Raw genomic sequence first — 71,508 nt, 5'->3', positions numbered from 1 at the left:
CCCTCCGACTATGCGAACTATGCTTCAACAACGTCGCTGAGTACCAAGCACTGATCATCGGGCTCCAAATGGCGATCAACATGGGAATCACAGCCCTTGAGGTATTTGGCTACTCCAAGCTCATAATCAATCAACTCTTAACTGAATATGAGGTGAGGAAAGATGATCTTGTCCCATACTTCCAACTGACAACCCAACTGCTACAGAAGTTCGAGACTGTGACACTAGAACATGTGCCAAGAAAAGAAAATCAAATGGCAGACGCTCTCGCCAACCTAGCCTCGAGTATGGCACTAGGAGAAGACGAAGCTGCAGACGTGCCAGTTTACCAAAGATGGGTGATCCCGCTCGTTACTGAAATGCTACTAGGTGATCCACCGATATGGTGTGCCTCACTACATTATCACTGACAACGAAAAACAGTTCTCCAACCGACTCATGGACGAGCACTGCGAGGAATACAAGTTCCAGCAGCACAAGTCTTCCATGTATCATGCTCCGGCCAACGGTCTTACGGAAGCATTCAACAAAACATTGTGCAACCACCTAAAGAATGTGATTGGCCAAACAAAGAGAGACTGACATGAAAAAATAAGTGAAGCACTTTGGTTATATAGGAAGACACATAAGACTCCTACCCAAGCTACACCTTATTCTCTCGTATATGGCGTGGAAGATGTTCTACCACTCGATAGTCAAATCCCCTCACTAAGGATGGCCATACTAGAAGGCTTGATTGAAGAAGAGAATGCAAAGTTACGCTTTTAAGAGCTGGAAGCGCTGGATGAGAGAAGGCTCGAAGCTTACCAACACTTGGAGTGTTATCAAGCACAACTCACCAAGGCCTTCAAAAAAGAAAGTTCGCCCTTGTTCTTTTCAAATGGGAAATCTTGTCCTTGTATTGCGTAGGCCTATCATCACAACTCACAAAACAAAAAGCAAGTTGACATCAAAGTGGGATGGACCTTATGTAATACAAGAAGTCTACACTAATGACGCATGCTTAATCATGGTAGAAGATGGCTTGAAGATCGGCCTCATCAATGGCAGATTCTTGAAGCGCTATTACTCCTAAAACAAACGGACTATGCTTCTGGCCCGCAAGAGCATAAACTACGTACGACACAAAAAAAAATTCAAAAAAAAAATATATTTGAACTATGTCATGACTTGATCCCTCTTCAACTGAGGGTACGTATGCAACTTGAAACTTCAAAACTTCAAGTACAATCACATCATCAACAAAAACACAAACACTTTGAGGAATAAAGAGCAAATTCAATATGTGAATACTTTATTTCTTTAAAGGAAGGATTTGGCAACAAAGCTTTATTTACAAAAAAAAAAATTGATCAGAAGGAAAGAAGGCTTAAGGAAGACATTACTTGAGAACTATGTCCCTAAAACTACAGCAACGATCCTCAAGCAGGCCTTCCAAAATCTTTAAAGTCTCCACATCGGTAGGAGACAAGGTGGGCGACTCTATTACCATACATTTCTCTTGCTCTAGGTGTGACATCTCCTTTTGGTACTGAGAAATTGTAGCTTTCTGCTCCGAAAAAACATATTCAAGTCGTGATGGTTTGATTCCCAACTGCTCTCTCTCCCGCACCTACACTTCCAGACGCACTTAGACGGAAGCTAAAGAGGTTCCTGTGAATTGATAATCTTCTGAAGCAACTTGCTGAGAATACCAGACTTGGGTAATTGATAAGTCTATTCCAGCAAGTTGTTGAGCTATAACATCTGGACTCAACTTTTTCGAGGAAATAGCACGCAAGGAAGAATACTCAGTTGAGGCGGCCATAAGTTCGGCAATCTGAACTCTCAAGGGCGAGGAATCAACTTTAAGGTCATCAATCGCAGAAACAAACTCCGATAAATCCTTCTTGAGCAACGCAAGGTCTTCCAATGGGCACTTTGAAATCCTCTCCTCAATATGGTTTTTGACATTCATAGCCACATGCAGTCTGATGCGACGGATAAGCTGCTCAGTTCCACGAATGTTTGGCCCTCTTAAAGAGATCTCAGAGCTAGCTGGCAAAGGTATTGGATGCATAACGGGTCCTTGCATACCTTCACCTACACACGACAAACTAGGCCAACTTGGCATATTCGGAACAAGCTCTGCACTAGACGGATCCCCAATCTCTATGTCTGTAGGTAAATTACCTTCAAATATCATATCCATACAAGAATGAACGCCTGCGTTCGCCAGATCAAAAGAATAAGAAGGCTCAGCCTAAATAAGACAAAGAAAGATGTTAGAAATCAAAGCTAAAACAATGAAAGCAAAGTAAGTCACAAGAAAGAAATGAATATGTACATCTTTATCAAGTGACACACGGCCACCAAATTGAGAAGGCCTAAACGCTTATTTCTTCTTATGACAAAAATTGACGTCGCTATTAGCTTGAGCATCTTCAAGTGGTCGTTTGTTTATAATTTGTTGACGCTGCTGCAACACAAGTCCATCTTTGCACGAATCAACTTCATCACCTGCCTCTTCATAAGCATCCGGATGTTGAGGAGACAAGCACGGGCGCTAAGGAACTAACCACAGGTCCATCTTACAAAGGAGTTGTACTCACATAATCAAGCGGTACCAGCTGCGTAGGAATCACAGAATAACCCTCTTTCGGCGCATCATTACGTAAGCAAGAAGAATTGGTACCACTTGCCGTCCCCAAGTTTTCATAATGTACATTTTACCACCAATTTACGTAAGCATGGGTCACCGGATTGTTCTTGAACTTATCTTTGGCCGGCAGGGTGATAGAAGCATTTGTACATGCACGGGTACAAGACTCCCAATGCATATACACGGCTTGCAAGGATTCCAATCGGGCTTTTTCCTTCAGCTTGCCAGGCACATTTTGGACAAAACCAAATTGCCTACTAAAACGGTGGGGACTATACGGCTAAACGATGCATCAATCTTCTTGCCGCAAAGAAACATACCCCGAGCGAAGACTTATAAGATAAGACAAGTCCGAGAAGCGAAGATGCGAATCATCCATGATGCCTAGCCACACCGAGCCCACTCTCGCCAGGTGATCCATCCTCAAACCTTCATAATTTCTAAACAGCGGTTGTGCCTGCAAATCATCAAGGCCCTTCGCAGAAAACAAGCCAGAATACTTCGTCATCAACGGCCTCAACTTAACTGAAGTCAGTGAAGAAGGCCCTGACTTGTCTAAAGTTGACGAAGAAAAATGAGTGCCAAAGTACTCACCCAACCAACCATACACGTAGTGGTAGGGAAGTACCGCAGCACGATCTTCAGTGCTGGCCGAGTTCGAAACAACGCCCAAGCCATTGTAAATGTTGGCTAAGATTGAAATAGCAAGGCTAAAAGATTCACCTACAGCCATCTTGCTAGCAACTTTGAAGACTCCGGGACGGACGAAATTGACTTCGTCTTTGGGGAAAACAAGCTTACAAAGCCAACAAGCTAAGAAAGCGACTAGGTAAGATTCGTCTAAGTGCTCTGACGCCAAGCCAAGATCCTCAAATGCCTTCAACTCAGTAGGGGTACGGCACCCAGCTTGACCAATGACACCTGATAGATCCAAGTCTCCCTTAGGTCTGGTTGTCTTGTTACGACCACTTTTCTTCAAACGCCTTTGGTACTTCATGGCATCCCAATACCAAAATAGGATCCATGAATAAATATTCATGCCTGACTTACCTGGGGCCTCTTAGGAAAACTTATGGTACGCCCAAAACAAATAACGGAAACTCGCAGGCAATCCTCGATTGTTGCAATAAGAAAACTCATCAACACTAGGAACAACCTCGTCATAAAATTTTCCTTGGATCGGCAAGCCTCCTATCTTGTGAAGATCCTTAAGTGAAATCGACATCTCCCTTTGAGCAATGTGAAGTGTGTTAGTTGTTGAACATCAATGCTCAAAGAATGTACAAAGGACGGAAGGTTGGCAATCATAACTGAACAAAGATGCATATACAACATGATAAAGGCCCATGTTGGTAAGCACATCTTTGGAGCGACTCAAGACATCTTTAAGCCATTCCTAGTAAAACTCAACGAAAGAGGCTCCTCCAGTAGTCGCAAGGGTGCTACTCCAAGCCACAGCTCCGCTACAGATACAATCACCAAGAAGCTCAGATGATTGTCACGAACATGGTGCGAAGAGTCCAAGATAAGAATCCTCGAGGTGCACGCCTTCTTCTTCGTATCTGGTTGAACATAATCTACCACCTCCCAAGATACTTCAGAAGAGCATGACTTAATATGCATGGAGTTGTCTTTTGCGGGAAGAGCAAGTGCCTTAGAACCAGTCAGTGGCGCGTAAAGGTTCAACGTTTTTCCCTTGTCTTGCGAATCCCCTTCCTTTGCAAGAATGGTGATAGTGTTGCTCTTAAAGCACTTGAAAAATACCATGACCTTAACAAAAAAAAAAAAAATCAGCCACAAAACTTAAGCAGCACGGCAAAGAGGGTAGCTACAAGATGGTCATTCCGAGCGGCAGTAAGAGACACAACGAAGTCACCACTGCGGAAAGTCGTGACCAAAAGGCACTACACAGCATAAACTCGCTGCAGTCATTTGCACAACCCCACACGGTAAAAGTGACGCACTGCAACAAGCTCCAAGTGCGGGCAAAAGAACCTCTATCGAAACAAGCAAGGAAATTCACTAATATACACTGTGTACCTTAACAAAAAAAAAAAAGTCACGTGAAAGTCAAAACCCATCAGCCGTGTATGTGCATATGTGTGTGTGTGTATATATACATATATGCTAGTCAAAATCAAAAGCACAATGAATAATGTGTGTGTGTTTATATATACATGACATCATTTCGGTGCCCAGCAGGAACCAAAAAAAAAAAAATCACAGCAAAACCTGAACTTGTGGCAACAAGCGTAATAAATAAAGCACAACGAAAGGTGATCAGTGGTGGTCGTAGTACAGTCCAAGCACTCTGCAAATTGAAGGAAATGGAATGGGGATCAGATATCTGTCTAAAGCTTTACATGAGAACCTATTTATACACAACTGGAATTGAGGAACTTGATATCTGGCACGGCAACATGCATCTGCTTTTCCCTAATGCTAAGGCATCTGCTTTGCTCCAATGCTAAAGCATTTGCTTTGCTCCCCAAAACAAGGAACATGGTCCCTTTATTTTTGTCTTGTTTATCAACCAAATGGAGTGGGAAGCCGAAAGTGGATTTGGAAATGTCAATTAAAAAATTGACATACTAAAATGAACAAACAAGACGGGGCCTTACTTCCTTAAGGAAGTGCCATTTGGGGGAAATAAAGCTCATTTATTGATTTATGTACAAAATTTACATAAACTTACATTTTACATGAGTAAAAAGAAAAAATATTATAATAATAATAATAATAATAATAATAATAATAATAATAATAATAATAATAATAAAGGGGCAAGAAATAGGAGGGAGCCTTCATAAAGGTTGATCAGGTGGCGCCTCAGTACTCGATAGAGCTCCAGAAGAGGGAGGCACCAGAGGATGATTATTTGGAGCCTCAACAGTTGGTAGAGCTCCGGAGGACGAAGGCAATAAGTGCCTTTGGAGTAAAGCCACAAATATCCGATTGTCACTCTGAATCCGACCTTCGGATTCCTGCAGCTGGTCGAGCTTTCTTTTCATGCTCGTTGAGTAACTATTTGCGAGCATGTGCAACTTTCTGTTTTCATGCTTAAGCCCTCTAATCTCTTGCTTAAGGCTTGCCATCTCAGCCATCAAGGATTTGACCTGGCGAGTACGAGCAAGAAGGCGTTGGCCCATATTCGATACAGAGCCCACACACTGAACACTGAAAGCCAGAGAGTCCTGAACAGCCAGCTTATTAGACCGCTTGGAAAATATCATGTTGTCCTTGGGAGTGAGAAGATTTTTAGCTACCACCGTAGCGGTTATGTCATTTTTCATCACAGAGTCCCCGACTGTAAGAGGACCGGTAGAGGATAAGAAGGATGTGTGCCATATGTTATATGGAGAAGATATATCGGCATCTTCCCCAACATTCAAATCAAGACGACGATCAGATGGGCAAGCCATTTGCAAAAATGATGAAAGAAGAAGAAGTCGTGTAAATCGAATTCTTAGAAATACAAAAGGAGAGAAATTCCTAATAGGTTGCAACTCTCTAAGTGTGTTTTTGAACACGATTAATGCCTCTATAAAAAGAAGAGGCAACATGGCCTGTTCAGAAATCGAAGAGGCAACGTGGCCGTTCAAAAACCAAAGAGGCACCTATCCCTGGTGGCCTTGTTGCCTCTTCAATTTTTGAACAAACGGCCCAGTTTTTGAAATTCGGGGATAGGTGTCTCCTTGGTTTTTGAACGACCCTGTTGCCTCTTCTTTTTATAAAGGCATTAATCGTGTTAAAAAACACACTTAAAGAGTTGCTACCTGTTAGGAATTTCCCTCCTTTTGTATTTCTAAGAATTCGATTTACACGACCTCTTCTTCTTTCATCATTTTTGCAAATGGCTTGTCCATCTAATCGTCGTCTTGATTTAAATGTTGGGGAAAATGATGATATATCTTCTCCAGACAACATATGGCACTCATCCTTCTTATCCCCCACCGGTCCTCTTACAGTTAGGGACTCTATGATGAAGAATGACATAACCGCTACGGTGGTAGCTAAAAATATTCTCACTCCCAAGGACAACATGATCCTTTCCAAGCGGTCTAATAAGCTGGTTGTTCAGGACTCTCTGGCTTTTAGTGTTCAATGTGCGGGCTCTGTATCGAATATGGGCCAATGCCTTCTTGCTCGTACTCGCTAGGTCGAATCCTTGATGGCTAAGGTGGCGAGCCTTAAGCAAGAGATTAGAGGGCTTAAGCATGAAAACAGAGAGTTTCACATGCTAGTTACTTAACGAGCATGAAAAAAAAGCTCGACCAGCTGCAGGAATCCGAAGGTCGGATTCAGAATGACCATCAAATGTTTGTGGCTTTACTCCAAAGGCACCTATTGCCTTCGTCTTCCGGAGCTCTACCAACTGTTGAGGCTCCAAATAATCATCCTCTAGTGCCTCCCTCTTCTGGAGCTCTACCGAGTACTGAGGCGCCACCTGATCAACCTTTGTGAAGGCTCCCTCCTGTTTCTTGCCCCCTTTATTATTATTATTATTATTATTATTATTATTATTATTATTATATTTTTTTTAGTCATGTAAAATGTACGTTTATTTAAATTTTGTAGAGAAATCAATAAATGAGCTTTATTTCCCCCAAATGGTACTTTTTTTTCTTTTTTTTTCTTTTTTTGTCAGTTGCTTTCCACATGCCATCATCACATATACCAAGTGTATGGTGAAGGAAATTTTGTGAAAAACATGTTCATTTGAGCAACATCTATGGCATGCAATTAACAATTAAAGGCGGAATCATGCTAGTATGCACTCAAAACAAAACATTACCCATGAAATTCAAAGCCTAGTAGAAAGGTGAACCAAGACTCAACTCAAGAACACAGTGAGTTGAGATATTTCATACCTTTGTTGATTCCTCTTTGCATAAGCAAAGGCTAATCACCCAAGGAGAGGGCCTTCATTCCTTACTTCTTAGTTCCATCGATTTCTGGGAGGAGGATGGTAGAAAGGATTCTCCAAGTTCCCAAAATTGAGAACCTCTAATTTTTCCACACCAAGGAGGGACTTGAAGAAAAGATGAGTGACCTTGGAGGATGAGAGATTGCTAGCTAATCTCCTCCAAGGGGGCCGGCCTCTTAGAGAGAAAAGGAGAGCATTGTGTTCTCATCCTTTCCCCAAAAGAAAACACTAAGGATGAAATGGCTATAAAGTTGCCTTTATACCACCTCACAATGAAGTGGCAAACTTGCAATTAAAGCAAGTTCACTACCCTCCTCTATTTGGCCAGCCTTAGGGGTTTATTGGGCTTTCAAGCCCTTTATTTATTCAAGTTGGCATACAACTTGAGTTAATGGGCTTGACTTTCAAATCCCATTGGGCCTTGCGGCCCAAAACTAACCCTAGGTTTATAACGAACGTATTCGTTTGATTAATTAACATATTAATTAATCCTGGCTATAAATAATTAAACCATTTAATTATCCTTACTCATCTCCGTTGTTTCTTCAATCTCTACCTTACACGATGTACAATCCATTATGTTCCTTTTAGCGAGGCAGTGGGCGATTGTTACTCTTAACAATCGATTGTGAATTGAAACTTACTTTCAATTCTCCCTTTAGTGATTATACACATTTAGGGCTTCCACAAACCATGAGTGACACCTAGCAGTATGTCATGGTTACCCAAGCTAATCAGAAGAGGTGGAGAACCTATTCAGTTTAGGATTACAATACAATACGGTCTTTCTCTAATACAATACTCTTGACCACATTGTTTGGTTTGATAGTTTATTCATGTCTTCTATCCAATGTGATTCTCTTACTTATATGATTACCTTGAATGTGATTTGAAACGACTTCTTAAATCTCATTCATACTCTGGTCAGAGATTCTTAATCATATCATAGAGTATTTTCCCTCAAACGGTTTGAAGGTTAGAGATCCCTTGTTGCGCATTCACTTGCATCCATGGCTAAGTGGCTTAACCCCAACTATGTCGTGGACACCCTCGGATGGAGTGACTTTGACATAGTCAAAGATAAAGGACCTAACCACAAGACAACTATGATGCCTCAGGTCAAATGACTACTTTGCATTATCCCAACCATGAGTTCTCATGTGACATGGGTATGAGAACTTCTTGTTGATCGCGTTCAGTGAACTCATTCTCTATTGAGCACCTACGTACTTGTCTTGGTGTCAGTCACACCAATGACTTGAGACCAGTCACTCTCCCTAAGAGAAGACATAAGACGTACTGATCTTAACGGACTGTCAATGCCCAATTGGCAATCCTATGATCAGGAACGTTTAGGATATGTATACGAAACAGAATGGTCTGATGAATCTAACTTCTTTAGATCACATTCTCCCAATTACATATTCCTTAGACTTATCGTTTAAGCATATAACATTTATATGAGACGGCTTCAAACAATAATCTTTGCCCTTTATATTAAACTATATTAGTTTAACATGTGAAATGTCCGTAAAGTATCATCATATGATTGGTTTTAGGGCACATTTCCAACATATGGATGTAAGGCCCCGTCTTGTTTGCTCATTTTAGGATGTCAATTTTTTAATTGACATTTCCAAATCCACTTTCGGCTTCCCACTCCATTTGATTGATAAATAAGACAAAAATAAAGGGACCATGTTCCTTGTTTTGGGGAGCAAAGCAGTTGCTTTAGCATTGGAGCAAAGCAGATGCCTTAGCATTGGGGAAAAACATATGCCTGTTGCCGTGCCAGATATCAAGTTCCTCAATTCCAGTTGTGTATGAATAGGTTCTCCTATAAGGCTTTAGACAAATATCTGATCCCCATTCCATTTCCTTCAAGTTGCAGAGTGCTTGGACTGTACTACGACCACCACTGATCACCTCTCGCTGTGCTTTATTTATTACGCTTGTTGCCATAGGTTCAGATCTTGTTGTGAATTTTTTTTTTTTTTTTTTTGGTTCTTGCTGGGCACCGAAAGGATGTCATATATATACATACATACATACATATATATATATATATATATAAATACACACACATGATTCATTGTGCTTTTGATTTTGACTAGCATGTATGTATACACACACACACACACACATACACACACACATATGCACACACACAGCTGGTGGGTTTTGACTTTCACGTGACTTTTTTTATTTATTTATTTTTTTAGGTACACAGTGTATATTGGTGAATTTCCTTGCTTGTTTCGATGGAGGTTCTTTTGCCCGTGCTTGGAGCTTGTTGCAGTGCGTCACTTTTACCGTGTGGGGTTGTGCAAAAGACTGCAGCGAGTTTATGTTGTGTAGTGTCTTTTGGTCACGACTTTCCTCGGTCATGACTTTGTTGTGCCTTTTGCTGCTACTTGGAGCTTGTTGCAGTGCGTCACTTTTACCGTGTGGGGTTGTGCAAAAGACTGCAGCGAGTTTATGTTGTGTAGTACCTTTTGGTCACGACTTTCCTTGGTGGTGACATCATCGTGTCTCTTGCTGTCGCTCGGAATGACTGTTTTGTTGCTATTCTCTTTGCCGTGCTACTCAAGTTTTGTGGCTGATTTTTTTTTTTCGTTAAGGTCATGGTATTTTTCAAGTGCTTTAAGAGCAACACCATCACCATTCTTGCGAATGAAGAGGATTCGCAAGACAGGGGAACGACATTGAAGCTTTACGCGCCACTAACTGATCCTAAGGTGCTTGCTCTTCCTGCAAAAGACAACTCTATGCATATTAAGTCGTGCTCTTCTGAAGTATCTTGGGAGGTGGTAGATTATGTTCAACTAGATACGAAGAAGAAGGCGTGCACCTCGAGGATTCTTATCTTGGACTCTTCGCACCATGTTCGTGACAATCATCTGGCCTCGTCTGAGCTTCTTCATGATCGTATCCATAATGGAGCTATGGCTTGGAGTAGCACCCTATCGACTACTGGAGGAGCCACCTTCGTTGAATTTTACTGGGAATGGCTTGAAGATGTCTTGAGCCGCTCTAAAGATGTGCTTACCAACGTGGGCCTTTATCATGTTGTATATGCATCTTTGTTCAGTTATGATTGCCATCATTCTGTCATTCGTGCATTTTTTTAGCATTGGTGTTCAACAACCAACACACTTCACACGGCTCAAGGGGAGATGTCGATTTCACTTAGGGATCTTCACAAGATAGGATGCTTGGTGATCCAAGGAAAATTTGATGACGAGGTTGTTCCTAGTGTGGAGGATTTTTCTTATTGCAACAATCAAGGATTGCATGCGAGTTGCCGCTATTTGTTTTGGGCATACCATAAGCTTTCCTAAGAGGCCTCGGGTAAGTCAGCATGGATCCGGTTTTGGTATTGGGATGCCATGAAGTACCAAAGACGTTCGAAGAAAAGTGGTCGTAACAAGGCAACCAGGCTTAAGGGAAACTCGGATCCGTCAGGTGTCATTGGTCAAGCTGGGAGCCGTAACCTTACCGAGTTGAAGGCATTTGAGGATCTTGGCGTGGCGTCAGAGCACTTAGAAAAATCTTACCTAGCCACTTTCTTAGCTTGTTGGTTTTGTAAGTTTGTTTTCCTCAAAGACGACGTCAATTTCATCCGTCCCGGAGTCTTCAAAGTTGCTAACAAGATGGTCGTTGGCGAATTTTTTAGCCTTGCTATTTCGGTCTTAGCCAACATTTACAATGGCTTGGGTGTTGTTTCAAACTCGGTTAGCACTGAAGATCGTGATGCGATATTTCCTTACCATTACGTGTATGGTTGGTTGGGTGTGTACTTGGCACTCATTTTTCTTCGTCAACTTTAGACAAGTCAGGGCCTTCTTCACCAACTTCAATTAAGTTAGGGCCTTTGATGACGAAGTATTTTGGCATGTTTTCTGTGAAGGGCTTTGATGATTTGCAGGCACAAGCGCTGTTTAGAAGTTATGAATGCTTGAGGATTGATCACCTGGTGAGAGTGGGTTCGCTGTGACGAGGCATCATGGATGATTCGCATATTCGCTTCTCAAACTTGTTTTATCTTATAAATCTTCGCTCGGGGTATGTTTCTCTGCGACAAGAAGACCGATGCATCGTTTAGCCGTATAGTCCTCACAACAGGCAATTTGGTTTTGTCCAAAATGTGCCTGGCAAGCTGAAGGAAAAAGCCCGATTGGAATCCTTGCAAGTCGTGTATATGCATTGGGAGTCTTGTACCCATGCATGTACAAATGCTTCTATCACTCTGCCAACCAAAGATGAGTTCAAGAACAATCTGGTGACCCGTGCTTACGTAAATTGGTGGTCAAAGGTACATTATGAAAACTTGGGGACGACAAGTGGTACCAATTCTTCTTGCTTACGTAATGATGCACCGAGAGAGGGGTGTTCTGTGATTCTTACGCAGCTGATACCGCTTGATTGTGCGAGTGCAACTCATTTGCAAGATGAACCTGTGGTTTTAGTTCCTCAGCACCCGTGCTTGTCTCCTCAACATCCGGATACTTATGAAGAGGCGGGTGATGAAGTTGATTCGTGCAAAGATGGACTTGTTTTGCAGCAGCGTCAACAAATTATAAACAAGCGACCATTTGAAGGTGCTCAGGTTGATAGCGACGTCAATTTTTGTCATAAGAAGAAAGAAGCGTTTAGGCCTTCTTAATTTGGTGGTCGTGTGTCACTTGATAAAGATGTACATATTCATTTCTTTCTTGTGACTTACTTTGCTTTCATTATTTTAGCTTTGATTTCTAACATCTTTTTTTGTCTTGTTTAGGCTGAGCCATCTTATTCTTTTGATCTAGCGAACGCAAGCGTTCATTCTTATATGGATATGATATCTGAAGGTAATTTACCTACAGATAGAGAGATTGGGGATCCGCCTGGTGCAGAGCCTATTCCGAATCAGCCAAGTTGGCCTGGTTTGCCGTGTGTAGGTGAAGATATGCAAGGGCCCGTCATGCATCCAATACCTTTGCCAGCTAGCTCTGAAATCTCTTTAAGAGGGCCAAACATTCATGGAACTGAGCAGCTTATCTGTCGCATCAGACTTCATATGGCTATGGATGTCAGAAGCCATATTGAGGAGAGGATTTCAAAGTACCCATTAGAAGACCTTGCGTTGCTTAAAAAGGATTTATCGAAGTTTGTTTGTACGATTAATGACCTTAAAGTTGATTCCTCGCCCTTGAGAGTTCAGATTGCCAAACTTATGGCTGCCTCGACTGAGTATTCTTCCTTGCGTGCTATTTCCTCGAAAAAGTTGAGTCCAGATGTTAAAGCTCAACAACTTGCTGGAATAGACTTATTAATTGCCCAAGTTTGGTCTTCTCAGCAAGCTGCTTCAGAAGATTATCAATTCACAGGAACCTCCTTAGCTTCCGTCCAAGTGCGTCTGGAAGCATTAGTGCGGGAGAGAGAGTAGTTGGGAATTGAAGCATCACGGCTTGAATGTGTTCTTTCGGAGCAGGAAGCTACAATTTCTCAATACCAAAAGGAGATGTCACACCTAAAGCAAGAGAAATGTATGGTAATGGAGTCGCCCACCTTGTCTCCTACCGATGTGGAGACTTTGAAGACTTTGGAAGGCCTGCTTGAGGATCGTTGTCGTAGTTTTATGGATATAGTTCTTAAGTAATGTCTTCCTTAAGCCTTCTTTCCTTCTGATCATTTTTTTTTTTGTAAATAAAGCTTTGTTGCCAAATCCTTCCTTTAAAGAAATAAATTATTCACATATTGAATTTGCTCTTTATTCCTCAAAGTGTTTGTGTTTTTGTTGATGATGTGACTGTACTTGAAGTTTTGAAGTTTCAAGTTGCCTACGTACCCTCAGTTAAAGAGGGATCAAGTCATGACGTAGTTCAAATACATTTTCTTTTGGATTTTTTTTTGTGTCGTACGCAATTTATGCTCTTGCGGGCCAGGAGCATGGTCCGTTTGTTTTAGGGGTAGTAGCACTTGAAGAATCTATCATTGATATGGCCGATCTTCAAGCCGTCTATTGCCATGATTAAGTATACGCCATTGGTGTAGACTTCTTGTATTACATAAGGTCAATCCCACTTTGATGTGAACTTGCTTTTTGTTTTGTGAGTTGTGATGATAGGCCTACGCAATGCAAGGACGAGATCTCCTATTTGAAAAGAACGAGGGTGAACTTTCTTGTTGAAGGCCTTGGAGAGTCATGCTTGATAACATTCCAAGTGTTGCTGAGCTTCAAGCCTTATCTCATCCAACGCTTCAAGCTCTTGAAAGCGTAACTTTGCATTCTCTTCGTCAGTCAAGCCTTCTTGAATAGTCATCCTTAGTGAGGGAATTTAACTCTCAAGCAGTAGAACAGCTTCCATGCCTTATTCGAGAGAATAAGGTGTAGCTTGGGTAGGAGTCCTATATGTCGTCCTATATGCCCAAAGTGCTTCGCTTATTCTTTCATGCCAGTCTCTCTTTGTTCGGCCGATCACCTTCTTTAGGAGCTTGCACAATGTTTTGTTGAATGTTTCCGCAAGATCGTTGGCCGGAGCATGATACATGGAAGACTTATGCTGCTTGAACTTGTTTTTCTTGCAAAACTCGTCCATGAGTCGGTTGGAGAACTGTTTTTCGTTGTCAGTGATAATGTAGTGAGGCATACCATATTGGTGGATGATATGTTCCTTGATGAAACTGACGACAGTTTCCTTTTTGACTTCCCTTAGAGGTATGGCTTCAGCCCACTTGGAGAAGTAATCTGTTGTAGCTAGAATGTAAGTTTCTCCTGCAAATGACTTTGGCATAATTGGTCTTATGACATCCAATCCCCATGCATCGAATGGCCATGAGGCAGCTGTAGGGTGTAATGGTTCAGGCGGTTGATGTATGAAGTTGGCGTGGAATTGGCAGGCTTGGCACCTTTTGACATGTTTTAGGTAATCTTTCACCATGCTTGGTCAGTAGTAACTCATCCTTTTGAGCTGGAAATGTAGCTTCGGTCCAAACTGATGCGCCCCACATACACCTGAGTGTGCTTTTTCCATAGCTTGATTGGCTTCTTCCTCACCGAAGCATCTCAGAAGTACTCATTCAAAAGAGTGTCAATAGAGTGTTCCTTTGTAGTAGAGGAAACGAGGTGCTCATCGACGTATTTCAGAGCAGTGTTTAGGATCATCTAGAAGCTTTCCATGCTCCAAGTCGTCGATCAGCGGCTGTCTCCACTCTTCAGCATCGACTGGAAGTACTGAGATGACATTTGTATCATCCAGTAGCATTTCAGTGACGAGCGGGATCACCCATTTTTGCCAAACTGGCACGTCTGCAGCTTCGTCTTCTCTTAGTGCCATACTCGAGGCTAGGTTGGCGAGAGCGTCTGCCATTTGATTTTCTTTTCTTGGCACATGTTCTAGGGTCACAGTCTTGAACTTTTGTAGCAGTTGGGTTGCCAGTCAGAAGTATGGGACGAGATCATTTTTCCTCACCTCATATTCAGTTAAGAGTCAATTGATTATGAGCTTGGAGTCGCTAAATACCTCAAGGGTTGTGATTCCCATGTTGATCGCCATTTGGAGCCCGATGATCAGTACTTGGTACTCAACGACGTTGTTGGAGCATAGTTCGCTTAGTTGGAAGGAATAAGGTAATATTTGCCTATGTGGCAACATGAATACTACTTCTGCCCCTGCTCCGTCTGCTCGTGCAGATCCGTTAAAGAACATCGTCCATGTCGGAAAGATGTCGATATAAACACCTTCTCGTCAAGCAAGTCGTCTGAGATTTTCCAATCGGCTGGGATTGGATAATTGGTAAGGAAATCTGCTAGCCCTTATCCCTTGACCGCTTTAGCTGGGACGTATATGATCTCGTATTGATTGAGAAGCAACGCCCATTTAGCTAGTCGCCCTGTCAACACTGGTTTAGACATGACGTATTTGATTGGGTCAGCTTTAGCAACCAGGTGGATGGTGTAAGCATGCATGTAATGCCTGAGCTTTTGTATAGCGAACACCAAGGCGAGACGCATCTTTTTTATTAGGGAGTAGTTCAACTCGGCGCTGGTGAGAGTTCGGCTGAGGTAGTAGAGCGCTCTTTCTTTTTGGGATTCATTCTCTTGTGCGAAGAGTGCTCCAATTGAACTTTCCTGAGCATCGATGTACAATATGAGCTGTTTTCCGGGCACAGGCGCCCCCAGGACAGGTGGACTTGATAAATATTTTTTTATGCTTTCAAAAGCATTGTGGCATGCTTCGTCCCATATGAACAGAACATCATTCTTCATGAGTCGACTGAACGGTTGACAACACCCTGTAAGGTTGGAGATGAAACACCTGATGCAAGGGGAAGTCGTCCTTCGAGCAAGCATCGTTGAGGTCCTGGAAGTCTACGCAAACACGTATTTGTCCAGATTTCTTAAAGACAGTGACAATGTTGGAGATCCACCTAGGGTATTGCACTTCTCGAATAAAGGCTGATTCGATTAGCTTGTCAATCTCAGCCTCAATTTGTGGGATAAGCTGCGATCAATAGAGCCTTTGAGTCTGCTTTATCGGTCGTATTTCGGGCTTGACTGCAAGATGATGCACAACAATGACAAGGTCAAGGCCAGGCATTTCCTTGTAGGTCCAAGCAAAGACGTCTTTGTACTTTAGCAGCAGTTGGTAATACTCTTCTGTCTCATTCATACTTAGCAGCGCACTTACGAAGATAGGCTTCGGCTTCTCTTTTGTGCTTAAGCTGAGCTCCTTGAGATCATCAACCGTGGCTTGCCACCCATCCTCAAGTTGTGGTGGTACGGCAGTGACGTCTTCCTCCGGGATTTCGTCTTTTTTGCCTTCTTGGATTGTGATGTAGAAGACGTCTTAGACCTCTTCCTCAGAGCCATCCTTTCGGGCTTGTTGGCGTGAAGATTGGCCAGTGTGGATGATGATGCGTCTTCTCACTTTCAGTGATCCAATTGTGTCAACCTCTAAGATTGCTTGGCGCTTCATCCTTGAAGGAATAGAGCTTCGAATGTCGCCTTTTTCTGCTAGCTCGTCTAGCTTTTCTTCTTTTGGCGTTGTCTTCATTTTTTTCAAAGGCTTCTTATTGTCTTCAAGCCTCTCCAAAGCTGACCGTCGCAGAAGATAGCTAGCCATGTTGCTTTGTTTATTAGGTTTTGACAATCTTTCGAAAACAGAGTTTTGGGATGTTGGTTGGTTAAGCTTCTTGAACACAGAGGTTTGGTCCTGACCACCAATGCGATTAAATGCCAAAATTCTGGGCCTTGAACGATTCATCATATCAAAGAATGACGTCCGAGGGGCGGATTTAGGTTTCTCTTGATCTTGTTCAATGCTCACGCTGATGTGTTGAGTGCTAGCATTTTTCGCTTTGCTTGAAATCTTCACGGGTGCATTTGGTGTGAAGCCAAGTCCAGCTTTGTTGTTGTCGATTTCGTAACCATGCTTCTTCAACTTTTTTGGAGTCTCAGTGAGGTCACATTCTTTGTCGTTAACGGTGTTTGAAACCTTCTTTCCAGGATTCGAAGAAAAAGCGAAGTCGTACCCAGCCTTCGCATGAGCTTGTAGGTGTTTGCATCAAAACCTTCTTCGGTTCTCTTGGTTGGAAGAAAGCTTGGTTCCACTCCCTTTGGCAGAGCTTTTATGAAGCGTTGTGGTAGTCCTGCAACCTTAGCGTCGCCTAGCTGTGTCAGAGGTAAAACTGCATTCGTTTTGAGCAACTTCACATTATCCTTGTGCCACTGTATGTCAGCTTTGCTTGCTCCAGTTTTGAACGGGAATTGGCCATTCTTTCTTCTTGAAACGAGATGCATCAGAATACGGGTGTGTTTGGTCCTTTTGAAGGCGTCCTAGTCCTTTTGGTTGTTGCAGGTTTAAAAGGCTCGTCATCGTTTTTGCCTAAAAATGGCACGGCTTGCCATTCTTGATTCTTGGGCATGGCTTGCCATTCCTGCTTTTTAGATGCTGCTTTGCCCGTGGATTTGAGCTCTTCTAGAAGAGCGTCAGGCACTATGTCTTCGTCCATGTAGAACTTGGCGTCTGCGAAGTGTGATTCCACTTCGGTGAATGGCTTGGTATCACCTTGGATCACCTTTACTCATTCCCGATAGAATTTTAAGCATTGGTGGAGGGTGGATGGCACTACTCCATTCCCGTGGATCCAAGGCCTTCCTAGGAGCAGGCTGTAGGAAGTTCTTGCATCAATCACATGGAATATCGTGCTTGATTAAAGTTCACCAATGGTCATCTCTACTTGGATCATGCACATCGCTCTTTGTCCTCCTTGATTAAAACTTTGGATTAGTAGACGGCTTAGGGATAGTTCATCCACCTTGATGCCGATTGTGGTCATTGTTGACTTCGGCATAATGTTTATGGTCGATCCACCATCCACAAACATGCGGTTAACTTTATGCTCCCTTACGTACCCAGAGACAAAGAGGGGATGATTGTGAGGCTTGGATCCTAGCAGCAAGTCTTCATCGGTAAAGTGGATTGCATCTTGGGTAGCACAACAAGTGGCATACTCATGTGGTCGAAGTTTCAAGCCTTCATCCTTGCTTTCTTGCACTTCGTGGTCGTCGGGACTTGCCAAGACCGCTGCTAGTGCTCTTCGCATCTCCTTTGGCAATCGTAGCGCTTCCTCGATGCTAAAGTGTGTTAGCAGGCCTTCTTTGGGTGTAAGGGTAATTTCTCCCTCGATGGCGATGACTTTGCCTTTTGAAGGTTCTTCCGTTTCTACTTCGACCATGTGACATGCAGCGATAGTGCACTGTTGGAAGAAGTCATTCGGGAAGTACTCGTGCAAGGAAACAGGAATGCGTGGCTCTTGCTCCACAGGTTCCCCAACGTACGTTGGCTTAGCAGGTTTTACGTTTCTTTTGGGCTTCTTACTGTTGCGGCGACAGTGCTTTCTCCCTTCTTCCATCTTTGGCCTTGTGGCTTGTGGTTTTGATTTCCTTGTCTTTTTGTAGATCACCAATGTCCATCCTTCTTCATCCTCGATATCTGCATCTTGGTCGTTTGCCCCAGTGATGGTTGTGCAGAAGGTGTCATGCAGTTTGAGCATTGACGGGAATGGTCGGGTATCACTTGGAGAGGCACGGGATCTAAGGATCCAAACGTAATTGTAATAGTAGATGTTACGGCCATGTCTTTAAGGTCGAGCTTGATTTTCCCTTGTTGTGCTAGCTTTATGATGAGTTCTTTGAGGATGAAGCATTTTCCAATAGGATGGCTCACGATACGATGGTACTTGCAGTACTTAGGATCATTTACGCGATTCATCTCTTCAGGACGCTTGCATTCGGGTAGCTCGATCACTTTTTTTTCCAACAAGTCGTCTAACATTGCAGCCATATCTGAGTCAGGAAAAGGGTACATCTTTTGCTCCAGCTCCCTCAAGGTGTTTTTATACCTGTCTTGGGTGCGAGGAGGCTCGCCTCTCTTTACCTCCTTTGCTTTGTTCTTGGATGAGATCTTAATGGGCATAGATGAGGTCTTGATGGGGGTAGTGTTAACGGTAAAAGCTTTCTTGGCGGGCTTCTTCCCGGTCTTGTCTACATTTGGGGCGAACGCCTTATCCTTCTTGAAGTCGGTGATCGGCTTTCTCTTTCAGTGGTAGGTGATACTCAACTCCATGTCGTGGGAATGAGTGGCCAGCTCTTTAAATATTCTCAGTTTTATGCCTTGGAGGATATAGTGTAACCCCTAATGCATTCCTTGAACGCACATCTCAATGGCGGAGGTTTTAGAAAGCAGATCTTTGCAATCCAGACTTAACGAACGCCATCTATTGATGTAGTTGACGACAGGTTCATCCTTCCACTGTTTTGTACTAGTCAACTCTAGCATGCTTACGGTGCGGCGAATGCTGTAGAAGCGGTTAAGGAACTCATTTTCTAGCTGATCCTAATTGTTGATAGATTCGGGCTCGAGGTCAGTGTACCAGTCAAATGCGTTACCTTTCAGCGAGCGCACGAACTGCTTGACGAAGTAGTCTCCCTCCGTTCCAGCATTGTTGTAGGTTTCAATGAAATGTGTGACATGTTGCTTTGGGTTTCCTTTTCCATCGAATTGCATGAATTTTAGCGGCTGATAACCCCTTAACATCTTCAAAGCATCAATCTTCTTGGAGTAAAGCTTTGAGTATAGTACAGAGTCATGTGAGCTTCCTTCGTACTGCGCCTTGATAGTGCTGGCGATCATCTCCGACAACTGCTGGATAGAAAAATCCCATGAGTGCCGCTGCTTGGTCTAGCTTCATCTTCATATCGACTTTCTCTACCGGAGGCTCATCTTCTTCACCGGCTCCTCTCTTTAGGGGATTGACCTTTGGGTTGGGTTTCTCGTCATCCTGTGCCTCCAATCGATTGACGAGTGCAGCGATTTGCAAGACTTTTTCTTCCACAGTCCATGTTAGCCTTGCGATCGCTTCATTCATTTGAGCTAGTTGCTCATCGATTAAAGTCGTTTTGGTGGTCATGACTTGCATGGCTGAACTGCCGCTTAAGTAGGCATCGAAAACATGGAACCAAAGTACTTCCTTGGGCTTTCCTCCTTTGGTGCCCTTAGCGAGGCCAGGGTGATCACAGGCTTATGCCTCGGGTGCTCTTGCTCCTTTGGCAAAGTTGATGCAGAGGTGGAAGAAGCGGCAGAAAAAACTATTGCCTTGCTTTGAGTTATGATGCTCGAAGTGACACCACTTGCGGCGATGACGCTCTTGTTTTTCGCGTTGGTTGCGGGAACCACTTGAACCTTCCTTGATGCCATTTGATTTTCAAATGTGTGCTTTGATTTCCTTGAACGGAGAAAGAGATGAGAGATAGAGATGGTCCCACCGGGCGTGCCGAATTTGTAAACACGAAAATTCCTGTGATGAATAAGATAAGAACACGTGTACAAAATAATATTTGTATTAATGATTTTGTGGTTACAATCTCTTCTACAAATTTAGCATCTGATTCGATCTTCGTAAAGTGTTGATTTGTGGATAGGCTGTTGATCCAAAGGGCTGTCGGGGCTTGATCTTTAGGATGAATATTGGTGTACAGATGGTTTCTTCAAGGGCCGTTAGGTTTGATCTTGACGAACGGATGAACGGATGAACGGATCTTTAAGGGCTTTTGGGCTTGATCTTGAAGAACGGATGTGTGGATTTGTTGATGTTGTTTATCCAAAGGGTTGTTGGGGCTTGATCTTAGGATGAACAGATGATGAATGATGAATACTTTGTTCAAGGGCCGTCACGGCTTGATCTTGAATTGGTGGACATTCTTCAAGGGTTGTTGGGGCTTGATCTTGAATGAGGATTTGACAAAGAACGGATGGAGCTTTCTTAATCCTTTGGGATTTGCTTGGGAGCTTTAGAGTTTCAAATCTTCAAGGTTTTGGTGTGATGTGAATTGGTGATGAATTGGTGTCCTAAAATGAATGAAATGACCTTGTATTTATAGAGTTTTTCAAGGCCTAATTTTGAATATAATATTCAGATGAAATAAATCATTTCTGCCAGGTGTTGACACGTGTCCTTATTTGATACTTTTCCAATTTATTTTGATTTTTCATTTAGTCACACGCTACGTGAAAAATTTATGTGACACGTGTTCGAAAATTGTAATTATTGGTCAACATTTATTTCACCGAATTTTCGATGTCTACAACCACATTTGTCCAGATTGTTTCAGCCCATACAATGATCGCCTTAATTTGATTAAGAGCATACCTCGTGGTTTGTTAGTTGTTTCAGGCAACTTAAGTTCTTCTAGGACTTTCATATATATATATATATATATATATATATATATCAGTATCTAATTCTCTATATAGATACGCGGTGATGACATCCATAACTCGGATGTCAAGTTTTTCTGAAACCACTAAACTTATTAAGTAACGGAACGTAGTTGCGTCCATTATAGGAGAGTATGTCTCATCATAATCAATTTCAGGTCTTTGCAAAAAGCCTTGTGCAACAAGTCGTGCTTTATATTTTCCAATCTCATTTTTTTCATTGCGTTTCCTTGTGAATACCCATTTGTACTCCACAGGGTTTACACCAGGCGGGGTTTAGACTACTGGTCCGAAAACATTTCGCCTTTCTAAGGAATTTAATTCTGCCTGGATTGCATCTTTCCACTTAGGCCAATCTTGTCTCTGTTTGCATTCATCAACAGAGCGGGCCTCAAGATCATCACTTAATAGTGGCTACTGCGAATGTGAATATGTCGTTGATGATTATTTCATTCTGATCCCACAAGTCATTAGTACAAGCATAATTTATAGAGATTTCTTTGCTTTCATATACCTTTGTTTCTTCAGGTACATGTCTCATCAAGGACATTTTCTTTTTCTAAAAGTACAGAATTATGAATTGTGGATTTGTCATTTATTTTCTCTTCTTGAATGATTTCATTTGGATTCAGTTGTGCCCTCGTCTTTTCCTTTCGAGGGGCTGAATCTTTTGAACCTGGGGGTCTACCACGCTTCAGGTGTGCACCAGATGAATCATTCGCTGTCACTTTATTTTGTCTAACAGGGACATCAATTCTTGCAGGTGCATTTGCAGCTGGTATATGTGATTTTGTCACTTTTATATCATCATTATATGCATCTGGCATTTGATTGGCAATACTTTGAAGATGAACGATCATTTTTACTTCATTTTCACATTAAATGCTTTGAGGATCAAAATGAGATAAGGTGGGAACAACCTATGTCAGCTTTTGCCGTTCTTCTAGAACGGTCTTTTCTCCCCCTAACGATGGGAAGACTATCTCATCAAAGTGACAATAAGCAAAACGAGATGTAAACATATCATCTGTCAAGGGTTCCAAATAGCTAATTATAGATGGTGAAACAAAATCCACATAAATTTCGAGTCTGCGCTGAGGTCCCATTTTAGTGCGTTGTGGTGGTGCAATAGGCAAATAAATAGTACAACAAAAAACTCGCAAATGTGAAATGTTTGGCTGATGCTCAAACACGAGTTGCGATGAGGAGTATTGGTGGTTGGCTATAGGTCTCAATCAAAACAATGATGCAGCATGTAACATGGCATGTCCCCATGCATAAACTGGCAATTTTGTTTTCATGAGCAGAATGCGAGCTATTAACTAAAGCCGCTTGATCAATGCTTCTACTAAACCATTTTGAGTATGGACATGAGGAACATGATGTTCAATATCAATGCCCAATGTCATGCAGTAATCATCAAAGGTTTGAGACGTAAATTCACCATCGTTATCAAGTCGGACTGACTTAATGGGGTAATCTGAGAACTATGCTTGCAACTTAATTATCTGAGCAAGAAGTCTCACAAAAGTTACATTCTTATTAGACAAGAGACAAACATGTGACCATCGGGTAGATGCATCAATCAAAACCATAAAATATTGGAATGGTCCACAAGATGGTTGAATAGGCCCACAAATATCCCCTTAAATTCTTTGCAGAAATGCTAGGGATTCAACATCAACTTTTAGTTGTGATTGTCTAATTACCAACTTCCCTTAATAACAAGCCTTGCAAGAGTTATTAATTGAGATATCAATGTGTTTGCTCAATAATGGATGTTCATTAGAATTGGTAATGATTTTACGCATCATGATAGATCCTAGGTGACTCAGACGGTCATGTCAAAGCATGTAAACTTTTGAATCATGACAGTATGTGATTAAACTGTCTTTATGTATGTATAATACAATCCACTCGTCAAACCATGCAACTTCTCTAAGATACGCTTCAAGGTATCATTGGAGGTAATGCATAGATACTCCACATTTTCTGCACTTTTTGTTTCAATGTGGTATACATTTAAACGTATCTTTAAAACTCAACAAATTTCGAGTAGATCAAGTAGCGTACAACGCATTATGTATGGACAATATTGTTCTATTTGGTAACATAATCTGGGCTTTCCTTGAGCCTTCAATTACATCTGATTGGCCTGATATTGTTGTTACCCTTACTTTTGTAAGCATCAATCTTGAGAAATAATTTCGATCTCGAAGTATTGTATGTTCAGTACATCAAACATAAATGATTCAGTCGGACTGGTATACTTCATTCCCCATTTCCACAATGAAGTTTAAGACATCTAGGTAGGTTATGTTCAACTGCCCTGATAAGTCGCACACTGGATCAGGTATATCCATTGGTTTAACTTGGTCGAGAAAATTGATCTCGTCACCCTTCTCCTTGATGGAGACTTGATATAGATCCACCAGATGTTTTGGGGTACGACAAGTACGTGCCCAATTACCATTGCCACCCATCTATAGTAGGCTCCTTCAGAGTTTCTGGGAGCATTATTCATATAAGCTTTACCTTTGTGGCGATTCACATTTTTGAAGCTCAGGCCTAAATTATGCCTTGGAACCTAGTTGTGAAACAAGATACCATGATTATTGTCTTTCCCATTCCACCATCCTCGTCTGTGGCCACGTCCTTATTTATGATTATGGCCACCAGAGAATGTGACGTTCTCTTCGAGAGAAATAGCATTCACTTCTAGGAATGGTGTAGATCTAGTAGGTTGGGACTGATGATTTTTCGGCAGGAGCTCATTGTTTTGTTCAGCAACTAGGAACACAGATATCAGCTAGTTGTATTAAGTGAAACCTCGCTCTCTATACTACTGTTGCAAAGGCAAGTTTGAGGCATGAAAAGTGGTGAAAGTCTTTTCTAGCATATCTTCCTCGGTGATGGTCTCCCCACAGAGTTTCATCTGGGAGCTAATTTTGAACATCGCAGAATTGTACTCAGCCACTGACTTGAAATCCTGGATCCTTAGGTGAATCCACTCATAAAGAGCTCTGGGAAGAATCATTGTTTTCTGGTGATTGTATCTGTTTCTCAATGTCTTCCAGAGAGCTAACAGATCTTCAACCGTTAGGTACTCACTTTTTAGTCCTTCATCAAGGTGACAACGGATAAAGATCATGACCTTCGCCTGATCTTGAGAAGATGCAATGTTCTCCTCCTTGATTGTTTCTCCAAGATTCCCTGCCCCTAAATAGATATTGACATCCACTACCCAGGTAAGGTAGTTTTTCCCAGTAATGTCCAGGACAACAAAATCAAGGTTTGTCAAGTTCGTCATTTTGTTTTCTAAAAGAAAACTGAAATGTGTAAGAACTTGCAATAATATGTATTCTGGAGGTATGCAGTGTTAGAACTTATGGTTCTTACAAATTTTTCATTTTGATCTTCAGGCCAAAATGATAAGCACTCGAAATTTCAAGCTCGAGATTTTCAAGATGAATGAGGAGGGCGAGTATACCGCATCATTCTCATAACATACGATGGGCAATTATTCCGCACCACTCAAGTAGCATGAAAATTTAAATACGCAGAGCAAAGTGGGCGATTATACCGCACCACGTAAAATTGCAATAAAATTAAACAACAGACAAATTTAAATATGCAGGATAGGGTAGGTGATTATACCGCTCCACTTAAAATTTGCAGTAAAATTAGATATGCAGTCCAAGATAGGCGATGATACCGCACCATCTTGGATTGCAATAAGATTAAATTTGTAGCTCAAGATGAGCGATTATACCGCACCATCTTGGATTGCAGTAAAATTAACATAAATAAACACTGGGTTAGTAGTCAGGAGCTACACCAAACAAGAAATCAAATATATAAGTAATTGTTATGTTGAGAACTAGAAGCAGGCATGGTGCAAACAGTTCTTCGCGAGGGTATATCCAGCAGTTGAAGCAGAGGAAGAATAAGAACAGTAAAATCCTTAGAGGAAACTCTTTTTTTTCTTTCGGCGAAGAGAAATAAGAGAATGATTAGAGAGTCGTGCTGATAACGTGTTATAAATATGTAAAAGTTAGAGAGATAACCTTTATTAATGATAAGAGCGAAGCAGATGTAAAATATCACACTGTAACTATAACACAAGAGGATGACAAATAAAAGAGGGAGGGATAGATAATGATGTTATTGATCTTTCTTGTTCTTTCTGCATATCTTGATAGTAGTCTAAGCGCTCTATTTATATAGCAACTCCAAACAAACATATTATTACATTTTGAAATTTACAGTACACACCTTTTGAAAATACGATATCCTGAATTTCCAAAGTCCACAGAGATTTTCAATACCCACACAGTAATATAGACTTTGGAAATGAAGGAGACTGTGTTTTCAAAAGGTGTGCTGTAAATTTCAAAATGTAATAAGACGTTTGTTTGGAGTTGCTCTATAAATAGAGCACTCCCACTACTATCAAGATATGCAGAAAGATCAATAACATCATTATCTATCCATCCATCTTTTATTTGTCATCCCCTTGTGTTATAGTTACAATATGATATTTAACATCTGTTTCACTACTGTTACTAGTAAAGATTATATCTCTAACTGTTACATATTTATAATACGTTATCGGCACGACTTTCTAATCATTCTCTTATTTCTCTTCACCGAAAGAACAAAAAAAATGTTTCCTTTAAGGATTTTACTGTTCTTATTCTTCATCTGCCTCAACTGCTGGATATACCCTCGCAAATAACTGTTTGCACCATGTCTGCTTCTAGTTCTCAACCTAACAGTTACTTATATTTTTTATTTCTTGTTTGGTGTAGCTCCTGACTACTAACCCAGTGTTTATTTATGTTAATTTTATTGCAATCCAAGATGGTGCGGTACAATCGCCCATCTTGAACTACAAATTTAATCTTATTGCAATCCAAGATGGTGCGGTATCATCGCCTATTTTGGATTGTAGATCTAATTTTATTGCAAATTTTAGGTGGAGCGGTATAATCGTCCACCCTACCCTACATATTTAAATTTGTCTGATGTTTAATTTTATTGCAATTTTAGGTGGTGCGGTATAATCGCCCACCTTGCTCTGCGTATTTAAATTTTCTTGCTACTTAAGTAGTGCGGAATAATTGCCCATCCTATGTTATGAGAATGGTGCTGTATAATCGTCCTCCTCATTCATCTTGAAAATCTCGAGCCTGAAGTTTCAAGTGCTTATCATTTTGGCCTAAAGATCAAAATGAAAAATTTGTAAGAACCATAAGTTCTAACATTACATACCTCCAGAATACATATTATTGCAAGTTCTTACACATCTCAGTTTTCTTTCAGAAAAGAAAATAGCGAACTTGGCGGCAAAGCTTGATTTTGTTTTCCTGGACATTACTGGAAAAACTACATTACCTGAGTAATGGATGCCAATAACTAATTGGAGGCCAAGAATCTTGGAGAAACAATCAAGGAGAGAGACAATGCATCTTCTCAAGATCGGGCGAATGACATGATCTTTATCCGTCACCACCTTGATGAAGGACTAAAGAGCGAGTACTAACAGTTGAAGATCCGTCAGCTCTCTAGAATGCATTGAAAAACAAATACAATCACCAGAAAACAATTATTCTTCCAAGAGTTCGTTATGAGTGGACTCACCTAAGAATCCAAAATTTCAAGTCAATGGCTGAGTACAATTCTGCGATGTTCAGAATTGGCTCCCAGATAAAACTTTATGGGGAAACCATCACTGAGGAAGATATGCTGAAAAAGACTTTCAGCACCTTCCATGCCTCAAACGTGCTCCTGCAGCAGCAGTATAGAGAGCGGGGTTTTATTGAATACAACCAACTGATATCTGTGCTCCTGGTTGCTGAATAAAACAATAAGCTTGTGCTGAAAAATCATCAGTCCCGACCTACTGGATCTGCACCATTCCCAAAAGTGAACGCTACTTCCCTCGAAATGAACACCACATCCTCTGGTGGCAATAATCATAAACGATGACGCGGCCACAAGTGAGGACGGTGGAACAGGAAAGGCAAGAATCATGGTGTCCAGTTTCACAACCAGGTTACAAGGCATAATTAAAGCCCGAGCTTCAAAAATGTGAATCGTCACAAAAACAAAGCTCATATAAACAATGCTCTCAGAAATTCTGAAGGAGCCTGCCATATGTGTGGTGGCAATGGGCAATGGGCGCGTACTTCTTGTAACCCAAAACATCCGGTGGATCTATATCAAGCCTCCATTAAAGAGACAAATGTCGAGACCAATTTTCTCGATCAAGCTAAACCAATGGATATACCTGATCCAGTGTGTGACTTATTAGGGCAGTTGAACACAACCCACCTAGATGTCTCAGACTTCATTGTGGAAAGGGGGAATGAAGTATACCGGTCCAACTGAATTATTTATGTTTGATGTACTAAACTTGTAATTTAAAACTAACATTTCAAATTCAATAAAAGTGGCATTTAAATTTCCTGTTATAAATTGCTTTTAACCATGATTCCCTTTACTCAGAGAGCATAGATAAAAACTATGGTCATTCTCAAAACATGAGAAATGGCGAATATATTTGTCTTGCAAACAACGCAACCACGCATATAATACTTCAATATTGAAAGTATTTCTCAAGATTGATGCTTACAAAAGTAAGAGTAACAACAATATCAAACTAATCAGATGCAATTGAAGGCTCAGGGAAAGCTCAGATTATGTTACCAAATGGAACAATATTGTCCATACATAATGCGCTGTACGCCACTCGATCTACTCGAAATTTGTTGAGTTTTAAAGACATACGTTTAAATGAATACCACATTGAAACAAAAAGTGTAGAAAATGTGGAGTATCTATGCATTACCTTCAATGATACCCAAAAGCGTATTTTAGAGAAGTTGCATGGTTTGACGAGTGGATTGTATTATACATACATAAAGACAGTTGAATCACATACTGTTATGAACCAGAAGTTCATTGATTCAAAAGTTTACATGTTTTGGCATGACCGTTTGAATCACCCAGGATCTACCATGATGCGTAGAATCATTACCAACTCTAATGGACATCCATTATTGAGCAGACACATTGCTATCTCAAATGATAACCCTTGCAAAGTTTGTTCTTAAAGGAAGTTGGTAATTAGACCATCACAACTAAAGATTGATGCTGAATCCCCATCATTTCTGCGAAGAATTCAAGAGGATATTTGTGGGCCTATTCAACCATCATGTGGACCATTCTGATATTTTATGGTTTTGGTTGATACATATATCCGATGGTCACATGTTTGTCTCTGGTATACTCGGAATGTAGCTTTTGCGAGACTTCTTACTCAGATAATTAAGTTGCGAGCACAGTTCCCAGATTATCTCATTAAGTCAATCCAACATGATAATGCTGGTCAATTTACATCTCAAACCTTTGATAATTACTGCATGACATTGAGCATTGATGTTAAATACCATGTTCTTCATGTCCATATTCAAAATGGTTTAGCAGAAGCATTGGACATTGCAAGATATAAAGCACGACTCGTTGCACAAGGCTTTTCGCAAAGACCTGAAATTGATTATGAAGAGACATACTCTCCTGTAATGGACGCAATTACGTCTGTTACTTAATAAGTTTCAGAAAAACTTGATATGCGACTTCTGGATGTCATCACTGCGTATCTATATAGAGAATTAGATACTGACATATATATGAAAGACCCAGAAGGACTTAAGTTACTTGAAACAATTAACAAACCACGAGGTATGCTCTCAATCAAATTAAGGCGATCATTGTATAGGCTAAAACAAACTGGACGAATGTGGCATAATCGTCTTAGTGAGTATTTGATCAAAGAAGGGTATACCAACAATGTCATTTGCTATTGTATGTTCATTAAGAAATCCAACTCTAGATTTGTTATAGTGGCAGTATATGTTGATGATATGAACCTAGTTAGAACCTCTGAAGAACTCAATAAAACTGCTGAATATCTGAAAAACGAATTTGAAATAAAAGACCTTGGAAAAACAAAATATTGTCTCGGCTTGCAGATCGAGCATTGTGCTAGTGGAATTTTGGTCCACCAATCAGTTTACATTGAAAAAATCCTTAAGCGATTTAGCAGAGACAATGATTATCCACTAAGCACGCCAATGGTCGTTCTTTCTTTGGACGTTAAGAAATATCCATTCCGTCAAAAAGAAGATGATGAACTGGTCCTTGGTCCAAAAGTACCATATATGAGTGCAATAGGTGCTTTATTGTATTAGCATAATGTACTAGACCAGATATAGTTTTTTCAGTCAACTTGTTAGCAAGGTATAGCTCTACTACAACAATTCGTCATTGGAAATGAGTCAAAGATGTATTGCGATACCTTCATGGGACAACAAACATAGGTCTCTTCTACTCAAAGAAATCCACAAATGACCAGATCCTTATTGGATATGCAGATGTTGGTTCTCTCTCTGATCCGCATAAAGCCTGCTTACAAACTGGATATGTGTTCAAGAATGGAGATACACCAATCTCTTGGGGCACAACAAAGCAAACATAAGTTGCTACTTCTTCAAATCATTCAGAAATACTTGCTTTACATGAAGTAAGTCGTGAATGTTCTTGGTTAAGATCAATGATTCATTGTATTCGGAATTCATGTGATCTACCCTCAAAGACAGACACTCCAACTGTCATCCATAAGGGTGCGTTTGGTACGCGGGATGGGGCGGGACGGAACTGGACGAAGCGTTTTGTCCCGCGTTTGGTACGCCAAAAAAGGGTGGAACGCGCTATTCCACGGGACAAAATTTGGGTGTTTTTGTGTCCCGCGTCTACCCCCTGGAACGGGTTGTTCCACGCCTGTGGAACACAATATTTTACCATTTTAAGACAAATATACCCCATATCTTTTTCAAAAATTACACCATCTAAATCATTACAAACCCTAAAACAATATCTCTTCTTTCTGCCTGCCGCTGTCTTCCTCATTCCTTTCCTCTGCATCTCCCCCCCTTCGCAACCTTCCTCCTCATCCTCTGCATCTCCCCTTTGCAACCTTCTCTGTGAACTTCAGTTCTGCATCTCCAGTCCAAGTATGATCTGCCTCTCGGTTTCTCTTTCTTTGTATTGCTTCGATCTGCAACTGAAAAAAAAATTAAAAAAATTATAAAAAAAAAAATTGCTTCCAAGAGGTCTGATGCATTTTTCTTTCTGTTCATACTCTTAAATTTTTGGAACCCACCATCCTAATGTATTAGAGTTCCAATCTAGCTTTATATGCAACAGCCATCAACTCACTCAATTTGTTGGGGACACACGAACACTGAGTTGGTGAAAACACGCCTCCAAAATATAAGACTTGATTTTGGGATTTCCCTTCTATTTAGTTTGTTGTAGCAATAAAATCAAAAAATTAAAAAACATGTTCATTTTTTAACAAAAAAAATCTCATAATTAATTTGAACTCCTTGAGTTCCCAGTTTCATTCCTGGAATTGGAGCCCTTCAGCCATATTATTATTTTTGTCTAGTCGCAGCTGTTCTTTTGTGCGGATTAATTACAAATAGGTTGAAGAAATTAAAAGAAATAGCAGAAATGGGTATTATTTTTAGATAGAATTAGTACCTGTAACCATTTTAGGATACAGATTGCACATCTGAAGTTCAATTGAACAGGGGTAAGTTAGTCATTTTCATATTTTGGTTCCGTTCTCTGTCCTGCGCACCAAACGCAGAACGGAACAACTCTCCGTTCTGTCCTGCGCGTACCAAACGTAACATGGGACCACTGTTCCGTCCTGTTCCGTCCCGTCCTGTCCCGTCTGCGTACCAAACGCTACCTAAAGATAATGCAGTCTGTGTTGCCCAAATGAAAGAAGGATTCACCAATAGCAATAAGACTAAACACATGAGCTTCAGAAGGCTAAAATTATTGAAGTCAGACAAATCCGTTCCAATGAAATTTTGGCAGACTTGTTCACCAAATCTCTACCAAAATGCACGTTTCAAAAGATAGTGCAAAGTATCGGATTATGTCGATTTACCAATCAAATAAATTTGGAGAAAGCGGAATTAAGGGGATATATATCAAGAGGAGCATCCATGATACATGTATGTTGTACACTTTTTCCTTCGCTATGGTTTTTTTCCCACTGGATTTTTCCAAGTAAGGTTTTAACGAGGCAACTGATGTTCATATGTGAGCATCCAAGGGAGAGTGTTGAAAACATTGGCAGTGTCGAAAATATTTGGCAGATTAATAAAGCCCACACAAATTTTCAATACCCACACAGTAATGTGGATTTTGGAAATGAAGAAGATTGTATTTTCAAAAGGTGTGTGCTGTAAATTTCAAAATGTAATAATACGTTTGTTTGGAGTTGCTCTATAAATAGAGCGCTCCAACTACTATCAAGATATGCAGAAAAAACAAGAAATATCAATAACATCATTATCTATCATTCCCTCTTTTATTTGTCATCCCCTTGTGTTATAATTACAATGTGATATTTTACACCTGCTTTGCTCCTGTCACTAGTAAAGATTATCTCTCTAACTTTTACATATTTATAACATAAAACATTTTGTAAGAGTTCAAAACTACCTAAACGCACTTAAGCTGTACATAAGGCAAGTTATGGTCTATAAAAAGCATCCCCTTTGGCCCTCTGAAGATCATAGCTCAAAGTTCAAACCATGGATTTCAGTGCATATTATCTTGTCTTCTTTTCTGTTCTATTCATGCTGCAGTATAATTCTTATAGAGTCGCTGCACCATATAGCAACTAAACCATATACCCTCAACCTCAAGTGTGCCACCATTTGTCAACCCTAGATCATCAATATCATAAAAGAAGATTTCCATTTCCTGACCGAAAGCTTTTGCAGTCGAAACCAAAAGCTGATGTAGAAGTAGCACAAGACCGGTCTGGAGATTACAAGTCAATTTTCGAGGCTCTGACTACTGTGTCCAACCTGTGTCGTAGTACGACTGCACCAATTATCATACACGTCAAGGCCGGCATTTACAAAGAGTACATCAAGATTAAGAGGACCATGCTGAACATAACATTCATCAGAGATGGCATCGACAAAACAGTTGACACGGGGAACAAAATGTGGAGGATGGTTAGGTCACTTTTGAATCGGCAACCTTTAGTGAGTTTTTGGAGCTCAGTATCATTCCCCGTGATAATTGTTTTACCGATGCCATCACTGATGAACGTTATATTTTGCATTGTCATCTCAATCTCGATATACTAACTGTAAACTTCTGATGTGTATAACAATTCTTTGGGTCGTTGTACAACGTAGATTAGACCCAACAGACAAAGGCTTGGAAATTCACTTATAATCTCCAAACCCATATTGTGCTACTTATACATCAACTTTTGTAGAAGCTTTCGATTAACAGTAAAGTCACAAAATGCAAACCTTTTTTTTTTTATGATGTTGAAGATCTATGTTTGACAAAAGGTTAACAAAAGGTTATTATTATTATAATTATTATTATTATTATTATTGTAGAGAAATTATATTGCATCGTAGCTATAAGAGAAACTATCACAAGAAAAAAATAAAAGCTTTTCTGGCTAAGAAAAAGTTATCCATGGAGATTGAGCTAGTTCATTAGCAAAATTGTAAGATGGGAAATTTTTGGTTGCAGCTGTTTGTTTTAGTTGTGGACCTACTCAAAACTGTTCACTTTATAAGATTTCGTATTTATGATCAAGACATTTATATTATAAATCACTATAAAGATTGGCTACACAAAATCAATTAAAACTAATGTCATTTAATCTTCAAACTGTACAAAAATAAATAAACGGAATTGGTAATGTATTACGAACCGTCTATGTAATTAATAGAATAGTTGACTAAATGATTTTATTTTTAATTCATTTTTTGTAAATATGATCTTAACATGGTTATTCATACTATTAACAGTTATGATCATACACACAAAGCTTTGTGATTCAAACACAAACAGTTTCGAGTAGGAATTCCAACTCATCCTCGAGTAGGTAAGTATTGTTCTTATGATAAATTATTGTCTTGGTAACATTGAGCTCTTACAAATTGTTCCATATTTTTTAGTCTTCATTACACAAGCTATCAATTTAATTTCCCGAACGAAACTATACATAAAAACCCCCAAAAAATCTATGAAATGTAAGACAAATATCAGTTACCCCTTTGAGTGGGACAAATATCAGTTACCCCTTTGAGTGGGCGCTCATGTGCTTCAACAGCTTGACCAGAACATGATTATCTTCGAACCTGTAACAGAAATCAAGCGATAACTTTTCGATCAACCTTCAAAAACCCATTTCCAATTTTCAATCAAACTTCAAATTTTCAAAAAAAATTAACGTGGGTGCGAGTGTGGCGGCCTGTCTAAGGCGAAAGAGCTTCTGAACGAGGATTCTGGGAAGCTCCGGGCAGCACCAAGTAACCCATTTAAGCGCCGTGGTGGTGGTGGCGGCGGAAGAGGAGGAGTCAGTCTTCATGGCCTCGAGCTTCTTGGCGGCTTTGTCGATGGAGGAGCGGACGGACTTGTAGGAGTTGGTGCGGTAGATGAGAGCCCATGAGATGGCCTCGCAGACAACGGCGCCTCGAGGCCGAAGAGGGAGGTAGGAGGCGGTGTGCATCGGAAAATCACCTAGAAAAGGCGAGATAATTGGAATATTGGAGTGTTTGATCTGATATGGTGGTGTTCAGATTTGTTTGTTATAGATTTTCAGATGTGAGAATTGGATCATCTGGGTCCTCCTCCTCTTCTTCTTTAAATGCTTGTCTTCGCCAGAATCACAGAGAAAAGAAAGAGAGAGAGATGTGAGTGAGATGGAGTCATGGAAGGGTGACTTGGGTCGCTTTGGTGGCTTTATTTTTGAGCCGTTGGATTTAGATCGAAAATTAATCTGTGATTCGTGAATAGTATATCATTCAATCAGTTTTTGTCAAGTACCGTTTGTGTTTAATTTTAGGGAATTGTTATTGACACTCCAAAAATCTCATTCTACAATCCAAACTTTCTATATTTGGAAAGAAAAATACACTTGTGATGAGTGTAAAATGAGATTTTTGGAATATCGATAACATTTTTCTGATTTTAAATAAAAATATTTAAAATAATTTTTAACCGTACGATATATAATGAACGGACACGATTAACATACCTATGAGTTATCACAAAGGAGATTCGTATTCATTTATGACCTGCCCAACTCTGCGACCAAAAGGGGCCCACTACGTATCAAGTCACGGGCATGGAGGAAAATCTGTGGTGAGACCTTTAACTCGACTTCTACCTCTATTGGCGCAAATATAATGGGTTGAAGAGCATGTCTATATAAAGAAGAGAGGGACCCAATAGAAGGGTTGAATTTTGGACGTCTCCTATGGACCACTATGCTTTTTATGGAATGGGATCAAGTTCAGAAATTTGATGGATAACAGGTCACGTTCCTTGTGTTAGAGAAGAAATAGGCTATCTTCGAACCGATGACTAGTCAGAAAGCTCGTTTTAGCCTTTTGATCATTCAAGATATTAATATTTTAATGAACAATACAGAGTCATATTTGCCTCCATCTCCAACCGAGGGCCAAAGGGCATAGAGCTTATTTTAACCCTGTCACAAAAAACAATCTCCAACCGATGGCCAAACATAATTTATTATTTAAAATCTATAACTAAAATTCAAATCCAACTTAAATTTTGTAAAATAGAAGTTATAGGAAAAAAATATAATTTAAAAAAAATATATGAAATAAATTTTGTAAAATAGAAGTTATAGGAAAAAAATTTTGTAAAAAAAAATAAATAAATAAAACTATAAAAAAATTCAAAAATAATGACTAGATGACGTCAGCTAGCAGTTGCATTTGAAAATTTGGCCTAGCATTCATGTCGGTTATATCCGACAAGAATACTCACATTTATGGCTAGCCCTGTGGCCCTTTCAGATTTTGTGGGACCCACAAGCCCTCTGGCCTAGCCCTCAGTAAGAAAAGATTTTCGAGCATTTTTTGGCCCTCTGAACCCTTCAGTTGGAAATGGCCTTATGTGATCTGGAGTAGAGTTCTCTCCCCTCTTTTTTTTCCCTCCCCTTCCCTCCTCTCCTATTTGAACGATGACAGTTAAATCACGTCAACATCTTATATTAATTTTTTATAAAAAAAGAAAAACAAAATAGAGAATGTAAGAGAGGGATGGATGGGGATGGAGGGAAAGAAGAGGGAAGAGAATCTAGTCCCATTTGCACACTCATAATTTGATACTCTTAATACAAATATATACACAGTTATACGTTCCCTTGGCTTTGGTCATACAAATGCTATGTTTGTACGTCTAGCTACAATTTCAACTACGTGACGGCCTCACGCACGCTTTTGATTTGGTAAGAATTACGGACGACAGTGGCCTTCATAGCTCGGTGAGTGACCTTCTCTGCTCCAGTTGAAACCTTTGATTTGTTGGTTTTTGGACGAGGAGAGGAGAGTTTTGGTGGGAAAATGCAGCCACGCGGTACAACGAAAACAACAACAACCAAGCCTTATAAATTACAAATCTGTAAAACATCCAACATAGACTACAACCTCCAAAGCAAGTCGATGAAGAGGCTCTCAGTGGTAAGGAACTATCAAATAAAATGTCATACAGGAATTGTGACGCCAAGTAACAAGTTAACTCTAACAGAGAGAAGTAATATCTACTCACCTTCTCCCCACTCAACAACATCCCTACTTTGAAATTAAAATTTTGGGTGAACATCGAATATCGTTTGTATAGACCACTTGAGGACTTGATCTTGAACACTCTATCCTGTCCTTTTTAACTTTTGATTTCTGGACAAGTAATTTCCTCCAGCTGCAACAGCATGAAAACGAAAAGGAGGCATGACTAATCTTGCAGAGTTTAATTTCGAAATCGAGATGCGATTAACAAAAGAAGCAGAGGTTTGCTATAAATCAGTACACACGAACGGGACAGGCTGATCAAGCTATTGTAGATCGTTCATTATTTGTGCAGCAAGCCAATCAAGTTCAGTAAATTGTCTTCTGTGCTTTTAACTTGGTAACACAGTGAGAAAGAAATTGACCAAATTGATTGATCAAGCTGCAGAAGCCGATTTCTATGAAGGGAATAAAAAATACAGGCATACATAATTCCGAACCCAACTAAAACAAAATAAATAAACTTACCAAGATCAACAATAATACAGGCATATCAGGACTTGGATCTTCTACATCAAAAACAAAACTTCTCATCCATGTGAGAGTGGCGCAGTTCAACTGTATGATCAACAGTCCCAACCAGAGCGCCTCCGCCTTTCTCTAGGTTTATCTCTAGAACTGCAGTAGACACAACAAATGAAACTGATCAGCACCAATCAAAAACATAAAAAGACATTAAAAATTCCAACTAAGAAGAACCTTTATTAACCTTTCAGAGGGCTTCTGATTTGCATTTACTCCAGAGTTCTGAGAAGATGTAGGAGCGGGAGTGGGAGCGGGAGTAAGAGCAGGAGTAATTGTACTGGTTGCCTGAGTTCTATATACATCCCCACCAATTGAACCACCAGATACAAATCCTCGTAATGCTGGTCTGCTGGGTGCACTATAGCTGTTACCTGAAGCTTGACTTGGAGAGTTGGATGAAGCAGCAACGAATTTAGTCTTGAACTGTGACATCATTCCTGTCCTCACAGGAGTTACTGTAGCAGGTCGACTAGCAACGGTATGCGATGAAGAATTATTGGATTCCGTATTATATCCAATTCCCAGACCAAAATCCACCCCACGCACACCTCGACCACCACCGCCACCACCTCCCCTCCCTCTACCTTTCTTTCCACCTGCAGAATCCATATAATATCATCATGTGAAATTCTAGAAAAGACTAATTTAATATGCAATGAACCTCCTTTAGATATCCAGTAAAAGCTACTATCCTTATCTTGCAAACGAATCTTAGATAGAAATTTTAATATGATCAGACTTTATACCTCCTTTTCTTGAATCACGTTTGGACCTGAATCTCCCATCCTGATAATAAACAAGGTAAATCCCATTAAGAAATGAAGCATGTAAGATCTGAAATCTAACATCTAAAGCTATCAAACAACAAACATAGTAAAGGAGAGCAACAAAAGTTCCATAAACGAGATTCACCCTAAATAACTATCAAGATGCACAACCATGTAGGAGACAGAAACCAATTAAAGAGAAAAATACAGAAAGTATTGCAGTGTATTTTTGTGATGGATACGAAAAACAAAAGCTACAGGTAGCAAGCAAGCAAGCGTTAAAGACACAAGATTCAAGAAGCGATGTATGAGCGGCTCTTGTAGTTTAAAACTTCTAACATATGCACGCGCAACCATCTATCATGATAACCTGTGCATTTATGCCTATGAAATAAATTGGCGCAAAGGAAAATGGGTGACAATTTACTAAAGGTTCATGACTGGTAATTGTGATTTAGTACTCAAAATGCAATTATCTCTTAGTTGTCAAATGCAAATTAGTTGGCCTCAAGTGACATATAGGCAGACCAGAATGCGAGCGAGTATTTGGAGGACCAAGGTGCTTTATAATACATAAAAAAGTATTTAAGTCCCCAGACCGAGCTTCATCTTTCAATTCATCTCTATGAATCAATCCACAACACAACAAGCCAAAATACACCCTAACAACTCCTTTGCTATGCAGACCATGGTCTGAAGTACAGATGGGACTACTAAAAACCGTCTAGTTACTCTATCTAAACTAAGTGCTTTTCCAGAAATTGACTATCTTGACATTATTAAGTCAAAGATCTCAAGATCCCTGTAATTGCAGGACATACTGAAGCTTTTCTAAATATGGCCTTGAAGACCATATGGTTCATCAAATCCATCTTGGCCTCTCAAAGTGCACTATAAATCAGAAGCAACCTATGCACCTTTATTGAATGTAATGTAGTTTATTTGTGAGGCAAACACCTGTAGGTGTAATTGTCCGGATTGCATAAAGAGAACATTTTACCAGAGGCCATATTAATAACTTGTAAGTGCCTGGCCCCAGAACATAAATGCATTATAGGATTACAAAACTATGGTTAAGTTATAACCAACATCTCCAAAACAAGAAGGCATTAACATAGTTGGATGCATGCATAAACTCACTATATAAACCACAAAAAATTGTTAATAGTAGTGCAAAATTACCTTCATTGCAAGGTCCATGAGCTCCGTGGAAACAATCTGACCAGCAGCAACCAAGCTATTAACCAACTCACCAGCAAAACGTGCCTCTTTCTGTGTAATAAGAGTGTATGCAGTGCCATCCTTATCACCAGCACGACCTGTTCTACCAATTCGATGGACGTGCATGTCCATGTCTTTTGCAATATCAAAGTTCACAACTGACTTAATTGACTTGATGTCAAGACCACGGGCAGCAACATCAGTTGCAACAAGAACATGGTAAATGCCAGATTTAAATTTTTGCAGAATATCCATCCGAGATGCCTGGTCCTTGTCACCATGCAGAGCTGTGACTTTAAAACCTTTCTGTGCAAGCTGTGACTCAATCTCATCCACTGCAGCCTTTTTTGAAGCAAACACTAGAACATCACCCTCATCAATCATCCCAGGTAACTTCTCAAGAAGCCAGGGCAACTTCTCAGCGTCAGAGGGAATTACATGAACAACCTGAGTGATATCCTCATTGGCCATTCCCACCTCACCCACTGTAACTCTTATAGGATCAGAGAGAATCTCCCTAGCCAACTTTTCAACTTTACGAGGCATTGTTGCAGAAAAGAGCAATGTCTGTCGGTCTGGTCGAATCTGACCAACAATAGACCTAATTTGAGGCTCAAACCCAAGGTCAAACATCCGATCAGCCTCATCAAGTACTAGGTAAGTTGCCCTTATCATTGTCAGTGCCTTCATTTTAAGCATGTCTATTAATCTCCCGGGAGTAGCAACAACTATTTCACATCCTGCCTTAAGTTCTTTGAACTGATCAAGCTTAGACATTCCACCATATACAGCAGAGACACGTATCCCATGTGATTTAGCAAATTTCTTGGACTCTAAGTATATTTGGTGCGCCAGCTCTCGAGTAGGTGCACATATCACTCCAATAGGACCCTCTTCTTTTTGAAGTTCTGGCTGATCCATAATGTGGACAATCATTGGAAGGACAAAAGCAGCAGTCTTTCCAGAACCAGTTTTCGCAATACCAATGATATCTCTCCCGGAAAGAACTATGGGTAGAGCTTGGCACTGTATCGGTGTCGGCTTTACATAGTCTTGTTTTTTTATGGCAGTCATCAGCTGTGAAGAAAATCCAGAGTCTTCAAATGTCTTGACCGGCCTTGGCACATCAAAACCCGACGCACGGATGGCCAAGCTCTTCTTGTACTCAAAAACATCCTCCTCACTCATCCCTAAAGAACGAAAACAAAACATCAGTTAACTTTCGTCTTCCAAATCAAATTTCTCCTTAAGAACTTCTACCAATCTATGTTCTCTCTCACTCAAATTTAAATATTTTGCTACGCATTTCACCTAAATTCAGAAAAACCAAAACAAAATTCTCAGTTGGTTGAATGGAATTTACCTGAAATCGACTCTTTCTCCTCGTAAAAATCCTTATTAAAAGGCTCGTAGTCGATTGAACTATGATCGAGAGCTGGAATTGGCTCGATCTTCCTCTTGTCAAGAACAATGGGATTATCATCCGAATCGTACTCCAACAACCCGGCATCGACGGCCTTGGCGGCCGCATATACCTCCTCGTCGGAGTCATATCCGGCGTGTAAAGCATCCGATGCCAGCGTGAGCATCACGTCCTTCTTAGCCCTCAGAAAACTCTCCATGTGATCCTCCTCCTCATCGTCCTTGTACTTCTCGGCTTTCTCTTTCGGCTTCGGCGGCGGAGCTGACCTCACCTCCTCGTGAATCCCCTCCATGAAAGCATCCAGAGGATCTACTTCCTCGTCACCGCCGCCACCGTCGCCGTGGCTGTTGTCATTCCCGGGGTCATTGGAACCATCGTTGTCGTCGTAATCGATGTTGTCGAGGTCGGTGTCTTCGAAGTTGTCGTGGCTGTTTCCGCCGCGAGACGACGGAGGGACGTAGAGCCGCTGAGGGGCTTGCTGTGACCGCTCGAAATCGAAGGTTGATTGCTTGTTTATGCCAAAGCCTTCGAATCCGAATTTTCTCTTCGACATCTTTGGAAATTGGTCAGCCTCTGTTACAGTGACGAAAACCCTAAATTGAATTTTTCAGAAAAAGAGAGAGAGATTGAAATTGATAAACCCTAAGGTGTAGGGTTTGGAATCGGTTGGGGGTTTGAGCGGTGAAGAGATAAAAGGAGGGTAGAGAGTGGGTGTAAGGAGAAGTAGTGAGGCGGAGGGAGGCAACGGCTGCCGATTATCAAATGAGATTTGGGAGGGACCGGATGCCGCAGGCTAGTTCGGGTCGGGTGCTGATTGGATCTCCTCTCTCTTTGGGCTCTTTTCCGTCGTTGGGCTATGTTGGGCAAGCCCAGTTTGTAGCAAACGGAAATAGAAATTTCAAGGGTACGCATTAGTGCACTCCAAACTTTTTATTTAAAAAAAAAAAAAAAAAACATTTATAAGGAGCGCCCAATGAAATTTTTAGAAAGTGAATAAAAATATTCAATTATTGTTTTTCCAATCTTTTCTTTTTGGGATTAGATTTTTTTAATTTTGATATGTAAAGAAAAATGTAGAACTATGCAGATAATTACAAACTAAATCCTCAAGCACACGTAAAAATTTGTACCATAAAAATGTAAGCATTACATGCAGTGGCGGAGCCAAAATTTTAGTGACAAATCCCGGCTCGAACCCCTACCACATCCTGGGCTCGACTCCGCCGTACACAATATTATCCGTTTTGGGCCCCGACCACGCCCTCAAGGTTTTGTTTTTGGGAACTCACACGAGAACTTCCCAGTGGGTCACCCATCATGGGATTGCTCTCGCGCGAACTCGCTTAACTTCGGAGTTCCTACGGAACCCGAAACCAGTGAGTTCCCAAAATGCCTCGTGCTAGGTAAAGATAGGAATATACATATAAGGCATCGATGATCCACTCACATGGATGATGTGGGATGTTACAATTCACCCCTTAGGGGCCCGACGTCCTCGTCGGCACACTTCTGCCCAGGGATTGGCTTTGATACCAATCTGACACATCCCGGCCCGGGCCCCCACCACATCCCGAGCTCAACTCCACTGTACGCGATATTGTCCTCTTTGGGCCCCAACCACGCCCTCACGGTTTTGTTTTTGAGAACTCACACAAGAACTTCCCAGCGGGTCACCCATCATAAGATTGCTTTTGCGCGAACTCGCTTAACTTTGAAATTCCTACAGAACCCGAAACCAATGAGTTCCCAAAAGACCATTCCCCTGGGTGATGCGGGATGTTACATTTAGCCTAGGAGAGGCCCAAATGTCTCAATCTAAAACGCTCTCCTTATCTTACAAAAAGTACTATGTTGTGTGGTGAACAACTAATCAACGACGTTCAGCTCTAGTATGGTGTCGTCTTCATCATTCTATTCCTTAAACCAAACCCCAAACCTCTCTAACTTTCTTCCTCTCTTCCCCCATTAATCCCCAAACCAAAGTTCTTCTCATGATTCACAAACAATGGATTGCCTGAACTCCATAAATGTCCTTAAAAATAGATTTATTCCTCTATGGAATCTCAGAACGACCCATAATAGCTCTTCTGTCACAAAAATACCCTCAACTCATAAGCTTTGCACTGAAAAATATTGAGGACCTCTGGACAGCCCTCGTTTTAGTTTTGTTGCCTCTCTCACTCTCTTAACTTTCCTTATGTATGTATGCTCTGTCAAATTAGGGCTACAAAAGCCCACAAATCATTGTATATCTTAAATATAAATCCGTTGTACCTCTTTTACATGGATTAAATTCTTGTATATATCTTAGTGCTCACCGATGAGAATGTCGATGTTCTCTTGAATCAAAGTCAATCATTATTGTAAAATATATTTGGTTTCTCCATTGGTATCATTTTAATATATTCGTGCCACTTTGGTGTTGGTAGTTTCATCAATGGCTCGACATGGCATCGATATACCATCCATATTATTCACACTATGTTGATATTCTATTGTCACGAGATGTTGATGTCATCTCTATTTTTTGTCAATATGGTGTCGATATTCGATGTATTGTTGATTTGAGTTTTAACTTCAATCAGCAATCAAAACCCATAATACCCAAGTGAAGCAATCTTTAATAGTTCCCCACAAGTGAAAAATAGAGACAATGATGCATAAACCTAGAAAAAATAGCACCAACATTTACGCAAATTGACACTAATGGGACTAGTGGTGGAGGGGTTGTGTATGTGGAAAACAGGGTGAATTTATTTATAGTAGAGAGTGCAACGAACAGGAAGAGAACCAATCGATACGATTGAGAGAGGTTCATAGAGAAATGGTCAACAAATATGATATGGGGACTATCGATCTTCTCAATATTTTTCAGCATGATAGTGTCTTAGTCAGAATGGACTAGTAGTAATTGTATTTCGAGAGCAAGGCTATTTCTACATGTTTCCTCTAGATAACACAACCAAACATATAAGATTACGTTCTTATCTATGGTAAAAACATATTTTGTTGTGAAATATAGTGTGAATGCTACACATACAAATGCATGAAGAAGCAAACCAACACACCACTAAAATGGACTTTGGTAACAATAATTAAAAGCTTTGGGTGGAAAAGTCTTAGGGAGATGAAATTGTAAACATGAGTGATGACTTTTCTCTCTTACTTTAGCCTATTTATAACATATAGGCTTATTTTTAGCTAAGTCTCTTGGAACTCGATTTCACTTTGCTCCATGTAACTCAAAAGTCACTACTTTTACTCTATGAAACTCAAAGTTAGCTTCACTTTGCCCCTTGTAACTCAATTTTGATCTCATTTTGCCCCTAAAACTTGAAAGTCGTCTCCATAAAACTCAAAATTCGCTCAACATTACCTTAAATCTCTTAATTTCTTATGTAAGTTTGATTTGGGTGCACCAGACTAATCAATTTATTTTTTATTTTATTTTTTCATCTCTTCAATTTCTTTAAAATTTAATATTTTTTATGGTTGAATGTTTTTACTAGAAGATTATAATAAAATTAATTGCAAATGTGGCATAGTTTTATTGAGTGTTGGTTCGCACATACGTTTTAGGAGACAACCTATAACTTCTGAGAGAAAAGAGAGTACACAAGTAAAATAGAATGAACTTTAAGTTCCAGATAATAAAATGATAACTTTTGAGTTATAGAAAATAAAGTAAAATTACAATAAAGTTTCAGAAGACGCAACTAAAAATAAGATTAACATATACACATTTTTATAATTTTGTGAGTTCCTTCTCATAACATCACAAGGTTCAATAGTTGTAGTTGATGCACGCCATCCAATATCCCAACTTCTTCCTGACCAGAGGAGACAACAACCCAGACGTCCTTTTTTTTACCGTTAATTTTGTTTGTTCACTTTTTCCCTTAACAGTCAGCAGCACACGTCAACAATGGATAAAAAGCCGGTGCGCCTCCCCATACCCAAAATATATAAAAAGAACAAAAAAAGAAAAGCAAAAAGCTTCTGCGGCAGCGCTGATAACAGAGTGAATGAACTCAACGACTCCTCCACCAAACAGTTACCAGTCTCTCTCTCTCTCTCTCTTGTGAACTCAGCTCACTCTGTCCCAACGATTCAACTCGGTGATGGCGATTACGACTGCTCCGAGTTCACTTCTCCGAGTTCCCATCTTCACGACGACTTCTCCGCCGTTGGATCATCCTCGTTTGAGCTCTTTTAGGAATTGTTTCACCTCCTAGTGTTGCTTCGTGTTCAAGGCTGTGCTCGTCAAGGGTGTGATCTCGCTTTTGGTTTCAGATCTGAATCGTTTCCTAGTAATCGAGGCGTCGGTGATGTCTGAGCTCACAGGTTCTATCCCAACTGCTAATTCGATTTCTTTTAGGTCATTTTCGATTATCTCGGTGATTAGGTCAAGGCTGAAGTGAGGACTCAGTTGAATAATTGATTAGTTGAAGCTTAATTGTTTTTATTATTTTATATAATTGTCGTATATTTTATCGAATTTTCCATTACATTTTAGTAGTAGAAGGCGACGAGGGTATTCCTAGAGTGTAACTTTTGTAATTCTTTGTTTGGATGCCGAGAAAAGCAATGAAAACAAGGCGAAATAATTAGTATGTGTTTGCCCCCTCATAGAAAAGACATTCAATTAGGGCTCAGTTTGTGAGGGATGTTTTAATCTCTTCGTTCATTCCATTCTCAGTAAAATTTGCGTTAGCCAATTAGCCCGAAATTAGTAACAAGTTTAGAGCTTTTCGTATTCTGCGAGCATGAGTTGTTTTTTGATAGGTGCATTTGAACTCTATTTTGGAATGAACAATGCAGGAATATTGAACAAGGTTCAATGGTTGGTGATGAATCAGTTGCTTTTGTTCTGTTATGTGATATCCGTCACTGAAGCCAGTGAACCCTATGGTTTACTCAAAGCACCATCAGTATCTCTATCGAGTGCACCTTTGGCTGCACCAGCTATGCCAAATCTACCCCTGCCAGCCACTTTGCCAGTGTCCCACTACCATAGACGCTGGCAAAAACATTTCTTGCCACATGCTGCGCCAGTTGCTCTATCTCCTGCACACCCTCCTTTTTATGGACCCTTGATAACTGCTGGTCACCCCCCTACAGCTTCTCGATTGTCAAAGCCATCAATGAAGAGGAGTGGCTTGGCACCTCCACTTGCTAGCTTTAAGAATATCGCCCCAACACAGTCGAGTGCTGGTACAATTCCTTCTGGTTTAGCACAGCCCCCGCTCACTCCTTCCATTTCCAGTAAGTTACACTCTGGACTGCAATCTTATACCCCCCCCCCCCCTCTCTCTCTCTGTCTGCAAATTCGGTCATTTCAGATCACTACTAAGATGTGATATAATCACTAATATGCTTGACACACGCACACATACAGACATATAGTGCCCTTCTCATAAGGGATCCATAGTTCTAAGAACAGTAAGAGACCACATTCAATCTGCTGCAATTATTCCATGATTTCAGCTGTCCATATGTTTTATGTCTTCCTTCAATGATCATCCTTACTAAAATGAGCAAAATAAAAAATGATTGGACGACTGATTACCATCATGATAATTTTGGTTTGTGTATTTTTTTTTAAATCACTGTAAAGATGGCTTAAATGGTATCTGATTTGGCTAATTTTTTTGTAAGAATGATCCTTAAATGAGGCCTTAAAAAATATACCAGGTTATTAAATTGGATTACAGGATCACATTGAGAGTGTGCCGTGCATGTGGTCCTTTTCTTTTCTTAGAAATGGGGATCCCTCTATATGTATTGCATGCGTGCTTGCGTGTGTAGAGTAGACTGTTTCAAGTGTTTTGGAGTGGTGTGGAATCTGGCCAAGAAACTATGACAGTGTCACTCTTTGTTGACTGCGAACATATTTGGAATGGGGGAAAAGAAGAAGGCTATTACACTTTGAAGATGTGCAGTTTTGGCTTCTATTTAATCTATTTGGATAGAAAGGAACAAATTGATATTTGAAAAGAGGATGGACAATATGGTTCTATTTGGTAGGGTCAAATATCTAGTCTCTCTTTGAACCTCTTTGTCCAACCATTTTCGGGAGATTCCTATTGGTGTAATACATCTTAATTGGGTGGGAGTCTTGATTTGATGTAATAAAATTTTATTAGGCACTGGCTGTTGTGTTTCCTTGATGCATTTCTTTTCCATCTTTCGTTGTATTATTTATTTTCTTTTTTCCCCAAAAATTTAAATGTATGTTTTGAAGTTATGTACCTGTGATGAAGCACTAGAATTCTTACTTAATTTCTTAAAATTTAATGTATCAACTACCCAGTTCTTGTTTGCAATGTTGTGCAATGTAAGAGTGCTGAGACTGACAAAGGTGTTTTTTTCACTCCTTCCAGACTGTTGCAAGCCAGACATGGTACTGAGACGGGGAAGTCAGGGTTGCCACTGTGCTTATCCCATAAAGCTTGATATTCTCCTCCTAAATGTTTCACAAAATCCTAACTGGAATATTTTTCTTGAAGAACTAGCTTCCGAGCTTCATTTGCAAGTTTCTCAAATAGAGCTGATTAACTTTTATGTACTCGGATTATCAAGATTAAATATTTCGATGGATATTACTCCCAATTCAGGATCCAGTTTCTCCGCGAGTGATGCGTCCACAATAAACTCTTCTCTTGTCATGCACAAGGTTAAATTGAACCCTGCATTAGTGGGCGATTACAAACTCCTCAATATAACTTGGTTTAAGCCTCCACCTCCTTCTCATGGTAATTCTGACATGTTACCCTAATGTTTTAGATTCATCTATACTTGTATATGGTTGCAATATGATGTCAATCTTTATGTTGATATGACTGTAATGTTTTACATGCTAAATAGGTATATCTTCATTCTTTTAATTGATGGTAACAGTTTCGAAATAGCTAATTTGGCAATCTGCATCACGGTAGCTGTCTGTTTGCTTTTACCATACAATATGTTGGGGGTGTGTTCGCGTGTTATTCAAACTGTGAAAGGGTAGAGCAATAATTTATATGCACTACCGAAAATGTTGCATTCTTTATTTTGATAGTTGGCTTACTTGCTTCAAGGAAGTTAAATCTCTTGTATGAATTTTAACATGCTCTTCTTTCTTTTCTTTTTTAAGCTCCTATTGCAGCATCACCAGTGGAAGGCCAAGCAAATCCACCCCCTACTCTTACATCCTTAAGTGCTTCAGATAAAGGGAGGCATTCAAATTGGAGTCTTATTATTGGTATTGGCATCGGCATATTGTTCATTGCCATTATATCTGTGCTCATACTTTGTTTGTGCACATTCCGTCAAGAGAAGACTAAAGCATCTCTTATAGAAACAGGTATGTGTTTCAATTGTCAGATTTGTACATTTTCTTGTTTTTTTTTTCCTCCCAAGCCCATAATCTATGGTATTATCCTGTTCATAACTTACTGCTGGGAAACATTTTGCGGACCAACTTTTAGTTACACTTTCACAGTATGCAGTCATCAAGATGATGAAGATATTGTCACCTAGATAATATTCCTATAAATTCTTGCTATTAAAAATAAAAGTATATGTAAATCATGCCTAAAAATATGAGTAAATGGTTGCATTTGTGCAAGTACGTCTGTATAAATTAAGTTAAAGCTTGTAACTAGTTGTATTTCCAATGATCTAAATCCACTTAACCAGCTGAAGTACATTTGGGGTCTGATGAAAAATGTTGCTTGAAACACCAAAGCAGAAAGTTGAAATAGATTTTATCCCAAAAACAAAGAACTTATATAAATTTGAATATGACTGTTCTGCATGATATAGTATAGGTTTCCTTTTCAAGTTGTTTATCTCATGCCTTTTGTCTTCCTTTTTCCTTTTGGCTTTTTCAGCCCCTGAAAAGCAGAGGACTGTTGATACAGTGCAAGCAGTAGGATCTTTACCTCACCCAAGCAGCACTCGATTTCTGGCATATGAAGAACTTAAACAAGCAACAAACAACTTTGAAAGCATACTCGGAGAGGGTGGTTTTGGCAGGGTGTTCAAGGGTGTCTTAAGTGATGGTACAGCTGTAGCAATTAAAAGACTTACCAATGGAGGGCAACAGGGGGATAAGGAGTTCTTGGTTGAGGTTGAAATGCTGAGCAGGCTGCATCATCGTAATCTGGTGAAACTTGTGGGGTACTATAGCAGTCGTGACTCTTCACAAAACTTACTTTGCTATGAGCTTGTACCAAATGGAAGCTTGGAGGCCTGGCTCCATGGTAATTTCTTGAATCACATACTGCCATGTGCCATCTAAAAAATAACTGTTTCTATTAAATTTATGCATTTAATTGTTTAGTTTGGGTGTAGCAGTTGAAAATGGAAAACATTTTACATCTTAATTATACCTTTTCTTTTGATGTGCCTTACTGACACCTCTCTCTCTTCCCTTCTCAGGTCCCCTGGGGGTAAATTGTCCTTTGGATTGGGACACCCGAATGAAAATTGCACTTGATGCTGCCAGAGGACTTGCTTACCTGCATGAAGACTCACAACCTTGTGTCATCCACAGAGATTTTAAAGCATCCAATATATTGCTTGAGAATAACTTTCATGCTAAAGTTGCTGATTTTGGCCTGGCCAAACAGGCACCTGAAGGCAGAGCAAATTATCTTTCTACCCGTGTGATGGGAACATTTGGGTTGGTCTCGATTTCTCCCCTCCTTAAGCTTTTCATTTCCATGATTTGGAATGCACTAATACGTAACTATTTGATTTGCAGGTATGTGGCTCCAGAGTACGCCATGACTGGACACCTACTTGTTAAAAGTGATGTTTACAGTTACGGAGTTGTCCTTCTCGAGTTACTCACTGGAAGAAAGCCTGTAGATATGTCACAGCCAGCCGGACAGGAGAATCTAGTCACTTGGGTTAGTATTATTCATACATTGCTCCGCTCATTCTCTGTTTCAAAATGACCATTTTCTCTTGAAAAGATTTAACGTAACAAGCATGGTATTCTTTAGGGGAAAAAAAAATAGAAAAAACAAGCAATAAATGTATAACCTTTTTTTTCATATTAAAAATGATACTTGATTGGTATTTTGCCATTATAATTTTGGATTGGAAAGTGATACATGTGGGTTTTTCTATTATCCAGTCGAGGCCAATTCTTAGAGACAAGGATAGACTGGATGAGCTCGCTGACCCTAGTCTTGAAGGAAAGTACCCAACGGAGGATTTTGTACGAGTTTGCACAATTGCAGCCGCTTGTGTTGCTCCTGAGGCAAGCCAACGCCCTACAATGGGTGAAGTGGTACAATCACTGAAGATGGTGCAACGAATCACAGAATATCAGGATACCATGTTAACGTCTTCCAATGCCAGACCCAATAACAGGGAGTCTTCAATAACCTTTGAATCCGATGTGTCATCTTCGATGTTCTCTTCTGGTCCTTACTCTGGTCTAAGTGCCTTTGAGAATGACAACGTCTCTCGAGCAGCTGTTTTCTCTGAAGATCTTCACGAAGGACGATGATTACTTGACAGAAGTCTACGTTCTGTTCAAAGGATCCCTAACTTTCCGGTATAGCAACTTAGGAGCAGTCCCCTTTTGTGTTGGGGAGATACAGGTTGATTTTTGAGTCTGGGTCAGGTGTTGTGATTGTGATTTTTGTTGGGAGGAAAGGGGCGAGTGTTCTTTTGTAGTCCCTTGTGTGGGGGGAACTGCTGTTTAGTATTCCTCCGGGCAGTGGTTCTCGGCACTGTGGATGAAATTTTGTATATTCCTTGTAAGCTTGGTTCATGAAATTGGCGTTCAAGGGTTTCGTGTTTATTTATTTTCCTCGTTCTTTTCAAATCCATGTTATCGAGTAGGTACTGAAATTGGAATGAGAAATGATGGCTAAACGACTGTAGCTAGCAGTTGCTGCCTTACTGCTTTCTCTCCACCCTCACAAGCACGGCGGCCGAATCCGTGGAGGAACAATGACACAGCAGACGGTGCCTTGGATTGTAAAGCAGAAAACATTTCACAAATGCCTATTATAAGTTGGTTAAAAGGAAAGGGAAGGAAAAGAAGACGGCAAGGCTTTAGAGCAGGAAGATGACGGAAGAAGAGAATATATAAAAAATAAAAAAAAAACTAATGAAAATGACTTGAAAACTTTGAGTTTTAACGATAAGGACAAAATAAAAGGTAAAGTGAATAGTATCATGATTGACTTTTTATTGTAAAAATATGATTTTTCGTTAAAATGAACAATACCGAGAACTTCTTATTAAAACTCCCATTTAAAAAGGGGGGAAATGAGTTAATTAAAATCTTGATTATTGACGTTTTTCAAAGCTTGAACCTTATCTCTCTCACTTATTACAAGTTCGAATTTGAGACCTACTTTATAATTAAAAAAGAATATTATTAGACTGTACGTACAGTGTCCTTAAAATACTGAAAAATTGAAATACAACAAAAGAGGATAAATATTACTCTGTCTTTGCATGGCTCTTACCAAGCATTTTGCATGGAAACATGCGACGATAGTGCTTAACAAAATGGGGCTCCAACGGTTTTTTATTTTTTATTTTTTTATAGGAAAACTAATGATTTTTTTTTGAAAACTTTGAGTTTTAACGAAAATGACAAAATAAAGGGTAAAGTGAATAGTACCAGGATTGACTTTTTAGTGTAAAAATATGGTTTTTCGTTAAAGTGAATAGTACCGTGAGCTTTTCATTAAAGATTCCTTTTTTTATTTACTCAATTAGTTTTTGTTATCTCTAATGAGTGGTTTGATACATGTTATATTTACCTTTTGCTCATAGTTTGTGCAATTTGTACTTCAACTTGTATTAGCAAGGACAACATTGAGGGTAGTTGGAGTAGGCGGGCGGTCTAGAGTTCCCACTTCGAAGGGGCCTTCAATTTTTATTTTGTTATATATATATATATACACTTACTATTACAAATTTTGTGTTTGTTCAAATAATAAGTTTAGACTTTGAGGCCTTGTCTAAATACAATAATTTTTTGGATTGAGTTGCTGACCCAACATTTGTAAGATTTAACTGTTTTATATAATTAATTGAATAAAAAACAACAAACCTGTTTTGTATGTGAAAAGTGAAATGTCAAACGACTCAAACTTGTTCTTATTAACTTGAAAAACAAACCTATTTACTTCTTTTGTCTTATTTCCCAAACTAACACCAAATTCTAAATACCCTTGTTTATTCTAAGGCCCCATTCGCTCCCAAGTTCTGAGGGCTGGCCTGTGCATTAATGTTGTTTGCATAAACTGACCTCTGTTGGAGTTTCATTTTTAGGAAAACTAATGAAAATAATTCGAAAACTTTGAGTTTTAAGAATAATGATAAAATAAAGGGTAAAGTAAATAGTACTATGATTGACTTTTTAATGTAAAAATGTGATTTTTCGTTAGGGGTGTGCTATCCACACACCCCTTTTTACTTCTCACACACTCCTTGTTAATTTCTATCCGTTGATCTTCTTCAATTCATTCGATCCGACTGCCGAAAATCAAAAAGGTGTGGGAGAAGTAAAAAGGGCTGTGTGGATATCACACCCATTTTCGTTAAAGTGAACAATACTGGAAGCTTTTTGTTAAAGTTCCCTTAATTTTTCTACCCAAAACCTGTATTTTGCTCCTTATCTGTTACAAAAATTCCCCTTTTTCACACACAAATATTATTTTTTTCCCAAAAAAACAAAAAGAAAAAGGGTCAAACGACTCAAATTTGTACTTATTAACTTGAAAAACAAATCTATTTACTTCTTTCGTCGCATTTCCCGAACACACACCAAATTCTAAACACCCTAATTTATTATTTGACTTGCTCCAAAATTCTAAGGGCTGGCCTGTATATTAATGTTGTTTGCATAGACCAGGGCCGATCCTGTGTTTTTGGGTGCCCAGTGCGAAAGCTCAAAATGTGACCTTTTTTAATATAGAAATATATGTTTAAAAAATATATTTAACGAGGGCTGGAATCCAGTCGAAGCTGGGGGGCTAGGCTCTCACGCCCAAATTATATTACTTGAGAAAATATACAACGGGGGGGACATAGTACCTAAACCCCGACAATAAAAAATACAATTATATACAACCATTCCTAGCAAAACTCCTTGAAATTTCAACCTTTAAGAAATTGTCTTCTCGCATTTTTTAAAGCAAAATCATCAATTATATCATCATACTCCAAGTCTTCAATCTCATCCTTTTCAATGCATAAGATTGCTAATCCATTTAGCCTATCTTGAGTCATAGTGGTCCGCAAGTAAGATTTTAATAATTTCAATTTTGAAAAACTTCTTTCTGCAGATGCCACGGTCACAGGTATAGTCAACAGTACACGATAGGCAATTAAGACATTAGGACACATGTCAGTTTCTTTTACAAAGTTTGCTATTTCAATAGATGTCCAAGGGTTATTAGAGAAAAATGCTTCTTCAGGTAACATCATTTGCAACACCTATAATTCGGAACATAAGTCGGCTCCATCTACATCCATGGTATTTCCATGTTTCAAATGTGCTTCAAGATTCATATAATTTTCTTTTAGTTGTTAATCATCCAATGAAATCAACTTCAGTGCATCAAACAAGAAGCCAAAAATAGATTCAAAAGTCTTTAACTATTCAAACCTGTGTTTCAGTTGAGAAAGAGCAATATCCACTATAACAAGACAATAATTTGTTCTAAATGATTCTTCAACAGACTGTTGTTCCCTCTCATTACCATCAACTTCATCATGATGTCTTTTTCTAGGTCTATGACGTTTAGTTTGAAAAACAAGGTCAATTTCTGATTCAAGTGCAATTTCTTTAGCATCACGCATGGCAGAAGAAAAACCAGTTTCTCGGTAGTTTTCAAAAAATGTAACAAGTGCTTCCAATGCCTTTACAGCAACATCAAGACGCATGTCTTTAGATTGTAATTTTTTGCTCACCATGTACATCTTCAACAAAATGTCATACCAAATAACCAAACTTAATACAAAATCAAAATTGGAAAGTTCTCCTGATGCTAAACATTCTGCATCCCTACTCAATTGGGGATTCTCAGTAATTTCCACCAACGTAAACAAAGCATTTCTAACTTGGGCTACTTGGGATTTAATTGCTTTAACACTTTCAATGTGACTTTCCCATCGAGTAGTTAACAATGACTTCAAAGTTAAACCATCAATATGTTCAAGCAAAATATTTCAACGCTTTGTAGAGTTGGAAAACACCGTATATATGCATTGACATGCTCTAAAAAAAATTTTGCTTTAAGACATGAACTTGCCATATCACAAACTATTAAATTAAGACAATGAGAACCACATGGCATGTAAAAGACTCTGGGATTTATGTCTAGCAATCTTTTTTGGACACCTTGGTGTTTCCATCTCATGTTAGATCCATTATCATAACCTTGTTCCCTCACATTATCAATATCAAGATCAAGAGACTTTAGGACATCTTGCAACTCATTAAAAAGTCATTGTCCTGATGTATCTTCCACACTTAAAAACTCCATGAAATACTCCCTTATATTTATTGACCTACTTGACAAGTCAACACATCTCAAAATTAAAGTCATTTGTTCCACATGACTTGCATCAGGAGTACAATCAAGAATGACAGAAAAAAATTTGGCTTCTTTTACTTTTTTAATGATTGCGGTTTTGACTTTTGAAGCTAAAGTAGCTATCAACTCATTTTGGATTTTATGGCTCAAATAGTGGTGATGAATCTCTTTATTCTCAATGAGTCAAAAATGCTTTTGCATTATTGGATCAAACTCTGCAATCATTTCAAGTAAACCTAAGAAGTTTCCATTAGAGTCTTCATAAGGTCTTTCATTTGTTCCACGAAATGCTAAATTACGTATGGCAAGACATTTCACAACAGCAATAATTATAAGCATCACTTGTTTCCAATGATTTGTCTCTTTCTTGATTCGCATTTGAAATTCTTTATCAATTGTATGATTTGTTGTCAATCTACTTTTCAACTCAACCCAAGTTCTTGAATTAGTAAGATGCTCTTTACTCTTTTCATGTTGGTCAAGCTTCACACCAAGATGTCTCCAATCACTAATTCCATCTTTTGCTAACTCACTTTTTGAGGCAATTGTTTTAAACAATTTACAACAAAAGCAAAAGACTTTATCCAACTCTTTTGAGTACACGAGCCATTTTCTATCATAAATTTCACCTGTTGGTAATTTTCGATCATAGTAGTGTGAGGAAAATTTTCTAGAGAGTTGTCCTTAGGATTAGTGAGATTAGTTTCTCGAATTGGCCCCTTTTCTACAAGTAAGTCTCTCATTTCTGCATTAAGACCATCCCAAACTCTTGGATCATAAATGTTTAAATGGAAAATAGGTTCAGGAGATTCAATATTTTCCTCTACACCAATATGATCATCATCAACATTTAAATCCACATCACCACCATTTTCATGGTCTTGAGACTCATCACTAACATTTTCTTCTAAATCACTACCATTTTCATGATCATGAGACTCCCCAACAACATTTTGTGGCTCTTCACCAACATCATTTTCTCTCAAATTTTCAACTGACTCATTCTTTGTAGAGAAAAATTTATTAAGAGATCCTCTTAAACTTTCGGCAATTTCGTTATGTTTTGCCTTTTTTTTTCTTTTCATATTACCAGAGAGTTGTTTCCTAAAAGACATGGATTCGATAATTTGTTTGCAAAAATTACCTACACATGATATAACAAAATTTTCCTATCAAAATTATCATTCCAACACATTATATATTATAAAAACACTAACACATAGTCTAATATATTATAAAAATTGAACCTAAAAATTGGGTTTGAAATGAAATTAAATAATTCAATAATCAATTAGTCAAGAATTCAATTCATCAACAACAATAATTCTATACATCAATTATCAATTTATCATATAATTCTATGTCACTTGCATTGCAAAATTTTATATTAAATTATAAATTGATAATTCAAATTTAAAAAATTAGTTTACCTCAAAACTCAAAAGGGTTGGTGGTGAGTGAATGCACTTGCTACCAATGCCAATGGTGAATGACCTGGCGGCACACTGAGCTGAGGAGTGTAGAGGATGCCCTATGGCCCTGCCTGTCTAGCTACTTGCCGCAGCTTGCAATTGAGACTTGAGAGTTGACTTGAGTTGCCAACTCAAGAGGAAACACCAAAACATTAAAGCTTGCACCAATAAATGGATTGAGAGAAAGAAAAGGGAGAGGCAGGGGACGGCAGCAGAGAAGTGGGGGATGTAGGGAACAAAAGGGGGGGTGGGGAATCGGGAAAGGTTGGAAGTATTAGGGATTAGGGTTTTTAATTGGGACCGAGTGGTCCCTGTTATGTTTTGTTTTTGTTTTTTGTTTTTATTTTCTAATATGCGGTTGGGTCCTTTCTGGGCCCTTTTGTTGCCTCTTGGGCTCTTGCCAGCCCCTATTTAGGTTGTGAACATTTTTTTATTTTATACTTAGTTATATGAGTTTTTTTTTTAATTTTGGTGCCCCCTTCATTTTGGGGCCCTGGACAGTTGCCCCTATGGCACTGGGCCTGGGCCGGCCTTGGCATAGACCAACCTCTATTATGGTTTGATTTTTCGACCCAAAGCCTGTATTTGGCCCCTTATCTGTTACAAAAGTTCCCCTTTTAACAAATATTATTTATTTCCCAAAAAAAAAAAAAAAGGCCACACACAAAAGAATTTTCCTGTTTCACACACAGAAAAAAAATACGGTGCTATTAGGTATAAACTTTTAGGCTATGTGTTGGATGAGATATTTATACATCTCAAGGGTTGAGGCTAAACTATTAAAAATATATATATATATACTACAAAATGTTGGAAGAGGAGGATTAAAAAAAGTCGTTCATGAGCATTGCAAAAATATGTAAGAGCGATTTGTAAATCACTACTTGAAAAGTGACATTTACAATCTACATGCATTTACAATGCTCATGAATAACATTTCTAATTCACTCTATCTAACATTTTGCAGTTACTTCTTTATTAATTTGATCTCAAATTCATTGTGACTCAGAAATCCCTCACTGAAACATAGCCCTAATGAATTCCTTATTGTAAAAGCGTTTCTTTTCACGCAATTCCTACCCAAAAAAGAAAATTCTTTTATTTGTTATAATGTTTTATATCTCTATTTTTTACGCTTAACTTACTTTCTACAAAGACATTCTGTTTGATTTATCTATTTATCTATAATTATCTCCTTATACCGAAAATTATTTTTTGACTACCCTCTCATATGAAAACTGTGACAACCCGTCCCTAGTTCTACGATTTTATAAATTTTAAAAGAATGAAATTACGAAAATGCCCTAGAGGTGAAGGTTTTGACTTTCATTGACCAACGTGTAGAGAAACGTATGTCTTATTCACTTAGCGCATTTGTGTAGTACTCGTTGGTACGAATGCAAAGGCGAAAACCGTTTTGCGAATCCGGATTATATTGGTATAGTTACAGACATTTGAAATTGATTATTTAAAGTTTAGTTATAAATTAATTCAAACTCCCACCATGTGGGAGTGGTAACCAATCAATTTTAAAAGAGGAAAATGAGAACCAATCCAGAAGGGAGAAGGAAAAAAAAAAAAAAAAAAACCTTCTCGTCGGGCAGTGCACCTGCACACCCAAACCGGTCAAAATCCAACCAATTTCTGCCATTTTGTTTCGTGGAACACCATATCCACCACCTGCAACATCTTCCCCAATCTTTCTTCTTCCATCTTCGCTCAAGATTAAAGAGTTTTAGGCCCAAATACACGAAGAACATCACCAGAGCACCGGAGGTGATCGACGGTGATTCCTCCGATCCGGCGAGTTTCACCACCCTTAATCAACTCCTCTTGGACCCAGGAACAAGACCCAAGCAGTTGTAGGGGTGTTGGAACATTGAGGAATTCGAATAGAAGAACACCCATCTTAGGGTTTCCGGAGGGTTTGAGTGAAATTGGAACATTTCCTGGCTAAATTGGACTTAGCCACATGTATAAAACTTGTTCTTCTAATTGAGATCTTCATTTCTGTAAAATTTAGTAAGTTTTAGAAATAGTTGAATTTTCCGGCGAGTCGGGGCGGCCGACCACCACCCACGGCGGCGTGTGGCCAAGGGGCCGTCGATGTCATTCTTAGGCTAAATTAGATGCCTTGAGTTCAATCTTGGTAATTGTATGACTTAGGTTGATGGTTGGAACCTAAATTCTCTACGTCACGTTTTTTGGTAAAAGTGTGAATCGACGATCCGGCCGTTAGATCGTCACCAAACTTTAATACATTATAGTACGTAATATTTGAGGACCATAGAAACTTATGGATCAGGAATCCAACGTACAAATCTTCCAGAATTGGATTTGTAAGTTCATAAAATAAAATGTTGACTGCCACTTGGTTTTGGCAATTGGCTGAGATTCGGCCGTTGGATCATAATGAAATATTAGGACGTGGTTCTAAGAACATAATGTGAATCTTTGGAAGTAATGGATCGGAGATCTGTGATGCAGATCTTCCAAAGTAAATTACGTAGGGATGTGTTTTTCTGTAAATTATGTATTCTATCGATAAGAACTCTTAGACGTGATTTGATAATTGTTCTAGGTGACATTGGTTCGTGATGTCTCGATATGCGTGCTAGGAAGTTGTAGTACGGACCTCAGGTGAGTGGGTCTTTTCCTTTATATCGTGTATATTATATATGTATCTATGATTGATAATTTCACAAACGTTTTTAAATTGATTTATGCATATTACCTACATATAATTACTGTAAATGCTTTGAAGTACTGGTGTGAACTACGAATGGCTTGATTCCTGTTATGGGTACGTAGGCAGTTTAGCGAGACGTTATATGTTGTTCATAAATCAATGTGTGAAGAATCAAGAAATTGAAGTAAGGAAACGTAAGTAATGATAGTTAATTAAACTAGTGTCTAATTGGGTTTATAACCGATAATTATTCTCGAAAATAAATAGTTCGGGAGTAGGGCGTTACAACTTATGCATTTTATGCCATATTATACATATATATATATATGTATATAATTGAAAATGCTATGACATGGTTGAGTATTAGATTGCATCATGGTATATCCATATGTATATTACTTGCACATAATTATTGTGAACGCTTTGAAGTGCGAAGGTGAACGTAGAAGACCCAGGTAAGTTCAGGTGAGTTTATGATATTAGTTGAAATAATGAAGTTATGGCATGACTACATGTATGTTTTAGGCTACTCCGACTTTGTCATACAGGTTGCAATGATAGGCAACTCCAACACTATCGTATAGGTTGTCCATGACTCGTACATGTTATAATAGATGCAGTTAGAGCTCATAAACTTGCACCCCGGTGTTAGTGCTCCCGCCAGTGGCCAGGGCACAGTCCTTCACTTGATGTTCACCTCCCGCACCTTACACTCACCTTGGATCCAGGGTAGGTGCACAGTCATGTCGTACAGACCACTATAGGTGGTTCCGACTCGTAGGTGACCCGCGATTATTCGCATAGTCTTTACGTGATCGTAGCACTTGAGCTTACTTATTTATACCTAGTCTTGTCATACAGACCACTAAAGGTGGTTCCGATTCGTGTGCAGGGGTATATGATGAGCTATGGGTTCAGCTGTACATGCCACAAGAGATGGATCCGGCTGACATATTACTTGGATATGTAATGAGCTATGAGTTCAGTCGTACATGCCATAAGAGGTGGATCCGGCTAACATATTAGTTGCCACAAGAGGTGGATCCAGCTGACATATTACTTGGATATGTGATGAGCTATGGGTTCAGCCGTACATGCCACAAAAGGTGGATCCGGCTGACATATTACTTGGATATTGGTTGAGCTATAAGTTCAGTCATACATGCCACAATAGGTGGATTCGGCTGACATATTACTTTTCATGGATTTATTTCACCTGGTTTACTTATTTCATTACGTGTCGATTTCGCTATTCCGAGTATGGTTTCGATATAGATATGTATTCTATTTTCTGGGAAATTATTCAGGCTTTACAGCGAGGGATTATTACTTTTGATAAGTGAAATTGTTTTGTAAAGCTTTGTTTTTGCCGCTCACACTTTCTGTTTTGCGCCCCCTGGTTTTAATTGCTGAATGTTCGTATCGACGAGGATTCTTGGCAAATCTCAGGATAGGTGGCTACTTCTGAGGGTATAATCTTTGTCCACTCTTCTATACTTAGTTATGATCTAACGTCACGTGTGAAGTGGGTTCATTCCCGCTTACTAGCGCACTCTGGTATTTAGGCACTCTTAGGTTCAAATTTATTCATATTTTTCCACATCATCACACTTTATGGCTTCGTCACCTTCCAGGTGTCGGCCAACATAGCTCGATTCGGAGTCCTTGTGGACATTCTGGGTCGGGGTGTGTCAAAAATCCTACCCAATGTTTTAAACTTCTTTTTACACCCACCTAAATCAATTAATGATAAATAAAAAAAAATAGAAAACAAAACCTAAGTTGAACACTAAGAAATAAAAAACAAAATCTAAAGGTGGTTATACCTCGAGAAATTTGGAAAAATAACCAGAATTTAGATCCCATATAGAATTATAGCCACAATGTTAAATTTATGATAATTATAACCAAAAGTTGATATAAAAGTACTAAAATACCCCTAATGGCTAAAACATTCCTCATTTGCTGCTCTTAACCATGAAAAAATCGACCTTCAAGATAAAAAAAGATTTGAAAACAAACCAGAGGGGCTACAAAATTCCTAGTCCCCAGATCGCTGATTTGGGTTCAAATTTATTCCTTTTGGCACCATTTGTGAATCCCCAAATTATTTTCCATCTTGAAATCTGACGAAACAAATAGAATTTGTTAATTTTGATTTATTCCATCATAAACTTGGAAGAAAGCCGATAAAAAGACCCACTTCTAACAATTTTTTTTGTTCAGAACGTTATTAAGTTTTGGAAGACATAAGTAAAAGAATGGGGAGTAGAAAAAGAAAATACAGAAGACCAAAATCGTCAATTGGATTCATATACGATTGAAGAAGAACTAAAAGAGCTTGAAATGTGATAGCTTAAAGGATTTAGGAATTTTGTGTTCAAAGGCTCTGACTTCGAATCCAATTGAAGGGGAAGTGGAATCCGTTGAATCCGTCTACGGTGGTTTGCATATTTTAATTTTGCGTTTTGGTAATTTTAAGGGTATATTAGTATTTTTATGTCAACTTTTGGTTATAATTATCATAAATTTAAAAGGGTGGCTATAATTCTATATGAGGTCCAAATTGTGGTTATTTTTCCAAATTTCCCTTATACCTCACATTGTAACACTAAAAAAATTTCTAAGAATTTTCTCATTCTCTCTCAAACTATTCTCCTCTATATATAACAAAATTTAACTTTTCTAAAAACACCTCCTTTGTTACCAAATTGACCTTAACAACACCCACCAACCCACTTATAAAATATATAAATAAATAAAATCTCTCATGCGACTAACTCACTCAATAGCGGCGTATACATGAATTGGTACTTTATTAGCAAAGAGTTGAATCTCACGTTTCATCTTGTTGACAACTTCACTCACTTACTTCTGTAGTAGTGTTAGAGAAATTAAATTTATAGACTAAATTTAGAAATTAAATTATATGTCAACAATATGAAATAGTCACATTAATCAACAATTATGTAATAATTTAATTATTAACTTTCATATTATTTAGTTTATGAAATTTAGTGGATGAATTTAGTTCATGGCATGGGGATATTTTTTAACGGATAATGCTATAGGGAGACTAATTTTTTAAGAGTAATACTAGGGAGACTAAATTTTGGAAATTAAATGATATGAAAGTTGATGATTGGTTTGTTATTTAAGCATTAGTTAACATGCTCAATTATATTGGTAACATATCATTTAGTTTGCAAATTTAGTTTCCCTAGCATTATCTTTATGATGTAAATATTGATGATTAGATTATTGCATAAGTATTATTTTACGTGTTTATTTATTACTTATAACATATCATTTGATTCGCAAATTTAATTTAAAATTTTGATCCCGTTAAAAAATATCCCCATGCCATGAAGCAAAATCTCTCGTACGGTCTTATACGTTTCTTTTATTAAATTCAAGTTTGACTTTTCAATTCCCAAAATATTGAAATGAAGTGAGACTGCGAAGTGTTTGCGACAAGAAATCTACACCAAATGAAATAGTCGTGACCGTCATGCTTGACGATTACAACATACACCTACCAACCCAAGTATATTCAACCTACTCGCCGGTCATCAAACATCGACGTGCGATGCCGGGCGACGGATTTTCTATTTTTCTAGTCAAGATGTCAAACAATAATCAAACTTAAATTATATTTAAATTTATTGAAAATATGACTTTGTCCCTAAAACTAAATTTTTTCTACATAAAACCTACATAAGTTCAACTCAAAAAATAGGGGAAAAAAAAATTATATATATATATATACCGACATAAGTTTTTTTACTCAAATAAAACTCATAGACCATACTCCACATAAGAAAATTCATTAATTATGTTTGACTTTACATATTAAAAAATTTCATATGTCTAAAATAACCCTTATTTTTGTTTGATGTACACAATTAATTTCACACTGTTTGTAAGGGAGAATTAATGATTTTACAAAATGAATATTTACACACACACACACACACACACACACATATATATATATATGTGTAGGGACTTGTTGGTTTGGATCAATTAATATCAATTTGATAATCATTTTTTTAAACAAACGATATTATCTACATTAGGGGATGGGTGGACTTAGCCTTACAATGGGCTGATAATAATATGGTTCAAACTCGCATTTGGCAAGAATCGGACCTAAGACCTCTCACTTACAAGTGAAGAAGAATATAACTATACCGTAGTATTAAGTGGTAACTTGATAATCATTTCTCAATTGGCACACATTGAGGGATTTGTTGGTTCAATCTTTCCTTTTCTTACCCAATTTAAAAAGGAGAAAAGCCTAAAGTTTTGGCACACTTCGAACTCCAATTTACCATTACAATGTGTCCATGTTATATATAGGTAAACTATTGTACCTTAAATATAATATAAATTAATGGACATAAAAATATACAAAATGTAGGTAAATTGGTAATTACGTACATAATTTACCTACTTTCTCTTAATGTACCTACTATTATATTATAGGTAAATTACCAGCAAAATATGAGAATATTATTAGAATATATCATAGGTAAATGTTCAAAGAAGAAATTATCATAGGTAAATTGCCAAAAGAAATATTATTTCTTTGTATATACGCCAATATTGTTTATATACGTAAATTAGTAGAAACGTTTTACTATTATATATAGGAGAATAATTTATCCTGAAAAATAATGTAGTCAAGATTTAGGGCTAGTTTGGTATTGCTGTGTTTTTAAAAAAAAAAAATTTGTTGTGTTATGATAATAAACAGCTATAAAATAAGGTTGTTAAGTGTTTGGTAAACCTTTTTTTTGTAAAAGTGCTTTTAATAAAAAAAATTACAAAAAAAAAGCAATGTTTGAGTGTTTGTTAAACTTTTATATATTGCTTTGAATATGTTAAATGACTAAAAATGATATAGTATTTAATGTGGTATAATAATTGTCAAAGACAATAATGTAGGGGCAAAAATTGTAATTTTGTAAAATATATGGGAGTATACTTGCCATTTGAAAAGTTATTAAATGAGCTTTGATTACTATGCTTTGAAAAAAAAAAGCATTTTTTCTAGAAATATGGTAGACTATACTTCTGCTTTTCTACTTTCACTGATAGCAGTTTTTTTTTTTAATAAATTTTTTTTTTGTTTTACCAAACACATTTAATGTTCTAGATTTTTTAATGAGTTGCTTTTTTTTTAAAGAACCACAATCTCAAATCAACCCTTTAGGTAATGCATTAGATTGTACAGAGATTAAAAAAATTATTAAAAAACATTAGGATGATTAATAAGATTTTAATGCCCTTGATTGAAGCTAAAATTCAAGTGCGTGAGAAACGGATAAAAGGGTGGTGGAAAAAATTGTAAATAATTTGTAATAGTAGGTTATTCTTACGTGGCAATTTATTTGACATTTGAGTTTTTGTTGAATGTTTGATTATATGTGGGTTTATGTTTAGAATACATGAGTTGTGAGGACCAATATTTAAAGATCCCTTAAATTTATTAAAAAAAGAGATTCGTACTCGAAATTTATTTTAACAACAGATATATAAAAAAAAAACAAAAAATTATATGTATAAGGTTACACAGTCAGAGATGGCAAACTACAACTGATACGACCATTTCAGCCGCCAAAAGCATGCACGTAATTTTCCTAGCAAATATCATAAGCATGTACGTAGTCCAAACTTCCCGCCATTGCAAATCCGGCGAACCAAAATGCTTCCAACGTCCAACGTCATCATGCAATGCACCTGCAAAATAAATTAACCACCATAATTTAGAATCTTTGCTAATTTTAGTCAACTTCATAAAACAAAATACGAAACTCGTCCGAGGTTTCCCTTACATCCTATTTGTCGTCCGCGACGCCGGCACTGCCGCCAGCGGCGGAAATAACGAAGACAGCGCAATCCCTCTGGCAATCTCCCTCAGCAAAAACTTCTGAATCTTCCCGGTGGAAGTCTTGGGAAGCTCGTCCTTAATCACCACCGTCTTTGGCACCATGAAGCTCGGCAGCTTCCCCCTGCAATACTCAATGATCTCCTTCTCCGTTGGCTTTGGGCTGACGTCACTCTTCAAGCTCACGAACGCGCACGGCGTCTCCCCCCAAAACTCGTCGGGCCTCGCCACGACCGCCGCCTCATTGACAGCTGGGTTCCCATACAGCACGGACTCGACCTCCACGCTGCTCATGTTCTCACCCCCGCTTATAATAACGTCCTTGGATCTGTCCTTGATTTCCAAATAGCCGTCGGGATGCATCACCCCCACGTCACCTGTATAAAACCAGCCGTCTTTCATACAGTTGGCAGTTCCCGCTGCATCCTTCAGATACCCGAGCATCAGGCACCCGCCTCTCAAAACTATCTCCCCGATTTCCAACCCGTCCCGATTCACACTCAAACCTGAATCCGGATTCACCACATCCGCCTCCGTCATACCGATCGTCATCACTCCCTGCCTCGCTTTCAGCCTCGCCTGCTCCATCGCCGGGAGTTTGTTCCACTCCGGCTTCCATGCGCATGACAGCACGACCCCCGCTGTCTCGGTCATCCCGTACCCGTGACCCACTACGAACCCGATCGACTCGGCCCGGAGCAAGACGCTCGAAGGCGGCGGAGCCCCACCGGTAAGAATGTTAACTGGGTTTCGGAGCGGGTCGGACCTCCGGGTGTTGATGAGCATGTTGAGCACGACGGGCGCGGCGCACATGTGGGTGACGCCGTTATCTTCGATTAATTCGTAGATTTTTGGGCCATCGAATTTGCGGACGCAAATGTTTGTCCCGCCGACGGCGGCCATGGCCCACGGGAAGCACCACCCGTTTGCGTGGAACATCGGTAGGGTCCATAGGTAGACGCAGTTTTTGGGCACGGACCAGTCCGTGAGGGAACTCAGGGCCACGTTGTAAACGGCTCTGTGGCAATGCACAACCCCCTTCGGAGCCGACGTCGTTCCGGACGTGTAGTTTAAAACGATTGGGTCCCACTCGGAAACCGGCCGGACCCACTTAAACAAAGGATCCCCTTTTCGCACTAGACTCTCGTAAGTGTCGATGAAATGATCGACGGTAGGAATTGATCCGTCCTTCGGATGATCGGTGATGAGGACGAGTTGGGGACGAGGAAGCTGAGGTGGGAAGAGCGAGAGGGCTTCCAGTACGAGAGAGGCAAAGAGGTGGTCGACGAAGATGAGTTTTGATTCGCTGTGGCGGAGGATGACGGAGACGGTGCGGGCGTCGAGGCGGGCGTTGATGGTGTTGAGGATGGCTCCTGCCATGGGGACGGCGAAGTGGAGCTCGTACATGGCAAGGGTGTTGGGCGAGATTACAGAGACGACTTGGGAGCGTTTGATGCCGAGGAGGGATGAGAGGGAGGAGGCCAGCTGGAGGCATCGGCGGTGTGTTTGGGACCACGTGTAGGTGGTGGTGGTGTAGACGACGGAGGGGCAGTCGCCGTAGACGATGGCTGCCCTTTCTAGCAGGGTGAGGGGAGTGAGAGGGCAGAGATTTGCAGGGCTGGGATTGAGCTGCTCCATTGCGAGTTTAACGTAACTGACAATGAGAAAGAGAGAGAGAGGAAGCGAGCAAGGAAGTGGTTTTGGTGTTGCTGTTGGTGTTGGTTCTCTAACTTATATATACATTCAGATTACAGAAAAGGACAATTAGTGTCTGCACGGTGTTTAACAAGTGGACCATGTTGCGAAGACTTTTGGACCAACAGATAGTTTTCACTGAAAGAAGACGAGATACATCAAAGATTTCCCCAACAAAAAAAATTACTCATATTATAACACTCAGTGTATAAAATAGTGTTTCAGCATACTAAAAAATTTCCCCAACAAAAGCACTTGTGGACAAGATAATCAACTGTTTAAATCAGTTCAAAGAGAGTTTTTATTCAATGTATTCGGAGCATCAGATAAAACATCTCATGTCATTATACAATTGAAAATATTTTTTTTTAAGTCTCCGTTCAATTGTGTAACATTATGTGGTGTTCCGAGAAAATCTCTCAAGTTGAAAACATCATATTAATACAAGGAAAAAGGTGTTTTTTAATTAACCTGAGTAGTAGATGTTGGAGCTTTCTAACTAAGATATAATTTATAATTCATTTTATATTTTTGGAAGATGTAAAAATCAAAGATGTGATTTGAAATTTCGTTTACTTTTCTTTTTTCTTTTTTTAATTTTTTTTTGGTTTTATATTTTTATTTAATTAGGTTGGTGTTATTTACCCTCCTCTTTTTACCTTTCATACACTGTGTTAATTTTTATCCACTAATCTTCATCAATTTATTCGATCAGATAACCGAAAATTTAGAGGGGTGTGTAAAAAATAATAATGGGTTCGTGGATAAACCACCATTTACTTATATCCTTTTTGTTAGAATTGTCAAACCAACGACAAATGTAAAATGCATATTTAAAGTAGGCTTTTTAGCTAAAATGATTCCTGAGATTTGCATAACTCCTCACTTTAGTCTTTGAGATTTGAAATCGCTAGAATTAGTTACTAAGTTGGTCCACCATCAATCATTTTAGTTCTTTGATGAAAAATCTCCATTAAATAAGGATAAAATGACAAAAATACCCTCAAATTTTGTCAAATTATTTTGGCCTATTGTTTACTAAATTACGGGTAGTTTTGTCATTTAAATTTTTATTTAACATAACTATTCACTGAATGACCAAAATAATTAATGGTAGACAATCTCAAGGATCATTTATATTGATTTCAAATCTTAGGAACCAAAGTGAGGAGTTAAGCAAATTTCATAGACCATTTTGGCTAAAAAGCCTCTAAAATATTTTCTATCTTCCATTGAAGATGCTCTAATTTACAATTGACGAATACTAAACCATGTTAAACAAATCTCATAAATCATTTTAGCTAAAAAACCTCTAAAATATTTTGTATCTTCTATTAAAGATGCTCTAATTTACAGTTGACGAATACTAAACCATGCATCTTTTTTCATTTCTTTTTTTCACTGTTGACGAATACTAAATCATTTATTGTGTACGCCCCCATGTCTTTTTGATAGATGAGTTAGATGTGAAATGTGAATCTCATAACATCACTCATTTTTTGGTAATTAAGAATCTTACCAACAACTACGGGCACTTTATAAACAAAAATATTATTTTTACCACATTTTTTATATTATATTTGTATCATTTTTTTTTAATAAAGATAAGGCACACATGTGTTGGTGATCTCTATATCTATTATACCAACTCCAATAGTTCGGTTAAATGACACACCCCGACCCAAATCAGGGCATGTTGGCCGTCACGTGAGGGTGACGTAGCCATGTGCACAATGCGGAAGCAATAATGATAATAGAGAATACGAATAATTAAAAACCAATTCATAAGAGTACTAGCTAAGATAAGTGCTAGAAAATGTGTGAATACACAATCAGAGCATAAGTAGCCTAAGTTCAGTCCAGAAAACAAGCACTAATTAAACGACACCCAAATATGCCCTACATTTGTGATAGTCTGTCAGAACCTCCAGTCAATCCTCGTGAACCACCAACGAACAAGTTTATCTAAAACCTGGTGGGGCGCAAAACAGAAAGTGTGAGTGGGCAAAAACAAAGTTTTTCAAAACCATTTCATTATCAAATGCTTTAACCCCTCGCCGTAAAACATGTATAATTTTCCCAGAAATGGAATATAAATATATAAGTATATATACACATATATTTCAATTCATGCTTCACATATCCATTTTCATAAGTATGCCATGCCAAAATATGAAACAGAATAAGTAACTTAGGTGATAATAAATTCCTGGAAAAATAACATATTAGCCGGAATCCTTGCAGAGGTATATACGGCTGAATTCATAGCTCACTAGTCAATCTAGCCGGAGTCACTGCAAGTGACCTATACGGCACTACACTGCACACGAGTCGGAACCACTGTAATAGTTTGTACGACAGGACTGGGTGTAATATAACTATGCTCCTTACTACATTCTCATTATAATTGTGCGATAAATCGCTAGTCACCTACGAGTCGGAACCACATATAATGGTTTGTACGACAAGACTGTGCACCTAACTTGGATCCAATGTGAGCATATGGTTCGGGAGGTGACATTATATACAGGTCTGTGCCATATCTCTGGTTAAATCACTAACACCGGGGTGCAGGTTTATGAGCTCAATGTTCCCCATTTAATCACAACCGTTATTCACATTCACAATTCATAAACTCACCTGGGACTTACCTGAGCGTCCACATCCCCACAATTATATATATATATATGCAAACATCATATGCATATTCTAAATGTAAAACATTTGGCATGGCAATTTAAGTCATAACTCATTTAAATTCATTTTCTAGGAAAGATACCAAGCATATACATATATATTTAAAACCAAAAGCCCACTCACTGGTATGTCGAAGGGTCGTAGCCCCCAAGTAGCCCTTGACTGCACTCGTCCTCGGGATAAGTCTCCCCTATATGCGAAACAACTATAAAAACGTTAATTTAAAGCACATAACCAATATTGGCTAATAACTTCACATACATTGCTCAAATGAGGTGTTTAAATATACCAACGTGATCTACACAACCTCAGGAATACGCCCAAATTTTTAAAATAATTTTTGGAGCCCTCAAGCGCCATCATGCGCGGGCAAGGGCACGGCCCTACGCGCCCCCACGCGCGGCCAAACCTTAACTGAGGCCTAATGGCCGTTAGGAATATTCCCTTAAATTTAAGGAATATTCTATTAAATTTAACTAACGCCGTTAGTCGCCATTAGGAATATTTCGTCAAAATTGACGGAATATTCCGTCATCTCCTACCTTCGAACTCCGGCGACCGTCGCCGTCGCCGGAAACTGGAAAATCTAAAAATCCTTCTAACTTCTTCATTTTTGCACCAAAATTCATGAAACTTAAACCAAATTGAAGCTTAAAACGAGTAGAACACATTCTTACCAATTTCAAGCTCTAAAAATCACGGGATCTCGCCGGAGAAGGCACGATAATTCCAGCCAACTTTCAAACTCGCCAAACTCGACTTCCCGACGTCCAATTTCTTGGTTTTTCTTCTCCGAGCTTCGTAAGAACATCCTAAAGCTTCCTATGAGCTTAAAATCCCTTGAAACATCCATAATTACGACCACATGAACAATACTCAAATTGGGGGTGATGGTTTTGAGGGGTTTTGAGGGTTTCACGATCTAAAAATGGCATACATGAACTCAGAGACTTGCAAGGAGTTTGAATCTTACCTTCTTGATGTCGATCCGTTTGGAAATGTGAGTTTGGTGTTCATCCGTACGTTTTGTACAGAAATTGTAGGAAGGCCGAGAGAATGAGAAGGAGAGAGTGTGCACGAGGTTGTTTTTGTGTGTGTGTGTGTGTGTGTGTGTCTTCACTTGGTCACCAACCAAAACAAACAAAAGTTTAAATTTTAATTGAGTCCAAAACTTAGAAACTCAACATATTGGTCTACATCCCAAAAGCATGTCACACACATCACAATCTCAACGTCCAAGGATAAAACCGTCATTTCACACCGTTGAAACTAAATATTCTGGGACGGGTTGTGACAATCTACCTACCTTATAAAATTTCATCCTCGAAATTATACACAACAAATACATCCACTAATAGTCATAAAACAAGTGTGGATACATCTCTCTCATCCCATCATCTGTCTCCCAAGTAGCCTCTTCCACTGAGTGATTTCTCCATAGAACTTTCACCAAATACACTGTCTTATTCCTCAGCTCCTTATCTTTCCAATCCAAAATAGTCATTGGCTCCTCGTCGTAAGTCAAATCCGAATTAATTTCCAATGGTTAAGGAGGAATCACATATGAATGATCTGCAACATAATGTCGAAGCATTGAAACATAAAACACATCATGCACTCTTGATAACTCTGGAGGCAACTCAAGTCTATAAGTAACTTCACCGACTCGTTCGGTGATCATATATGGTCCAATGTACCTAGAACTTAGCTTTCCTTTCTTTCCATACTGCACAACACATTTCCATGGTGATAGCTTTAGAAATACCCAATCACCTACATTATACATCCGATCAGTGGCATGCTTGTCTGCTAAGCTCTTTTATCGATCCTGGGCCGTTTTCAGGTTAGACTTAATTACCTGAATATTCTAAGTAGTTTCATCCACAATCTCCAGGCCCACCAAAACTTTTTCACCAACTTCTGACCAGCATAATGGCGTTTAACAAGATTTGCCATAAAGTGTCTCAAATGGTGCCATACCAATACATCTCTCTCATCCGATCCTCTGTCTCCCAAGTAACCTCTTCCACTGAGTGATTTCTTTATAGAACTTTCACCAGATGCACTGTCTTATTCCTCAACTCCTTATCTTTCAAATCCAAAATAGTCACCAGCTCATCGTCGTAAGTTAAATCTGAATTAATTTCCAATGGTTGAGGAGGAATCACATGTGAAGGATCTGCAACATAATGTCAAAGCATTAAAACATAAAACACATCATGCATTCTTGATAACTCTGGAGGCAACTCAAGTCTATAAGCAACCTCACCAACTCGCTCGGTGATCATATATGGTCCAATGTACCTAGGACTCAGCTTCCATTTCTTTCCATACCGCACAACACATTTCCATGGTGATAGCTTTAGAAATACCCAATCACCTAATTATACATCCAGTCAGTGGCATGCTTGTCTGCTAAGCTCTTTTGTCGATCCTGGGCCACTTTCAGGTTAGACTTAATTACCTAAATATTCTAAGTAGTTTCATCCACAATCTCCGGGCCCACCAAAACTCTTTCACCAACTTTTGACTAGCATAATGGCGTTCAACAATACTTGCCATAAAGTGCCTCAAATGGTGCCATACCAATACTCGAATGATAATTGTTGTTGTAGGCGAACTCCATCAAACCCAAACAATCATGCCAACCATCGCCAAATTGCAGCACTGAATATCTCAGCATATTCTCTAATGTCTGAATAGTCCTCTCAGATTGTCCATCTGTTTGAGGATGATATGCCGTACTATAAAGTAATCTTGTACCAAGAGCCTCCTGGAACGCTACCCAGAACTTAGAAGTGAATCTAGGGTCTCGATCCGAAATAATATCAATTGGAACACCATGGTACTTCACAATCTTCGATATCAATAACTTAGCTAATCGACTTAATGAGTATTTTTCCCGCACTGGAATAAAGTGTGCTGACTTAGTGAACCGATCAACTATCACCCAAATGCCGTCATAACCATTCTGTGTACAAGGAAGTTTGTACACAAAATCCATAGTAATATTTTCCCATTTCCACTGTGGAAGGGGAAGTGGCTGCATCAATCCAAAAGGTTTATTTCTTTCTGCTTTAACTTGCTGACAAATGACACACCTACTCACATATTCAACAACTTCTCTTTTCATACCCGGCCAATAATAAAATGGTCGAATGGTATGATACATCTTGGTACCTTCTGGATGCATTGCATATGCCGAAATATGTGCTTCATCAAGGATTTCTTTCTTTAACTCTGCATTATTCAGCATATACATTCTGTTTTCTTGCATAAGCATGCCATCAGTTTCTCGAATTCTAAAATCTTTCTTCTTGCCTCGATTTCTTGCTTGAATTATTTCCTGGGTATCTTCATCAATCATCTGAGCTTCAAGCATGCGATCAATTAAAATTGGCCTAACTTGAAAATTCGCAAGTAAGGCTTTCTCTCGATCTTCCACTCCTAACTTCACTCCAGTGGACCTCAAATCGGCAAGAAGAGGAACATGACAATCATAGATGGCATTAA

The 71,508-nt window shown here is 39.1% G+C and overlaps 5 protein-coding genes and 1 long non-coding RNA gene across 8 annotated transcripts; 1 reads left to right on the top strand and 5 right to left on the bottom strand.

Moving 5' to 3' along the window:
* Window positions 1-24,173: 24,173 nt before the first annotated feature.
* On the bottom strand, window positions 24,174-24,641 carry LOC126633997 (uncharacterized). Its single transcript, XM_050304490.1, has one exon. The coding sequence runs from the start codon at window positions 24,639-24,641 to the stop codon at window positions 24,174-24,176; it is 468 nt and encodes a 155-aa protein (XP_050160447.1).
* A 5,207-nt stretch (window positions 24,642-29,848) lies between these two features.
* Window positions 29,849-34,456, bottom strand: LOC126634559 (uncharacterized). Its single transcript, XR_007627386.1, has 2 exons — window positions 30,941-34,456; window positions 29,849-30,458 (listed from the first exon to the last, which is right to left on the bottom strand). It is a non-coding gene; the product is annotated as an uncharacterized LOC126634559 (long non-coding RNA).
* Window positions 34,457-35,850: 1,394 nt separating this feature from the next.
* On the bottom strand, window positions 35,851-40,736 carry LOC126634555 (DEAD-box ATP-dependent RNA helicase 24-like). 2 transcript variants are annotated; one of them, XR_007627384.1, is made up of 6 exons: window positions 39,928-40,736; window positions 38,526-39,754; window positions 37,323-37,362; window positions 36,761-37,172; window positions 36,520-36,669; window positions 35,851-36,184 (listed from the first exon to the last, which is right to left on the bottom strand). XR_007627384.1 is itself a non-coding variant. In XM_050305074.1 (5 exons), exons 1-5 carry the CDS (start codon window positions 40,538-40,540, stop codon window positions 36,618-36,620), a joined length of 2,346 nt encoding a protein of 781 aa, XP_050161031.1. In that variant the 5' UTR covers window positions 40,541-40,736; the 3' UTR covers window positions 36,307-36,617. The 2 variants fall into 2 exon arrangements, 1 of the variants encoding a protein (XP_050161031.1); XM_050305074.1 differs by lacking the exon at window positions 35,851-36,184 and having other exon boundaries at window positions 36,307-36,669.
* A 3,221-nt stretch (window positions 40,737-43,957) lies between these two features.
* Window positions 43,958-49,793, top strand: LOC126634557 (proline-rich receptor-like protein kinase PERK3). 2 transcript variants are annotated; one of them, XM_050305076.1, is made up of 8 exons: window positions 43,958-44,331; window positions 44,809-45,252; window positions 46,371-46,742; window positions 47,135-47,332; window positions 47,862-48,233; window positions 48,412-48,655; window positions 48,737-48,884; window positions 49,115-49,793. In XM_050305076.1, the coding sequence occupies exons 1-8, from the start codon at window positions 44,316-44,318 to the stop codon at window positions 49,490-49,492; spliced, it is 2,172 nt and encodes a 723-aa protein (XP_050161033.1). In that variant the 5' UTR covers window positions 43,958-44,315; the 3' UTR covers window positions 49,493-49,793. The 2 variants fall into 2 exon arrangements, with proteins under 2 accessions (XP_050161033.1, XP_050161032.1); XM_050305075.1 differs by having other exon boundaries at window positions 43,959-44,331; window positions 47,123-47,332.
* A 3,939-nt stretch (window positions 49,794-53,732) lies between these two features.
* LOC126633996 (uncharacterized) lies at window positions 53,733-56,929 on the bottom strand. Its single transcript, XM_050304489.1, has 4 exons — window positions 56,771-56,929; window positions 54,640-54,693; window positions 54,179-54,553; window positions 53,733-54,032 (listed from the first exon to the last, which is right to left on the bottom strand). The coding sequence occupies exons 1-4, from the start codon at window positions 56,927-56,929 to the stop codon at window positions 53,733-53,735; spliced, it is 888 nt and encodes a 295-aa protein (XP_050160446.1).
* Window positions 56,930-63,168: 6,239 nt separating this feature from the next.
* On the bottom strand, window positions 63,169-65,427 carry LOC126634558 (2-methylpropanoate--CoA ligase CCL4-like). Its single transcript, XM_050305077.1, has 2 exons — window positions 63,551-65,427; window positions 63,169-63,455 (listed from the first exon to the last, which is right to left on the bottom strand). Exons 1-2 carry the CDS (start codon window positions 65,239-65,241, stop codon window positions 63,443-63,445), a joined length of 1,704 nt encoding a protein of 567 aa, XP_050161034.1. The 5' UTR covers window positions 65,242-65,427; the 3' UTR covers window positions 63,169-63,442.
* Between the last annotated feature and the right edge of the window lie 6,081 nt (window positions 65,428-71,508).

This window comes from Malus sylvestris, chromosome 9 (assembly GCF_916048215.2).
Source record: "Malus sylvestris chromosome 9, drMalSylv7.2, whole genome shotgun sequence".
NCBI classification, from domain to species: Eukaryota; Viridiplantae; Streptophyta; class Magnoliopsida; order Rosales; family Rosaceae; genus Malus; species Malus sylvestris.
Note: the sequence above shows the minus strand (reverse complement) of the source record. Positions and strands in the feature narration are given on the sequence as shown.

Excerpts from the sequence above, each read along its gene's own strand:
- LOC126633997 (XM_050304490.1), bottom strand. The coding sequence starts at position 24,641 with ATGACGAACTTGACAAACCTTGATTTTGTTGTCCTGGACATTACTGGG.
- LOC126634555 (XM_050305074.1), bottom strand. The coding sequence starts at position 40,540 with ATGTCGAAGAGAAAATTCGGATTCGAAGGCTTTGGCATAAACAAGCAA. Across the intron at positions 37,173-37,322 it reads ACGTGATTCAAGAAAAGGAG|GTGGAAAGAAAGGTAGAGGG; the intron begins GTATAAAGTCTG and ends TGGATTCTGCAG. Across the intron at positions 36,670-36,760 it reads AATCAGAAGCCCTCTGAAAG|TTCTAGAGATAAACCTAGAG; the intron begins GTTAATAAAGGT and ends TGTCTACTGCAG.
- LOC126634557 (XM_050305075.1), top strand. Across the intron at positions 47,333-47,861 it reads AGCATCTCTTATAGAAACAG|CCCCTGAAAAGCAGAGGACT; the intron begins GTATGTGTTTCA and ends TGGCTTTTTCAG. Across the intron at positions 48,656-48,736 it reads CGTGTGATGGGAACATTTGG|GTATGTGGCTCCAGAGTACG; the intron begins GTTGGTCTCGAT and ends TTTGATTTGCAG.
- LOC126633996 (XM_050304489.1), bottom strand. The coding sequence starts at position 56,929 with ATGGGTGTTCTTCTATTCGAATTCCTCAATGTTCCAACACCCCTACAA. Across the intron at positions 54,694-56,770 it reads GCTCTGGTGATGTTCTTCGT|GTAATTTTTGCAAACAAATT; the intron begins GTATTTGGGCCT and ends TATCATGTGTAG. Across the intron at positions 54,554-54,639 it reads TTTTAGGAAACAACTCTCTG|AATGAGTCAGTTGAAAATTT; the intron begins GTAATATGAAAA and ends TTCTCTACAAAG.
- LOC126634558 (XM_050305077.1), bottom strand. The coding sequence starts at position 65,241 with ATGGAGCAGCTCAATCCCAGCCCTGCAAATCTCTGCCCTCTCACTCCC.